Source organism: Numenius arquata, chromosome 1, assembly GCF_964106895.1.
Source record: "Numenius arquata chromosome 1, bNumArq3.hap1.1, whole genome shotgun sequence".
NCBI lineage: Eukaryota > Metazoa > Chordata > Aves > Charadriiformes > Scolopacidae > Numenius > Numenius arquata.
Window position 1 is genome coordinate 122665421 of NC_133576.1, and position 50602 is coordinate 122716022.

At 42.2% G+C, this 50602-nt stretch overlaps 1 protein-coding gene across 1 annotated transcript; it reads right to left on the reverse strand.

Moving 5' to 3' along the window:
* Nucleotides 1-290: 290 nt before the first annotated feature.
* On the reverse strand, nucleotides 291-27122 carry ZC3H12C (zinc finger CCCH-type containing 12C). The gene is made up of 6 exons (XM_074153018.1): nucleotides 27099-27122; nucleotides 20890-21656; nucleotides 8583-8722; nucleotides 5555-5789; nucleotides 4565-4671; nucleotides 291-1687 (listed from the first exon to the last, which is right to left on the reverse strand). The coding sequence occupies exons 1-6, from the start codon at nucleotides 27120-27122 to the stop codon at nucleotides 291-293; spliced, it is 2670 nt and encodes an 889-aa protein (XP_074009119.1).
* Between the last annotated feature and the right edge of the window lie 23480 nt (nucleotides 27123-50602).

Here is a 50602-nt window from a genome sequence, read left to right on the forward strand (position 1 = left end):
GATATTTTTTTTTTTTTTTATATTATATATATATATATTAATTTAAACTGGAACATTCTCCAGCTGTGAAAATAGCCATTTAAAAATTTTCAAACTAGAACACAAAACATATCTGGTACTTCCGATGCATGGGGCTATACATACAGACTCCATGATACAGTATTTCACATAAATGGATTACTATATAACCTCCTTGCTGAGAAGGAGATCCCAAATGCTATTGTAGCAAACCTCCCTCAGCATTAGAGCTGAGCTGAAAACTACTAGACACCGCAAAGATGCATCATCTCTCAATAACCTAGCTGAGATTTTTCCACTAAGATGGCTGCAGCGAGCTGCTGAGCGTCCGTCACGTGAGGGTTCTTCTTCATAACGATCCTCACAAGATCAGGGGGGAAGATGTTGCAGAGATTTATGTAAACCTTCTCCCGGGTGTCTTGGTGCCTTGGAGGGTCTTGAGGGATTCCGCAGTAAGGTACGCGCCAGGTCTGGTCCTGCTGTTCAGGTAAGCTTTGGAAGGCAAACTGCTCGTAGCACGGCTGCGTGGGGTTGCTTGGCAAGGAGTAGGTCTGGCGGTAGCCATAGGCATCCATCCCGTAACTCTGCCTATCCCAGCTTCCAAGCCCATCTTGGCCAGAGTAAGGCTTTCTGTGTCTTAATGGAGAATTATCATATAAACGCGAGTCTGAAATGCTGTCTATTCTCGTGGACACAAGGGCCCTCCCCAGATGCATTGTCTTTGAGTGTGGCGAGCTCTGAGATGTAGAGTAGTCGTTCGGGCAACTAGAACGAGCACCGACTGTTGGATGCTGCAGATGCACAGCCATGTATGGAATTGGAGGTTTGTGGTGATGCTTTGGTTCTTCGTGACTATAGCTTTGCACTCGTGTGAGAGGCTCGTGGTAGCTCTGTAGGAAGGGCTGAGTGTTAAGGCGGCCATGGGGGTGCATATGCTGGCACTTCAAGTTCTCCTCTAGCTGTGAGTCAGGCGAACTCATGTAAGAGCGGTCGCTGTAACCCACGTAGGAATCGCTGCTGCCACAGCTAACGCTCCCTTCACTGCTGCAGTCAGAAGCTACAGAGCTAATCCTGTAATCTGTGTCCAAGGAGAAGCGCCTTTCAGGACTTCGTGGACCAGACATACTTAGATTTGAATAAGCACTCAGCATAGAGTAATACCCTACGTCCACAGGAGACTCACATTTTGGATACTGGTCATAAGGCATTGGCGTTCCGTGATTTTTGGTTGCCATCATCACTGTAGGATACTGTCCCTGTGGTCTTTGATCCTGAGGTGGGAAGTGAACTCCGGATGGAAGGCCGTTAGTTAAAGGTGCAGTACTTTGGGGTTTTGCAGCAGAGGAAGTTGGTATACTAACTAAAGAAGGTACAGACCTGGTTTCCAATTTGTTTTTGGTGGGAAGCTTTTCCTCCAAGTCTTGATAGACTTGAGTCCTTATACTAGGATCCGATTGCCTCTTTGGAGCAGCACGCTTCAGTTCAGAAGTGCCATCGTTTTTAGTGGTGCAGGGAACACTATTGCTTTTTACCAGTCCTCCTTCACTGGTAGTTTTGGCAGCTGTGCTTCTAGACATGGCACGAAGTTCATCAGCTACAGATCGCTGAGGCTGATTTCCTCTTTCTGGATGATAGTATTTACATTTGTGTCCATAGGTACATTTCTTCCCTATTAATACAAACGTAATCAGATTAAAAAAAAAATTCAACCAAAATCTGTCAACCATCAAACAATGGAAATGCCCCTCATTTCAAGTTTTACTCATGATTTCAAAGATCTTGCAAATGGTTTTGTTCAACGCACACTCTTGTATTGTGGGGAAAACCAGGCAGTGGTAGTGTCTTGCATCTAGAGCTGGGGGAATGCAGACCAACACTACCAGCCACGTTTTGAGCTGAAAATAACACTGTCAGTCTGCCTGTACACACCTGCTCTACTGGGCCTCCTTGGCAGGAGGCCTTGCCTGTCTCCTTGACAGACAGGCAGAAAACTTAATAGGAAAGTCCCACGGAGTCATAAGACCAGCAGGTTTCAGCTCAGCCAAGATGGTGGTGTGCCTGTGGGGATGCTCAGCAACTAAACTTCAAACAGCTCAAACAACTTTCTGGAAGAAAATTTAGATGTTTTGTGACCAAATCACATCAGAAAAGGGCTTTCTGGAGCCTGCAAAATTTAGGTGCTGTTTTGGATGTATTCCTACAAATGACAGACTGCTACTCATTGCCGCTCTTCCGTGTGGGTGGTGATGAAGCTGCAACACATAGTCCAAGGGCAATCAAAGGAGACTTCAGGGCCTTGGGATGGCTGATAAGGCAATCCGGAGCACAGGTTGTTTTCTCCTCTCTCCTTCCAGTTGTGGGCAGAAACATTGGAAGAAACAGATGAACCCATTCCATTAATACATGGCTCTGTGGCTGGTGTCACTGACACAATTTTGTTTTTTTTGACAATGGGATGGCATATATGGCAGCAGCCTTGCTGGTGTCAGATGGGATTCACCTCTCTGAAAGGGGGAAGAGGGTTTTGCTCCCAAGCCAGAGCTTTAAACTAGGCGTGAGGGGAAAGGGGGACAGTATCAGGCTTGCCCTTGACAAGCTGTGGGATCACACACCAAGGTTGGAGGGACGGGGTGGTAGTAAGGAAGGTCAAAGAAAGAGTACTCCAGCAAGACTGGAAAACTGGTAACAATGGACAAGGAGAAGGCTGAGGCACTCAACAACTTTTGTGCCTCAGTCTTCACTGGTAACCTCTCTCCCCACACTCCTTGAGTGGATGGGCGGCAAGGCAGGGACTGGGGGAGCAAAGTCCCTCCCACTGTAAGAAAAGATCAGGCTCGTGACCACCCAAGGAACCTGAACATACAGAAGTCTATGGGACGTGATGAGATACATCCCAGAGTCCTGAGGGAATTGGCTGATGTAGTTGCCAAGCCACTCTCCGTGAGATCTGAAAAGTCATGGCAATCAGGAGAAGTCACCGGTGACTGGAAAAAGGGAAACATGACACCCATTTTTAAAAAGGAAACTACTGACCTGTCAGCCTCACCTCTGTGCCTGGGAAGATCATGGAACAGATCCTCCCAGAAGCTATGCTAAGGCACATGGAGGACAGAGAGGTGATTCAAGACAGCCAGCATGGCTTCACCAAGCTTCATGGTCCTGCCTGACCAACCTTGTGGTCTTCTGTGATGGAGTGACTACATCAGGGGACAAGGGAAGAGCAATTGATGTCTTCTATCTGGACTCCTGTAAGGCCTTTGACATGGTCCCCACAACATCCTGCTCTCTAAATTGGGAGAGATATGTATTTGACAGGTGGACTGATGGGTGGACAAGGAATTGGTTGGATGATTGCATCCAAAGAGTAGTGGTCAATGGCTCTATGTCCAGATGGAGACTGGTCCATACTGGGACTGGTACTGTTTAATACCTTCATCAATGACACAGACAGTGGGACTGAGTGTATCCTCAGCAAGTCTGCAGATGACATCAAGCTGAGTGGTGCGGTTGACACACCTGAGGGATGGGATACCATCCAGAGAGACCTGGACAAGCTCGAGAAGTGGGCCCGTCAGATCCTCATGAGGTTCAACAAGGCCAATACAGGCTGGAGGATGAAGGGATTGAGAGCAGCCCTGAGGAGAAGGACTTGGTGGTACTGGGGGATGAAAAGCTGGACATGAGCAGACAATGTGCACTGGCAGCCCAGAAAGCCAACCACAACCTGGGCTGCATCACCACCAGCATCACCAGCCGGTCAAGGGAGGTGATTCTGCCCCTCTACTCTGCTCTGGTGAAACCCCACCTGGAGTACTGTGTCCAGCTCTGAGGCCTTCATCACAGGAAAGATATGGACTTGTTGGACCGGGTCCAGAGGAGGGACACAAAAATGATCAGAGGGATGGAGCACCTCTCCTGTAAGGACAGGCTGAGAGAGTTGGGGTTGTTCAGCCTGGAGAAGAGACAGCTCAAGGGAGACCTTATTGCAGCCTCTCAGTACTTAAAGGGGGCTTGTAAGAAAGATGAGGACAGACTTTTTAGCAGGGCCTGTTGCAATAGGACAAGAGGTAATGGTTTTAAACTAAAAGAGGGTAGATTCAGACTAGATATAAGGAAGAAAATTTTAACAATTGAGGGTGGTCAAACACTGGAAGAGGTTGCCCAGAGAGGTGGTAGATGCCCCATCCCTGGAAACATTCAAGGGGGACAGGGCTCTGAGCAACATGATTTAGTTGAAGATGTCCCTGCTCATTGCAGGAGGGTTGGACCAGATGACCTTTAAAGGTCCCTTCTAACCCAAACTATTCTATGATTAGTAAAGTTGCTCCTTTAGTTCAACTAGTAGATAGAAACGTTCTCTGACTAACACATGAAAAAAATCACTTCAGTTCCCACCATCAGCTCAGCATTTCAACGATTCTCAGGCCAAGACAACAATGTATAAACCTCTGTTTAAAAGCTTTTATTTTTGGCAGTGTTAAAATTAAGCAGGAGCTTGGTCCCCAGTCCCAGCAGTACAGAAAACTGATGAGTTAAATCAAATTACCATATGGACATGGCTGCTTCTTATGTTCTGGCACAATAGGCTTCTTCCTAAGAAAATTGTCCAGACTTGGACCATGGCGGCCAAGAGGATCATCAGGAGGCATAAATCTATAAAGCAAAACAAAAAAGTATTATGGAAGCAAACAAGCCTTTCCATATTCCTCATGCAATGACCAAGAATCTCATGACTGTCCTACACCATAATTGGCCATGCTGATGTTTTTAAGCCTGGGTACTTTGAGAGCTGTTTTGAAAGGCCACAGTTCTGCTGCAGGCAGTGTCCAAGAGATAAGTCATAGACATCTACTGTGTCGACACCTTCAGTGTAGCTCAGCTGACTGCTCTGTGGCGTAGTAGGGCTGCACACAACCCATTCCTAAAGCAAAGTAAGGGCAGCAACAGAGGCAGGGATTTCTTAAAAAGCGTCAACTAGCTTTGCAAAACTGTGTTCATTGTCTAGGACTCTTGCATCAGTACTTAGGCACTCAAATAAAAGTGTCTGTTTGGCAGAGTATTGACTCTACAAGAAGCCACCCAGTAGTAACTGCAGTTGATCTATATGCCAGTGTATAAAGATACCATAGATCTAAGCGAACAGTTGAACTAGAGACTTCCTGAGGTTCATTCCAACATGGGTTTTTCTATGATGCTAGGATTTAGGAGTCTAACCACAGGCACTCAAAAATGCTGTCTCAGTATATGAAGAGAATTGGAATATTATACCATAGTATGCACAAAATATAGCATATACATTGGCATACACCAAAAGGGGAAAAAATAGCTTAAAATAAAGATATTGTTATAAAAAAGCTCTAGCAACAAACAGAGTTCAAGTACATTTAATCAGAAGACCGAATCTATGATCGACTATTCCTCCTGTCTTCCTGCATGTACCTAATGATCTTGGTGTAAGATAAAAACTTCATATAGGTCTTCAAACTGTCCATTCCTCAATTATTTTAGTGGCATGTATAACGACAGAATGACTTACTTGTCATTAACAAATGAATACATCAGCAAGCGTTCATCTATGAACTTCTTCCATTCAGGCTTTTCATTAGCTAGATCCCTATAGTTATCATTAGAAACAATGATGCCATCTGACTCAAAGGCCAACTTCACTATAAATCGGTCATCGTAGCATACCACCCTTCTCCCTTGCACTCGGCGGGACGGTGTGAACACAAGAATCTTCTCCTTTTCTAATTTACGCAAGATTTCTTGATCTACAAGGAATAAGAATCGTAAGTTAAAAAAGAAAAAGAAAGAAAAGAAGAAGATGTTTGTTTAATCTCCAAAGACATTAGATTTGAGGAAGAAAATCCAAGCATTTAGGACTAAACATATCTTAAATGATTATAGTCCAGCAGAAGGTTTCTGATATATGATATTTGAAATTACAGTCAGCAGTCAACTGGCAATACTTTCAAAAAAACCCACAAACAAGGCAAAACCTGCTCCACCCCAGTTTTGGTGAATAGGAAGGCTACACCCAAGTACAGCCAAAGGTCGCCCCGTAACTGAGCTCCTTGGTAAAAACAGATCTCTTCCATCTTTATGCGGTACTCAGTATGAAACATCTTTTGAAATAATACCAGTAGCTCATGTTAATGGGGCTGTCTCATGAAAGTCTCTGCCCACGGAGAGAAGGGGTTACTACTAATACCCACAAGGACTAGAAAATCCATGTTCCATACAAACACTCAGGCTCTTCACAAACGTTAACAGCATCCCCTAAAAAGACATCTGATGTCATCTTGTAACCAAGAGCAAATGTTGGGGTTTTTTTGTTTGTTTTATTTTGCCTCCAGTAGTAACTCAGAACATACCTTTCCTTAAAGGATTTACGTTTTACATTTAAAGTTTTATGTATAAAGTCTTATCAAATCCAAACAGATTTCTTTTTAATCCTGTTAAATAAGTGTGTTTTATCTAATTCCTTCTTGTCCTACACAGTCCGCCAATCACCCATCCAAAACAATTTTCTCTTTCTCTGTGTGGGATCTGGAGATCCTGAGGAGCTGTGAAAGATGGCCTAAGGAGGCTGGTCTGAACTAAGATTCCTGATGTAGCACCAGTGCAGCCAACACTGGAGCACAGACCCCTTGTGTTGATTCTCCTACCTATCAATTTCCTCAGAGCAGACAAGCTATGAAAGAAAAATAAACAAGCTAGGCAACATCTAAAAGGGGAGAAGATGATGCTTGCACAGAGAATATGCTCTTACAATGGTTTAGATCTCAAGTAACTCAACTGTTTTGTAGCACAAGAAACTTGACAGGAAACATGTTCCATCTAGAAAAAAAAGACTCTATCAGGAAGAAATACAGCATTAATATTATATATAAGCAATATATTTGATATAAGCATTTATCTATTTAGTAGAAAAAGCACAGGTTTTTAAATTAAATCCAACCCTTTTGTATTCACCACCCCCTTGCTGCCATGTGGTAAATGATGAGTAAGAGTGTGATTGAAGGTGACTTTTTGCCTGCTAAGAAAGAATAAAAAAATCTGCCATGTGATGATTAGCAAGTAATGATAAAAAAGATGCAGCTGTTGTTTAATCCAAGAAGCCTCTCACAAATACTGACAGTCTAGAACCATCCTCACTTTAGTCATCTAAGACTTTTTCAAAATTCCAGCTGACTGTATATTTCAGGTGCATTATCTCTGAAAAAGGAGTCTCAGTATGAGACTATTTCACAAGACTGGTAGCAAACAGGCTCCTTGCATCCTGATAAAAAACACTGAAGAATGTTTTACAGAAGATACAATAACCTTTGATCTTCTTCCCATTTTCAGGGTCTATGATGACACATGGCAAACTGATTTTTCATTGCTAGACAACTGGTCAATTCTATGTCTTGCTACTTTCTTGAAACTCCTTTTGGGACTTCTACCTCTATCCACAGCTCTAGCAGATGCCTCAATTTATTTCTAAGCAGAATCGTAGAATGGTTTGGGTTGGAAGGGACGTTAAAGTTCCAACCCCCCTGCCATGGGCAGGGACACATCCCACTAGACCAGGTTGCTAGTGGGAGGTAGCCAAATCTTTATTACTTAGCTCTTTTCATACCTCAAACACTCATACAGTGAAAGAGAAAGGCTTCAAGAGAAAGGCTCCATGCTGCCTGTGATGAGGGAAAACAACAGCTTTCCAAACATTTTGTCACATTAACATGGCATGTTCTAGTAACAATCAAGCAAATGAAATGTTGTGAAGATCCTTCCAGATACCTGAAAATGCATGTGGTAATCAAAACATGCTTCCATATTCTTTCCGATGCCATAGCTACTACTCTCAAAAGCTTCCCCCCTTTAAAGATAGCCATATTTAAATAAAAAAACAAGACCAAAAAAACCCCCAATTCCTCTCCCCCCACAATTCTAGAGCTTTTTTAACCCCAAATTCTCCTCTGCTTCAACTTTAGGGCAAAGGGATGATGACTCTCCAGCCTTCACACAGAATCAATTAGTTTGATCAAGAAATAAAGGCCTCTGTACCTATTTATTTTTTCTAGATAAACATGTACAAAATTAAATTTTTCAAAAGCTGTCTCTCTTGTTAATAGTAATGATGAAAAGGGGAACCATTTGCTTCCTGTCAGGATAATTTCTGTAACCTCCAGTGCAGGCAGTGACTCGCCGCAAGTGGCCGGCAGAGAGGCCAGCCTGGCAGAATCTTCTCACCACAAGAAAGATAACCCAGAGGGTCACTAACCTCAAACCTCTTTGCTGCCAATGCCACGTGGGCATAACAGATTTAAAAACTGGAGGTTACATTCTTCAAGAAATAAGTAGCAAAGTTAACGGAAAATTTATCAGGTGAGCAGAAAAGGAGGCCTTGGAGAGGGCACTGCTTTGTTTTTTTTCCTTCCTGAAGATTGCAAAGAAGTTACTACACCAAAGATACTTTCTATTATAGTCTTCCATTTCTAAAGATTTGTCCATTTAAGCGGTAGCACTCATGCTATGCAAAGCATCAAACAAACGAGCAAAGGCAGAACAGAGCTTACCTGTGATAAGAGCATCGGGTCTCGATTGTTCTTTCCTCCATGCTGGCACAAACACTGTAACATCCTTGTGGCCTCTCTCCAAAAACCAGTCTACTGCCAATTTGATTCCTCGACAAGAAAATACTTCTTTGTTCCCGTGACTGAAACACACATTAAAATTCCTTATTATATGACTTTGCTTTTCTATGACTGTAAACAGAGCACAGCAAAATGTGGATCTCAAAGTCATACTCTTCACTTGCTCCGTGGTTTCCAAAGGCAAATGGGAGTCACCTGAGCCTTGCCCAAATATTGGCATCACTTGAAAAGTGGTTTCGGAGAGGGATGCTGAATCTGCCAAACATTTTTAGCACCTGTACAGATTCAACAAGTATGGAAAAATGTAAGTAGGGAGTGTTAAAAATCCTCATAGCTCAACCAAAAGAACAGGGTGTGACAGACACTACGGAGACTAGATGAGAGAATGCAGGAGGCCTGAAATACCAACATGGGAGAGTGCAACATGCTTAGGAAATGCCAGCAGACGAGTGCTGAGCAACGCTGTGCATGGGGCAGGGGAGGAGGCAAAAGACCCCGCTGCAGGAGTTCTGCAAGATCCCATATAAACAGGGAAAGAGAGAGGAGAAGGACTCCAAGGCCACAGGGGTGGCAGGCACTCTGCAGGACAGATGATGCAAACTGGAAAGCCTGTCCAAAATCAACATGAGAAAACTAAGAATTTGCTTAGCATTGCACTTCAGAAGGAGAAATTAATTGTGTATTAAAAAAGCCATGGAGAGACAGTTCAGCAGAAACAGATCAGACACAAGCAAAACAAAAGATGTGCGTCTGTTGTGCAATAATTGTCTGAGGTAAGGCAAGAGACATAATGATGTCATTTTCTAATGGCATATGAGTCCTCAGCCAACTTCTACATCCAGTTTTGGGTATGACATATTACAAAAGACATAGAGGAAATGGAAAGAATCCAAAAGAAAGGGAAACAAGACTTATGGGGACAGGCCGAAGGAAGTCCATTTAATCTGGAGAAAAAAGGCAGCCTGTGGAGGTACAAAACAATCTTCAATATACAGGAGGGAATGAAAATAGAGGACAGCAATCAATGGTTGGGGATCCATGGAAAAGTTTTGGTAGCAGGGGGCTGCAGGGTGGTCTCTGTGAGAAGCAGTCAGGGGCTGCCCCACACCAGCCATGCCTGGCTCCAGCCAGCTCCATGATGGAGGAGACAGGAATGACAGAACACCAAGGCGAGGGGAGGAGGAGGTGCTCCATGGTGAAGAGGTACACCCTCAGAGGGACTGCAGCCTGTGGGGCACAGAAAGGAAAGCATGAGAGGAAGGAGCAGCAGAGAGAAACTGCCGTGTCCGGACCCCAACCCCTAGCGCTGCTCACTGCCTCTCTGAAGGGACTCTGTGTCACCTGCAGCCATGACAAGGGGAGGAGAGGTGTCTGCAGTGAAGTGGGCCTGGGAAAAGGAGAGGATAAAAGTTTTCCCTCTAAGTATTTTAATGTTTGTCTTTTTTTGTTTCCCATTATCTGAATTAGTAATTAAATATTTATGTTAATTGGCTATACAGTAAGTTAAATTCCCCAATCTGAATCTGTTTGGCATGCAATAGTGCTTGGTGAGTCATTTCCCTGTCATTATTTTGACTCACGAGTTTTCTTGCTCCTGTTCCTCCTGTTTTCTCCCCCAATCTGCTGGCAGGGGGAAAGGAGCACCAAACTGGTTGACTGCCTGGGTGCCAGCCATGGCCAACCCAGCACAGTCCCATTGGGTAAGGATAGAAAATTCCTTAACCAGCATAAGGAACAGTTAAGCAATATGTTAGAAAAAGCCTTCTAACTGATCATTGGGACAGTCTGCCCACAGATTTTGGGATCTTCTCATCAGACACTTTGCAGAACAAGCCAGATGGCTCCTCTAGGGCCAGTCTGGGTTCTCCATGCTCAGGAGGAGACCAGCAACTTTTGTGAGGCCTCTCCCAACCCCACAGCTCTATGTAGCAGAAGAAATGCAAGGGCATGGCAACAAGCTGTTGCCTTTCACTTGGCTGGCTTGTCACGTCCACCATGTATGCCATCATCTGCTTTCCAGAAAGGTGGAGTCACCATAGAGTGATTTGTGAAGAGGACAATATGATGATGGATAGCCACAGGGATCCTAAAAGTTCCTCCTATTTGCATGTTTTGAGGTAAATAAAAACACCAGAAAGTTATAAAATTTTTTTTTTTTTTAATTTTTAGTAGGACCTACTAATAGTACGTACTTTTTAAAGTACCTACTATTTCCAGCTTTCTAAGAGAAAATTTTTGAAATAACGTTCAGATTCCAGAAGCCTGCGGAAGAGGTGGCGTACATGTCCACCTGTGTCTAGGTGTTGAAAGAGAGAATGAGTCATGGCTAACACCTCTCACAAAACCTTACCCTCAGCAGAGGCTGTGTTGAACATCACAGGCCCCAAACAAAGAAAAACAAAAAAAGAGCGAGAAAAAATAAGAGGCGAGGAACTATACTGCTTCCTTTTCCAATGATGCTGGAGACAGGACCTGGAAACATAATCATATACTAAGATATTGCAATTGTTGCTGGACATAATAATGGAAGTTTGTAGATTTTAGCTGGCAGAGGGTACTCCGAGGATAGTTTTAGTCCGTCTTCTGTGCCTAAATTAGGACCACTGTCAGAAGGAAGACATCTACATATCTCCATATCCTGTCTAGCTATGGCTATAGACTGCTGCAATACTATCTTCCCTATTTTGTATGATATCACGTAATACACTAATACACTATAATGACACTGTAATAATGAAACACATAGCAGTATTTTTTCCAGGCATTGTTTTATACTATATAATTATTCTTGTGCTTGTTGGGCTAAAAGAGTAGTATCTTTCTGTATTTCGTAACTTCCTAGGAACAGGAAACCAAACCGCACACAGGTATTTCGTATTTAAAATGCACATACATAGAAAAAACAGTTAGTATGATTTCCAGCCATTGTAAGTCTAATTACATCTCCCTGTGACAACACAAAATCAGGACACTTGGTGCCCATTCAGTACCCAGTGGGCAGCCATAAGGCCTCCTTTGCAAAGCCTGATACAAGAAGTTAGTGTTCATGCTATCAGCACATCATGTGCAACCATAAACATATTGCAATCCATTTTAAAACAGTCGGGAAGGGCTTGTTCCAGCTACTAAATCCCAGCGAAATCACTGTACTGTTATTACTCTAAACAATCTCCATGGTTTCAAATGGCTAAAACCACTTTTCACTCCTGACTGTGAACAAGTGTTTTGTTGGACTGCATTTTAGTAACAGTATGTTTCTTCCCGTAAGTCTGAGAAATCATTTCTGTAATGAAATCCCGGCCTCTCTGAAAGAAATGGACGTTCTTGCCTGTTGCCTTCCATCAGGTTGGAATTCAAGCCACGCTTCTAAAGGCAGAGGGAGGACCAAGAAGTTCAGCTCCTTAGTTTTCTCTTGCCTAATACAGACTATGGAAATTCTTTCATCCAGAACATAAATTTTATATACACTTAAATGCCATGAAACAGAAATAGGAAATGCATTACAATGCATACTAGCTTTTCTGCATTGCTGGGCAAGTGGATTTATAGCCCATATAAATCTTCATGTTTTTCCCCACTCCTTTTCAGACACACGCCTAAGCTGGTATGTGAGTGGATACAAATTCCAAGAAATGTAAATGATTAGTGAGAAGTCTGTGAAAAAGATGTGCAATTAAAATTTCTTCTTTTCTTCTGGTTTGTTGTCATGCAGATTTGATACTCTCTTTTTTGTGATCTTTGTGCTTCATCAGCTTTATGATACATCATATGGTGAAAAGACTGAAATCATGCTGCTGCTTCTGACTTTTTTCCTTCCGATTAGTTGTAAAAAAGAGGAGAAATGTTTGTATTTCTTTGTCAAGACACTTTCTTTTAAAAACCTCTTCCCAATTATTAGCAGTATGTAAAAGCTCAGAGCAGTCAGGATGAGAGCTGCAGCCCTGCATGAGACATTGGTTTATTCTGCTTTGGTTCTGCTTGCTGACTATGTTTAATCTATTACCACTCTTAGTTGAAGGAAGGTAAAGTATATTCCTTAAGAAGTATCTATTTCTCTTTCAAACCATACATGAATAATTTTTTTATCACCATTTTTATATTCTTTATATTTGGCCTGTTGATAGCTGTGGTTTTATTTTTAAATTAAAAAAAGTAGTATAAGACTTCCTGAACGTAAATCCTGAATGCATTTTCTAGGCTAGAAGAGTTAGTAGAAAGTAGTAAAACACCTGATGAGAACATTTTCATTTTCTCTGTTGCCTTCCTAGCCCCCAAACTAGATTTTCAAGTAACTGTCTTGAAAAGAGTTGTTGTACACACTCCTAAACCACTAACTCCTTAGAATAGTTGCAAGACTTCTGGCATGCTCTAATGCAATATTCAAACCAACAAGGAGCTCTCAGATTTTGAAAGCTACAGAAAACATACACACTGATGACAAGAGATATTAGAGTTGAGGTCTGCAATAATGTTTGTTGTATACACATACAGGTTTTTACAAAACTGAAATCTGGACACATCAAGGTACTTCCCATGTAAAAGCATATTGATTAAAAGCAAGAAAAACAAAACTGAAATACAAATCTGCCTGGTAAACTTAGAGTTACCAAACTATTTTATTCTGTCATGTCATAGGAGGAAAACAGTACTCAGTCCATAGCATAGAGAGATAAGAATTCCCACCCCGTATCGTATGCGTGACTCATTAGGCTGGCAGCCTGGTTTCGTCACTAGCTGCATCCCTTTTTTATTTTTAAAACTCCACTAATTTCCCAATCACAGAAACACTTTGTCCCAAAGCATTTCCCAGTAACCCAAGCCTTCTATCAGTCCTGCTTTTGTTCCTTAAATATATATTTTGGTGCTGACATGAAGATGAAACAGTTCCCAAATGTTTTTTTTTCCATTACCCCATGACAAATTACTCCAATGCTTTGAGACCTTTGAAGGAAAAAAAGCCTTGGAAGCTGTAACACCTCTGAAAACATCTTTCGTGCATAGGGCTTCCAATGCCAGGGCACTCTAAAGAATACGGGAAGCGTGGTCATCAGCCAGACACACGTGCAGCTGTCTGATCAAGCAAGAGTCACGCATTCAGCAGTTAGAGGTCAAAACAGGCAAAGGGAAATTATACTCAAAGCTGCCAATGACAAGCTCTTATCCACATGATTATTACTTGTTGGAAAAATATCTTTTTATCTATTCCTTAAAGTGACTTCTCCAAATAATCTAAGAAACTAAACAGTTGGTTCCACCGAAGATGAACATCTGAATCAGGTACCAAGACACAATTGTGTCTACCAAGTTCAGAAACACACAATGCAAGCAGAGGCTAATGCAGCTAAATTGTTAATCTGTTAAAATACATATGCATTTAAATTGTCATATGACAACTACATACGGCATAGCTAAGATAATCAAACCTCCCTTTGGTTGACACAATTTGCAGTTGTGGAAAAACTATGCAGACGGGGTGTCAGTGAAGCTTTTGCTACAGCCAAATGACCTGCCTCATGGTTGATGCACGGGGACGAGACTTAGTTGCCTAAACAGAGATGTCTAATGCTTGTTATGCACCTTTGGGTATCTCACACTTCCTCCAGCTGAACGCCACTCCTGAATGGCAGTGGGGTCACTGTCCCGTCTGTCAGGCCTGGGTGTGTTTCTGATGCCATCAAACACCTAGAACATCCACAGCTGGAGCATTTAACTAAAAAACAACCCCCCCCCAAATCAGCATCTTCCTCTCACAAATGAAAATTAAGTATACAATGGTTATCTTGTATTGTGTTTTCCCTTATGCAATGAAGTACCATCAAGCACCGTTTAAATATACAGGCCAAGGTTTTCCAAAAGCGGAAACTGAAGTCCATCACCTCCATGGCCTGGAAATCCGAAGGGTGAAGTTTTCAGAAGAATCTAATTGCTTAAAACAAGATTCATTGATTTCAAACTGCAAACCCAGACGGCATGTGATCAAAATACTTCAGTTCTTTTGCCTGTGTAATCCTGAAAGTGGTTATCTAAAAATGTTAATGCAGCCAGTAAAACATCCAATTATTTGCTTATCAGTGTTACCTTTGTGTTGTGCTCTTTGTAAACACAGCAGACTTCTTTTTTCCCTGTATGTTGTCAACATAAAGCTTTATATACACTTAGGTAAAACTTGAAACTCATTCTTTTTGCTGTTAGCAAAGTCTGAAGGCACCCAGTGTAGCCAGGGAAAACTAATGAATATGGAACAGAAGCAAATGAATAAAATAGTTAAAGTTTTTCTACTTTTTAACTAACAACTCTGTTCCTTATTCCTTACTTCTTGGTGGCAAAAGCCTGACTTTGATTCCAGCAAAGAGAAACATCACAGCAAAAACCAATTTCAGGCAATTTTCAGGATCCCAACCTTATCCTTAGAAATGACAAGCAAAGCAAAAGGACTGTGCAAATATGCTGCAGTATATTGCACTCTTCAGAGGGAACTCCCTCTCTCTCAACCTCAGCAGTAAAGGGAAGTCTTAAAATGAAGAGGTGAAAGAGAACCTCAAAAGCTTGCCTCTGCTGCCTCGTGGAGAAACAAGGCTTCTCCCCTCCATTCCAGACTGCAGAGGCTCAGCTGAGGAAGCTGGGGATGCATGAATGGGTCTAAGAACACACAGATGGAGGACAGATGTAGGGGTGAAGAGCTGGTGATCTGCTGTTGCTAGATGGGCCGAGATCACCTTCTTCTGCCTACCTCAGGTATGTAAAGGGAAAATTTAGGGTAGCTTAAATCTCATCACACAGGGACACAGAACTGCTATTGACTGAAACGTATTACCTCTCCAGCATGTATGTTGTGCGGTTTACACTAAATAAGGTCCTGAGTGCATTTTTTACATCAATGGACAAACGCCTTTCCTACTCACATGGACTAAAGTTCTAAATGAAGATTTTGCAGTACGCCACCATCATCTACATGCGAAAACTCCACACCTTATGAAGTAGGGCTAAAGTTACACAGTTCTTGGAAAGCCAACATAGGTCACTGCTCATGTACAACACGACTGAATCCTGGGTCCTATCCTTTAGTCCAGCCTGACTCTCAGCTGTGGGAAGTGTCTACCAAGAGCTCCACAGCTGCTCTAGGGGATTATCTAATTTGCTGCTCAGCTCTGATTTTAAGTTTACACACACAGAGAAAAGTCAGATCCATCTGTAACAGCATTCTAACAAAAGACTTTGTGTTAGGCTTAAATGTGTAGTCATCTTTCCCCTTCTGGAAAAGGATTAAGTCAACACTATGAAAGCTAAAAGAACGAAAGAACAAGACCAGATTTGAAGCATCCCATAGAAACTGAATGGCAATTCTTCAAGTCACAGCCTGCAGTTTTCTGCTCTTCAGTTGAAAGAGGGGGTTTGCTTTGTTTTTAGAACTTTAACCAATCCACATTTGTCAGCTAATATTGGAACTTTATACTTGAAATACACAAGTTGCTTCTGATCAACTGTTTTCAGTTTAAGGCACGAATGACAAGCAATGCCATCTTAAAGTCCAAGAGAAACTTTCCAAGCATTACCAAAAGGCAGAAAAATGGAGAGACTGGGTTTTTTCTAACTACAGCTTGCTAAAGCAGCTTGTCTGGAACAGGAGTAGTCACCAGACTAGACCAGGATACATGTTGGCTCTGGCTGGACAGAGAAGCTACTGTGTGTGGCCTAAGCCTTGATCTGTGCTGCCCTGTGCTGCTGTGAAATTAGCAGTTCTTATCTAGAATAATTGTAATAGTAAATAGCATCATCAAGTATGTGTATTACAACAACATGGGGATAACAATATAGATCACAGTCTACCCATTTCTGTGAACATAGGAGAGCTCCCAAGAATCTATCTCAAAAGACTATCTACAGTCTTGCTCAGGGCACAGGCCCATTTCCCATTCGCAACTCCAAAGAGAGCTCGTCCGCCACAGCTTGAAGGGTGGATGGAAAGAGGGATGAAAAGAACAGACTGGTAATTTATAGGTTAGTTACTCCTAACAGGATCCTGGACATTTAGACGCAGAAATTTGAACTAGATTGTCTGAACTGCAGACAAATTCCTGTATCTCCCCCACTGCTTCGAACACCGCTCTTTTACATGTAAAAGCTGAAATCTTTCCTTTTAAAGGGCTTATTTCACAGAATCACAGAATGGTATGGGGTTGGAAAGGACCTCTGGAGATCATCTAGTCCAACCCCCCTGCCAAAGCAGGTCCACCTAGAGCAGGTTGCACAGGAATGTGTCCAGGCGGGTTTTGAATGTCTCCAGAGAAGGAGACTCCACCACCTCTCTGGGCAGCCTGTTCCAGTGCTCTGCCACCCTCAAAGTAAAGAAGTTCCTCTTCATGTTTAGATGGAACTTCTTATGTTCAAGTTTGTGCCCATTTCCTCTTGTCCTGTCACTGGGCACCACCGAAAAAAGACTGGCCCCATCCTCTCGACAGCTACCCTTTAAGTATTTATATGTGTTGATCAGGTCACCCCTCAGTCTTCTCTTCTCCAGGCTAAAAAGACCCAAGTCCCTCAGCCTCTCCTCTTAAGAGAGATGCTCTAGGCCCCTAATCATCTTTTGTAGTCCTTTATTTACTGTTACCTATTTTCTTGAAGGGGAAAGGACAGATCCTGCCAGTAACTGGCTGCACAGCTGGTGTCAGTAACAGGGACTCATCTTTTACATACATGGGACCATACATGGTCTTTCATAAACAAGGACTGATTTCTAGGAAAAGATGGGATCCACTTGACCAAGCAGAACAAAAGAATCCTCACCACTGGCTGATCAAAAGCAGAGCAAAAGTTTTTTGCCAACATTTAGGCCAATGCAGCAAGGCATGAGCAATCCAGGAATTTTCTGGAGTGCACTTATGATAACTTCTTAACATGGGTGATTGAGGACCCAATGAGGGAACACGTTGGACCTCATACTTACAAACAAGGAAGAACTGGTCAGAGATGTGAAGGTCAGGGGCAGCCTTGGCTGCAGTGACCGCAAGTGATGGAATTCAGGATCCTGTGAAGACAGAGCAAGGCAAAAAGTAGGATCACAACCCCAAACTTCAGGAGAGCAGACTTGGGCCTTTTCAGGAGAATCCCATGTAATATGACCCTGGAGAGAACAGGGGCCCAGGAGAGGTGGTTGATTTTCAAGGACCACCTTTGCCAAGATTGGTCCACCCTGATGTGCAGGAAGTTGGCCAAAGCTGACAGGACAAGACTTTCCCTCACCAGAGGTTATGAACATTTAAATGGGCAATTCCCAAACTTCTGATGGGATGGGCCCTGACGGGATGCACTCAAAGGTATTGAGGGAGCAGGCTGATGACATTGTGAAGCCACTCTCAGTAATCTTTGAAAGGTTGTGGTGATTTGGGATGTTCCTAAGGGCTAGAAGAGAGTAAATACCCCTTCTGTCGTCAAGGAAGGAAAGGATAATTCAGGGAACTACAGGCTGGCCAGTCTCACATTGATCTCTTCAAAGGTGATGGAGCAAATTCTCCTGGAAGCCCTACCCTAACAAATTATGTAGATTGGGTGAAGGTGACCGGGACCAGTTAGCATGGATTTATGAAAGGGAAATACTCTTGACCAATCTCATAGCCTTCTATGGTGAGATGACTGGCTCATTGGACTAGGAGAGCCATGGATGCTGTTGCGGCTTTAACAAAGCTTTTGACACTGTCTCTTATACCATCCTCCCTGACAAACAAGTGAAGTACGGGCAAGATAAGTAGACATTGAGGTGGAGTGAAATCTGGTTGAACTGCTGCACTCAAAGGTTTATGATTAGTGGCATAAAGTCCAGCTGGAGGCCAATCAGTATCGGTGTACCCCAGGGTTTGATACCAGGGCAAGTATTGCTTAACATCTTCATTAATGATCAAGATAATGGGACAGAATGCACCCTCAACTAGTTTGCAGAGGATGCATAACCGGGGAGAGTACACCAGATGGGTGTACTGCCATTCAGAGAGACCCTGGCAGGGTACAGAAATGGGCCAACACATACCTCAGCAAGTTCAAGAGAGGGAAATACCAGTCCTGCACCTGGGGAGGACTAACACCAGGCATCAGTACAGGCTGGGGGCCAACCAACTGGAAAGCAAGTCTGAAGAGAAGGATCTTGGGGTTCTGATGAACACCAAACTGGCCATGAGCCAGCAATGTGCATTTGCAGCACAGAAGGAAAAGTGTCACCAGCAGGTTGAGGGAGGTGACCCTTCCTCTCTACTCAGCCTTGGTGACACACATCTGGAGCGCTGGGTCCAGCTCTGCATTCCCCAGTATAATACAGACACAGACAATACTGGAGAGTTTCCAGCGAAGGACAACAAACTTAACCAAGGGACTGGAGCATCTGCCATACTAGGAGAAGCTGGGAGAGCTGGGAGTGGAGAAGAGAAGGCTCAGGGGAGATCTTATCCATGTGTATAAATACCCAACAGGAGGGAAAAAAAGAGGACAGAAACTGACTTCTCACTGTTGTACAGTGACAGGACAAGAGGCAATGGTCATGAAGTGGAACACTAGAAATGTTTTTTAAACATAAAATAGAAAACTTTCTTACAGTGAGGGCATTCAAACACTGGCCCAGAGAATATGTGGAGTCTCCACCCCAACTTGACATCACCTTGAACTGATACTGCTCAGTGCAGGGGATTGGACTAGAAGATCTGCAGAGGTCCCTTTCAGACTGAATGATTCTGTGATTAAATTTGGTAGAAAGCAAGTAAAGACCTGTTAATTAGATTCTTGGATACAGAAAGACTGTTATATTAATAGATTTAACCTGCTTTAAGGCTCTGTAGTGTGCATAGCATGCATTCATATTTGGCTCATTTCATGTTGGTGGTCAAGAAAGTAAATTAAGCATAGGAAGGCAGGTCCTAAATATTTATGCTAATAGCTGAATAAACATTAAGGAAAAGGGTCTGATCTGGAGCTACTTCTGGAACGTATTCATTGCAGCTTGTAGAAGTTGAACCTAAGTCCACCCACTAAGTCTGAGCTGTGCTAACTAGCTAACACTTACACAACTGTTTCGGATTGTGACATACAATCCAAACCCATTTTAGAAGTCTCTGAGTAACTTCTTGGGTTGGGTACCAGAATATGTCCAGTATGTTCAACTGGACATACTTCATTTACAGCTCAAGTTGAACAAAAAGATTAAGAATGACATATCAAGCAGAAAGAACTCACGGGAATAACTCATTTATGAATAAATAATATCCTTGCCTTATGGGCTAACGTATCGATTTAAACAAACAACAGTTATCATATAGGTGTAAATAAGAGCTGTATTTACATTTCATTTTAAAAGCCTCATTTAAAGGTAATCGACTTGATTAGGAGCTAAAAAAACCCTGGGCCTTTAGCCCAGAAATGTCTTGCAGGAACTTTTATTAATAAGCTAATGAAAACCACATCAAGTCGATCAGAAGATTAAAACTGACCTTCTAAACCACGGTGCAAGGGATCAGTTAATCCTTATGAGTTACCCAATTAGTTACTAACCAATTTGTCATTTAATCATTTATATAGCCATAAAAAAACTCTCATCTCTCAGCATCTCTCTGCCATTTCCTCCTCTCTCTAATCACTGATGAAGCATGAACCTCCTGCCTCCCCACAGACAGGTTTCTTGCTCTGCACCCACATGACTGGGGTCAGGATGGTGAATGCAGTAGGTAAATGTGTGTGTTATCTGTGGGCATGTAAGTGAAAGTTTAAAGCATAGTAACCTCAGTAATTAATGGCAATAAAACCAAACTCCAAATCCGATAATCAAGACCAATTTTATAGACAGACCAGTTACCATAGAACAGCCTACTAAGGAGAAGTATCCCTTAAGCCACTTAATTCTAAATCACTATTTCATAAACTTAAGCAATCTTACATTTGCTTTAACCTCCTGTAAGTAACTGGATACAGCAACTGCCCATAGCAATGGTGCCTACTGAAGGTACACTCAGTATACAAAAAATTAATTAAGCATTAGACCAGCAGGGGGAAGGAGATATTTGACGGCTGCCACTGAACTCTTAAAACTCTTACAGACCTCTAGCCTGATTGGCATACTGTGTGATCGACGATGATGCCTGTGAGACAACCTGCACACAGTTTTAGGCAATTATACTGAACATGAGCGCTTGAACGGGACAAGGTCTTTCTATTTCCATTTAAATATAAAAGCAAAAGCTTTATGATCACCTACCTCATTGCAACATTGCTGCCATCAATAACTATTGGCCTCAGGTTGTCACCGTCCTCTGTCACATCCTCCTGCAGTGGAGACTCTGACCTCTGAGACTCTATGGAAGATGCTTCACGCATTACAGTAGTGTTAGCATTAGTTACAGTCTGATCAGTCTCACTTTTATTCCCAAGTTTGACAAGTTCTCCCAAAATATCATTTATTAAAGCATCAGTACCAAGTTTATTTAGTACAAGTTGAACCTGCTCTTCAGAGTAACCCAACTTAAGTGCAAACTCCAGTTTGGTTTGATATTCTTTCACTACATCAGGGGGCTTTTTGACTTCCTTAGGTACTATCTGAGCCTCTTCTATCCTAAAGTCTTGCAAGATTTCATTTCTTTTTAGTATATGAGGCTCTAAGCAAGGAGATCGGCACAGCTGCCGGTGAGTCTTAGGCAATAAATGTGATTCTGATGCAGAATTATTCAGTCTCTCTGAATCATTATCAGAATTTGTGCTTTCTTCAGAGTCACAGCTGGAGCTTCCAGAAGTCTCTTCAGATGCCTCCTTGTCTACATCTTCTTTCCTAGAATTCACCTTATCCATCGTTGGCTTCTCCGCCATTGACCAAGGTACAGTTGCATTTATTTGTGTGCCAGTGCTCCCCACATAAAGGTGGCCTAAGTCATGCCCCAGATGATCCTTCAAGCCCATGAAGCTGCTGCATGTACTTGACTCCACTTTGCTGTTTTTCTTGTATTCCTGAATATAAAGTGTTCCGTATTCCTAAAGAGAGAACAAAAATGTTGCAACTGGTTACATATCTTACTTGCTTTGTATGTTCTTGCTGCTTCCTCAGAACTACATTTGTTCTCTCCCAGCAGCGAAATACGACATGTTTTTTTTGTTTTTTTTTTTTTTTTTAAACACGGAAAACTTTATTGGGAAAAACTTTTCCTAAGGCACATCCATAGCTACACCGACAAAAAACTCATCATCTCTTTTCTGAGTGTATCAAATGCTTTCACTTAAAAATTTCTAGAAAAGGGTTTATGAAAGAATAGGAAAGCAAACACTGAGAGTTTACCTACTGTAACACAGAGACAGAAGAAGTCGCCATGATTTGAAGGAACCGAGACATTTCTTCTAGCTTAAGACAGTATTGTAACAACGAAAACAAAATGCTGCTATAAAATATAAACACTAGAAAAGCTTTTTAAACTAAGTACCTTCAACTCTCTGCTGAATAGAAATAAATTAGCATAGTACTAGATTATTTGGTTAGGCAAATGTAAGACATCGTAACACATAAAATGAATTAGTAACAGAAAACATGACTAAATATAAACTTATTGGCCCTAAAAGACATTATCACTTCAACTGAATACACTCAAACTATTTCTGAATTCTTTTATAAAGTGGTAATTAAGTCAAGAAAGACTAGTTGCTCTCAAAAGAGTGCTGCATTACGAACACATACAGCATTTAGAGACATGGGTTGATCTTATGGCAAATAAAGCCAATGGAAGTCTTTGCACCGATTGCAACAGACCACTCATCAAGCCAACAAAGCAACAAAATGAAAAGCTGATTCCAACTCTAGAACTAGACTTGTGCAAACCTTTTGCTGAATCAAAACTAAATATATAGATAGGAGTAATGTAGGAAGAACAGAAGAAGAAAAGTTGCAACTTTCTGGAAGTACGTACTCGCCACATCAGCTTTTTTGGGAGGAATTTTGCATAACCGTAGTTATACAGAAGTTAGCTACCCATTTCATCACAAGGATTACTTCCACAATCCACATTTAAAGGCAGATTGCTATCTCTTTCCCTTATTTTGTTCTTTTAAACAGGAATCTTTGCTAACTGCTTCAATAAAGAAAGGAAAAGATAAATTATTTCTCAGAGATAAAAATGGACCATATGGACCAATTGTACTGCAAGGTTACCATGAAAAAGAAGAATTTACATTAAGGGAAGACTATGAAACAAAGAGTTCTTTCACACTTCCATTTTGCAAAGCAGAACATAAAAGCCAGATATAGAGGCAAAGGACTTCAACTGAACTTGACAAATACATTACAGACACAAGGTTCATCAAGGAGCATATATCAAGAAAAAATATTATGTCAAACAGAATCTCTTGATCTATACTAATACAAATTACAGGTGTCTCACGAATAGCCAAAATCTCTGCCAGCAAATACATTAACCCTCCCATCCCCTTACAGGTTAGCATTTTAAAATTGCCCAGTATTTTTAAAATACAATGTAATTGTCTCTTCTTGGGATAAAGATCTGAGAGTGCACACACAAGAAATTCAACCAGGCTTAAGACTAGAGAGAATCAAGCAAAAAATATCCAATCCATGGCTCAGTAAAAGCAGACTCTATAGGTGCCGAGTGCCAAGACATCACCACTGTGGTGGTGCTTTTTGGTTATAGGGCACAAAAACTCAGTCTACCTAAACATTTCTAGTTTAAATAACTAACTAACTAACTAAATAATCAGTATTTTCATTACCCACACCTTAATCCAAGCAAGATGGATAGGAAAGAAAATACACTAAAGTTTCATTTAGATCTGGTCTTGTTAGAAGGCAGTAGGGCTGTAATGCTCTCAAGCAGCATATCAAGGACTATTACTTTCTCTTTACTCAAAGCCTTAGGATTTCAAGCAACACCACAGATTAAACACAATGAGAATTTAGGAAATGAACCTTTCCACAGTGATTTATTAACTAACGTAATGCACTTGATAGCACAGTGCTAGTAACAAATCACAACAATATCCCAATAAAAGGATACAGTTAAAAAACCAACACTGTGGCCTTCACAGAACTGACACACACACACAAAAAAAATTAAAAAAAAAAAATCTCAAACAAGAAACCCCTATTGGAAGCAAGGCTGCTTAGCAACCAGCCTTTAGTTGCTAGGATGCACTCCTTTAACATACCATCATGAATACTAGCACAGCGAAAGAATAATTTGGTATGAACAAAAGCCCATGAAAGAGAGCGGGACTTAAGTGCGTCTGGTTTCCCCTCGGAGAACAATGCAGCTGCCAAACCAATCTGGAAGCCCCGACATCATTGTTCCACCAACCCCACAATCTGCTCTGACTCGAGGAAGTCTAGTTAATGGGCAACACTTTTAAGCTGGACTGAAAAGTTGAGCTGGCTCATGTACCGCCACCACAGAGTACGGGGAGATAATGGGTCACTGCCTAAATCCATGTACTGTGAAATGTCATTTTAGTATTGAACTAAAAGCAGAGGGAGGAGGATTTTTGGAAGGGGGGGGGAAGAGGAGGCTGCATTGCATATTAACAGCATAGAATAAACAAAGCTTGAAGTGCACACATCAGAGGATTTATTTTTTTTTTTTAGTGTTAGTTAAAATAATACTTAAGTCATTCTCCAATCACTTATTCCTTGAAGTTTAAGTGCTTTACAGCAAGCACAATCATAACACCCTCCAGTGGGATTCAAAGAAGTCACTAGCATATGAATGTGTCTGAAGATCAGGCATTATATGAAACATACTTAAGATGATTTGCACATCAACTGCATATGAAAAATGACTGTAAACTGAGCTTTGTCCATTGTTGGGAATGTATACATAATCAGCCTCACATCTATCTGCTTTAAGTCTCCTGTCAATCTCCATTTCCCTCCAATATTTAATTGCTTCTTTTGCATAGAACTCTTACTGTTTTCCAGAAACTATTTAAAGAAGGAAGTAATAAGAGCAACAGCTTTAAAATCTGCCACAGACAGCATATAGTCACCATACTATTGCTTTTAAAGGGTGGATAAAATGATGTTTACACTGTAAATCCAAAGCTAAAGATTTCTGAAATAGTTTTGCATAAGCAGTACACTATTCCTGGCATTTGGCCTAAACTCTGCATGCATACGATTTATTTTCAGACAAATTTTTACAAGGCCTGTTAACTTTGTACACCATATTCATGGTCAGGAGCATCTCTTCGAAACGCTAGACTTTGGAGCTCCCAACATGATGTCTTTTATAAGATTCATTGATTAGAACCATGAAAATCAGATGTCGCTGCTGAACCTTGCTGGAATTGATTATTTTATCTTGATTTGATTAGTGAAAAGCAACATGCCAGCCAGTCTATTTGAATGAATTTGTATTCCAAACACTAGTGTACCTATATATAGGACAATGAAGCTCCCATTTATCCAAGGAGTAACAACAGATAAGAAGAATTCCTTGCACTCTATTTACAAGGAACTCTCATTACGCACATATGGTTTACAAGTATGCTTATTGATATAATGCAATATAGCTAAGAGAAATATCTGCTCCGAATTCTGACTTAACTGAAAGCCAAACAAACACAAATCAGTCAAAAAATTCTTGTCAAGAATGTCTTCAACTTTTGGATACGCTCACCACAGCTGAGTGATTTGAATTTATGAATTTGTATTTATGAAAAAGTTAATAAAATGGGTAACTCCCAATTTAGACATACTTATGAAAATGTAAGTTTTAAACTACAGTCTTTTTAAAACTACAGTATCTCACACTAGGTTCACCGTTAAAGGCCTAAAATACTGTATTACTGAGTCAATGACATTTATCAAGTATAACCGTAATACTCTGGATGAGCACTGTGCTACTACATTGTAGAAGAGCAATCCTTTCCCATTTCTTAGAAGTCACCACTATTTTCCACTAACCATTAACAATAATCAGCCCATTAATTCATCTTCACACAAACCAGAAATATTTCTCAAAGGGATGTGGGCAAGTAAATCGTCTAATCTTTTACTGTGTATTCAGAATATCTTCCACTTACAATTGAGCATAAGAAAAGCAATTTAATGCAAATTTAGTTCAGAGCAGGATAACAAGGAGTAGTGTGTCATGTGACACAGTGTAACAGAAATTGTGTATTCTCAAAAGACCATCAAAAGTTTCTCAAGATACATACTACAGTGAAATAGTTCAGCATGTTTCCACATAGGCAGAATTCTTCCTTAGTTTTCTAAACACAAAATGGAAAATATTGAAATCACAGTTTGTTGAAGCACTGTCATTACTTGTCACAAACAGAAGTGCAGAGATGATCAAAAAAGAAAAAAAAGGAACATATCAGTTATCCAAATGATAAAGATACTGCAACAATGCAAATAAAATAATGAATATGTAATAAATACCTACTGCTGTAGTTTCTATGTATTTAATTACCATTGTACTTCAGTGAGTGCTGTTGTCTGCATCATTCTATCCAACAAAGGAAGGATGTCCCATTGAACAGATTGGTTAATGCTCTGGGGCAACAGATGTCTACTGGAACTGCAGGAGACCAGCAACTGGTGGCCTGCCCATCTTCTGAAAACTTTCAATAGACTCATGCATATGTTCACACAATAGGGCATGTGGTAGAAATGCAAACCTCTTTTTAACCCTTTTATATGCTCTCTTTCCCTCCCAACTGATATATGAAGGTCTTTGTTTTGTTTTTTTCTTTACAGGATCCTTGGAACACAGGCTCATGGACTATAGAGTGTTTGTTCTTCAGCCTAACATCTGAACTCAAAACATAAAACAAAACAGATTAGAAACTTTATAAAAATAGCAAGGCTAGATCTGACACACAAATAGCTTTCAAAGCACAAAACCTTTGACTGGAACATGTTTTCACCTGAGAGCATCCTAATGCTCTGTCTTGCACTACAACATCTTCACATAGCCCACAGTGGAGCTCTTCCTATTTTCACAAACACAGAAAATTTCATCCATTGTATGGTATAATGGAAAAGTTCTTTGATATTTCGTTTTTAAAGCTTTTTCTACCAGTCACAAATTAAAGTAAATAATAGCTTATTTGCAAAAAAGGGTAAATACCTATAACTTAAAGTTGAAACCTCCCCTCTCCCCCAGGGGGCTAGAGGAGAATTTGTTCTGTTGATGGCTACCGCCTACCATTTTCAAATTCTTGGGAATACACCATTACCGATGCCTTTGAAAGTTCCTTAATCGAATGCACTGGGTGAGCTCATTGCTCTTCATATACTTAGTCTTCAGACATAACTGTTTTTCTTTCCCTCTTTTTCCAAGAGACACTCAAAGTGCGCAAATCTCAGCTGACACACACATGCTAGCTACCATGTCCAAATGCAAACTGATACGCTGAAACACCAGGAAGGTGAAACATCCCGTTTCTGCAAAGAGAAGCCCATATACTTACGTTCGCTGGAAAACACACAGACATTGGTTTCTTGTGGCTGTTCCAGAAGCAACTCCTTAACACGATTTCAGCTGCAGACTTCAGGCAAGCAAGCAGAACAATGAATGGACGAACAGATGGACCCGCGATGTCTTTGCTTAACCTATTACTGAGCGGACGCGGAGCCAATCACGACCGGCAGAGCTCACAATTAGTTGGCCGGGCAGATGCAAGGCAACCTCCCCACCCTGCATCAGGTTCGGAGGTTTCTAAGATAAGCAAGTTGATGTCATTCTCAGGGTCTGCCCCGGGCAGCATGTGTATTAACGAGGGGTGTGCAGCAACAATAGGCCATACAAAAGAGACTAGCAGGCAGCTGCTGTATGAGAGCCAGAGTCATTAGGGAGCAGGCTGCCAACAAGAAACACCTGGCTTGGGCAGACTTCAGCTTCTCCTCATTGTTTCTAATTCATGAAACAAAGAAAGGAATTATTTTTAAGTAGTAAAAATTGTGAGTTCCTATTAAAATATATCAGTCTTATGGGATATAACCCCTTCTGCTATGGAAACAGTAAGCTCTTTGTAAGAAAAAATTATTAAAGAGAAATAAATCTATTAGTAGCTATTTGTATTCCCCTTTTCTCATTAGCAAAATTAATCATATTGGTACAAAGTACAAGGCAGTATGAAAGGAGCCCACACTAAACATTTAAATGTATTCAGAAAATGCTTTCTGAATTTCCTGACACTTCTGAACATCAGTCAATAAATGTAATAAACTTGCATTTACACACAACTCTAACAGAGTACTTGTGGGTAATTCCAACAGAAAGTGAAACTGATTAACTAAACCCACATAATAGTAATACGTGAAATAATGGATATTTTTAAGCAGTGGCGTTGAAACATTAGGGCACTTGACAGAAAGGAACTATGAACCATTCTTTTGTTCTGGAGTCACTCGTATTTGTTTGCAACACAACTTCTTTCCCTTTTATTTCACAGCTCTGAGATGCCAAGATCTTCCTGTCTCTTTGCAATGATGAAATATTTGAAAAGTCAGGAGCTAGGCCATAGTCAGCTTTTTATTGTTTTTAATTTTTTTCTTGAAGTAAGCCACATGGAAACACAAGCTCCAGTCCACAGCTCCCCTCCCCTCACTGCCCAACAGTTCCAATACCACCAAGCCCTGCAACACACATATTTAGCGATATAACAGTAGTAAGGTTTGATTCTTGATAAAACAAGTGAAGCAATGTGGACTTTCAAGCCATTGCTTGTAACTTCAGTGAAGACAGTTCAGCACAGAGAAGGAGGGGACTCTACATTTGCAAATGTTCATCTGAATGACTACTAGAAAAGTGTATTTACTGAACTTCACCCTCATTACATGACTAAAAGCAATACTGAGAACCACGAGGCAGCTGTCCTCCTCTGCTTGGGAGGACAGGCAATCTGCTGGGAAACATCTACTGTGATTTAAAAGCAAAAAAGAATGTGAATGTATTTGTTTTGAGTAATTTCCCAAGCTTCATGTGGATATTAAATCAATTCAACATAGTAAATGAAATCACATACCATCATGCTATTGCACTGATGCATTTATCATGTGCCCAGATACTAAGATACAAACCAGATACCCCAACTATAGTTTCTCTGCACTGTCCATTAAAGACTCCTAGGAACAGCTACTAACACCACTCTTTTGGAGCTTTTAAGTCGGAGGCAGGAGGAGACTCCTCACTAATTTCTGCCACTGTGAGCACAAAGAGTGAGAAAAAGCTACCCACGAGCACAGTGGGATGCCTGATCTCCAGCACTGGATTAAGCCTCTTTGCAAACAGCGAATAAAAGCAGTGATCTGAAAAAGCTAATCAGTCCCTGCTGTGGTATTTAGACTACCTCAGTTGCCGGTATTGGATAATGTTAAGCATATTAAAACTTCTGTAGGCAAAATAAGAAGCCAGTCCAGTTCACCTATGTCCAAGAACCGCCCTTAAATGCAAGCAGGATCACTTGGCTAGTCATATCCTTCTGATTAGAGCCAGGCACCTCTCTTGCAATACCAGGAATGCTTGTTTTGGCAGAGGACATGTATAATACCCTTTATGTACATCTGTAACAAATTGAGAACTCCACAGCAGAGAAGTGGTGTACTTAGGGCTCTACAAGCACAACTACGGCAAGTGTATGATCTGCTTTCAAAATCTGCCTTAAAAATAAGGTTGTATGAAGTTTACTTGCAAAGATATTTCCCCTCAATGTCTTCTAGAGGAATTTAACTGAATTTCACTGAATTTTTAGAGTTGGAAGGGACCATCAAGATCATCTAGTCCAACTCCCCTGCTGAAGCAGGATTGCCCAGAGCATGTTAGAGCATGTTACTCAGGACTGCATCCAGGCGGGTCTTGGAAATCTCCAAAGAAGGCGACTCCACAACCTCCCTGGGCAGCCTGTTCCAGGGCTCTGTCACCCTCACCGTGAAGAAGAACAACAACAATAAGAATACCCTACTTACCCCCCCAAACAACTCTCAATACTCCAAGGGCATGTCTTCAGGAAACCAGGTATAAACTTCAGTTGCAGATTAATGTTCACGCTAACTCCACGTCACAGTACTTACTATGACCAAAGGCAGAACAGATTCAATCTGAAGACTTACATTATGTTGTTTAATTTACACCACATATTCTATCAAGCTGTAGTTGCATGAATTAAGTAGACATTTTCTTGTGCACAATGTCAGCCACTTAAACCAGCTGCCTGTTCCGGAAGCATCTTCTCAGCTCTTCCCTAAAAGACATTTGGCTGTCCAAGGCTTACAAGATGTCAGATCATTCTGTTACATCATTGTGATGCTTGTGATGACAACCTGATCTAGTGGAAGATTTCCCTGCTCTTTGCAGGAGGGTTGGACTAGATGACCTTGAAAGGTCCCTTCCAACCCAAAGCATTCTAGAATTCTATGACAGAAAAGCATTTGTATTAAGGTTTAACCAGTACATGAGGCTTCCTACTGAGAATTTCACTGAATTTCACTGAATTTTTTAGAGTTGGAAGGGACCATAAAGATCATCTAGTCCAACTCCCCTGCCGAAGCAGGATTGCCTAGAACATGTCAGAGCGTGTTACTCAGGACTGCATCCAGGCGGGTCTTGGAAATCTCCAAAGAAGGCGACTCCACAACCTCCCTGGGCAGCCTGTTCCCGGGCTCTGTCACCCTCACCGTGAAGAAGTTTCTTCTCATATTTGAGTGGAACCTCCTATGTTCCAACTTGTGCCCGTTGCCCCTCGTCCTCTCACTGGCAACCACTGAAAAGAGTCTGGCTCCCTCCTCCTTCAACTCACCCTTTAGATACTTATAAGCATTGATAAGGTCTCCCCTCAGCCTTCTCTTCTCCAGGCTAAAGAGTCCCAGCTCTCTCAGCCTTTCCTCATAAGGGAGATGCTCCAATCCTTGAATCATCTTCGTTGCCCTTCGCTGGACTCTTTCCAGTAGTTCCCTATCCCTCTTGAATTGGGGAGCCCAGAGCTGGATGCAGTATTCCAGTTGTGGCCTCACCAGTGCAGAGTAGAGGGGGAGAATGACTTCCCTCGACCTACTAGCCACACTCTTCCCTATGCAGCCCAGGATTCCATTGGCCTTCCTGGCCACAAGAGCACACTGCTTGCTCATTGTCATTTTGCTGTCTACCATGACCCCCAGATCTTTCTCTTCAGAACTTGTCTCCAGCAGGTCCACACCTAACCTGTATTGGTGCCTAGAATGATGAAGACAACATAGGAACCTTCGTAAGAAACACTGTGGCATTCATGTCACATCTGTGATGGGCTCTAACAGCATCACTAGAAGGTACACATTGTGAATGAACAAAGCGGTCTCTACTTCTTGTGCTAAAACCTCCAAATCCAGTAACCTGACTAGTTCACTCATCTCCTTTTACCACATCTAAAATACAAAGAGTCAGTAAGTTAAATTCAGTTGCCAAAATACAGCAAAAAGTAACAGCTCTTCAAATTCCTGGTCTTGCAAGATCAGTAAGCTATAAACACCTATTTTTGTGGCTCGTAGAGACTGGACATAGTGTGCAGTGCTCATCAGGCTCCTAATGTCACCGGATTAAACGGCACAGAATCATGAATTGGCTGGGGGTGATGGGCTAACTGAGAGACCCCATGGTGGAAGGACATTTCCAAACAGCACACAGAAAGGTGATGGGATGCTCCAGACAGACGAGGACCAGGGTGAACCTCTCAGCTGGGCGAGGGGTGGGAAGGAGAGCGTCCCCTCCTCCCTGCTGCCCAGTTTGGTATGAAAAGCATGCATGGGATGCATGGGAGGATCAGAAAGACCAAGGGAGGGAGAGCTGGAGCAGCTGGGAAATTCAGACAGCGTAGGCTGAAGATATTAGGGAAACACTACTATAAAGGGGAAAAAAAAAACCAAAACCAAACCAACTAAAAAAAAGCTGCTAGTTCCAGCCAACTCTTCTCATTTCAAACACATTGAAAACAAAGCCTTATTTAAAAAGAAATTATTTTATGCAAGCATACAAAATGATCATTCTGTACCTCAAGTGGTATTATTGCAGCCATTAGAAAGACAACTTTTCCTATTATAGCATTTAATTATCCTTTATTGCAGAACTTTATGCTAAACCTCCAGTAATAAAAGATGCATTTGCAAGAACACACTGCACAAGTCGAATCAATCACATGCCACTGCATTTCTGAAACAGAGATGAAGGTTGTATGCTACAGACTAAACTCACTGCTGTGCCATTGCAAATACCTACATATGCTGTTGGACTTGGGAGCTGCAAGGGAGATGTTTATCTTCAAAATTATGAGGTGGCAATACAACAGAAATTCTTCTTTTCCAGTTAGTATGTTAAGAGATGCAAACTATCTTATGAATAACACTTTGGAAGATGTTTACTTAATTGTGAGGAATGTAAGTGCTGCTCTACAGACTGTATCTATACACAGACATAAAAACAAAAAAAACCCACCACCACTTCTACAGCCATGCAGAGGAGTGAATTAAATGACCAGTAAAAAGTGTGTAGAATTCAGAAAAATAACTGATAAACTGATCTTACGATAAAGATGAGTAATGCTTTGCCTACAGAACAAATAGCCTTAAAAAAAAAATTTTAAAAGGATCAAGTACATTTTCAAATGTAGTGTAATTTCTCTGGATAAAAATACGCACTTTCAAATGCATTAAAATAAAGCAGCTAAGAGTTCTTTGAAAGAAGATTCTGCAGTCTGTAGTTATCCTTAAAATTTAAAAAAGCAGAGAAGCATTTTCACAGAATCACAGAATCTTCATGGTTGGAAGGGACCTTTGAGATCAAGTCCAACTATACACACACACACACAGAAACAAAACAAAACACCAAAAAAACCCACAAAACACCCAACCCAACAATCTCAGGCACTAGAGCATGCCCTGAAGTGCCACATCTACACGTTTCTTAAACACCTCCAGGGTTGGTGACTCCACCACCTCCCTGGGCAGGCTGTTCAAGTGCCTGACCACTCTCTCAGTAAAGTAATTCTTCCTAATATCTAATCTAAACCTCCCCTGCCACAACTTCAGACCATTTCCTCTGGTCCTGTCATTATTCCCTTGGGAGAAGAGGCCAACACCCACCTCTCTATAACCTCCTTTCAGGTAGTTGTAGAGGGCAATGAGGTCCCCCCTCAGCCTCCTCTTCTCCAAACTAAACATGCCCAGTTCCCTCAGCCTCTCCTCATATGACTTGTTCTCTAGACCCCTCATCAGCTTGGTGGCCGGTGATTCTGTGATTCTGAGTATAAGCAGACCCAGTCTTTCCTTGCCTGTGGGTAGACAAAGGTCCTGACCATGAGCTGTTCATCAAGAGATGACACAGTGCCCATCTGCAGCCGCACCTAACTGCACAGTTTGCCTACGTAAGGAGCCCAACAGGCTTGAGCCCTACCAGCCAACGGCGCAGAGAGCATAAGGCAGCATCCTGCAACAGCAAAAACACTGGCATCACCCATCAGTATCACACTGAGAAGTTACTCTTGAAATGAAACACATTTTCTGAAGCACAGACTTTCAAAATGAAAGTGAACAGTATCAGGGAAATGTTTTCCTTTACCAGAGAACATAAGTAATTTGATAATTTCCCCAGTTTGGCCAGTTAAGTTTCAATTTTGCTAGGCTTGTATCTGTAGGGGTAGAACCTTTCACTCCCTTCTGAGACAGCCATGTCTAAGACCCACCACATGCTGTGAGTCTTCCTTTAGGACTGTGGCCTCAGTTCTCATTTCCTGTCCGAAAAAACGTTATCTTTTTATTTTATGTAAAAATGCAAACGTAAGGGAAAAATTAGGCACCAATACAGGTTAGGTGTGGACCTGCTGGAGACAAGTTCTGAAGAGAAAGATCTGGGGGTCATGGTAGACAGCAAAATGACAATGAGCAAGCAGTGTGCTCTTGTGGCCAGGAAGGCCAATGGAATCCTGGGCTGCATAGGGAAGAGTGTGGCTAGTAGGTCGAGGGAAGTCATTCTCCCCCTCTACTCTGCACTGGTGAGGCCACAACTGGAATACTGCATCCAGCTCTGGGCTCCCCAATTCAAGAGGGATAGGGAACTACTGGAAAGAGTCCAGCGAAGGGCAACGAAGATGATTCAAGGATTGGAGCATCTCCCTTATGAGGAAAGGCTGAGAGAGCTGGGACTCTTTAGCCTGGAGAAGAGAAGGCTGAGGGGAGACCTTATCAATGCTTATAAGTATCTAAAGGGTGAGTTGAAGGAGGAGGGAGCCAGACTCTTTTCAGTGGTTGCCAGTGAGAGGACGAGGGGCAACGGGCACAAGTTGGAACATAGGAGGTTCCACTCAAATATGAGAAGAAACTTCTTCACGGTGAGGGTGACAGAGCCCGGGAACAGGCTGCCCAGGGAGGTTGTGGAGTCGCCTTCTTTGGAGATTTCCAAGACCCGCCTGGATGCAGTCCTGAGTAACACGCTCTGACATGCTCTAGGCAATCCTGCTTCGGCAGGGGAGTTGGACTAGATGATCTTTATGGTCCCTTCCAACTCTAAAAAATTCAGTGAAATTCAGTGAAATACACCAGTTGCCACTAGCACCAAGAGATTGGTCTTTCTTTAAAACAGCACTTGAATCCAATATCTTTTATTTCTTTCTGCCCTTCTTGGGGATGCAAGAGCCCAAAACATGTTAAGTTATTAAGAAAATTTCCCAGATTAAAAAACCTTAAAAAAGAAAATAATTAAAAAAATGACCTGCCACTGGTTTTCAGGTTCCAGTCTACAGACACCAAAGGGTCTATCCTATTTTTACACACTTTGCCAAAGAAACCCAATAAAACCCAACCCGCAGTTCAGCTACTTCGATGCTGGGCCCTCCTGCTCTACCGGCAAGTTTTGAGGGGTCTGCAAGCCAGAAAACATCAAAAAAACCTGCCATGCGCTAAGATGGCTCTCAAGCAATCGCTGCTATTGACACCAGGGCGGCGCAGAACATGCTGCCAATTTCTGCGACAAATGGCAGAACAGTGTTTATTTTAAGATTACCACCGGAAGGCACTCCGTTCAATTTCTTTATTAATTTTATCATTTGTGAATTGAAGTTGAGACACTGAGATACAAAGCACTCTAATAAAAAAAAAAAAAAAAGTTTCCAGTGATACATGTTAGATTTGATCTCTTCCCACTTTCAGAATGAGTCACACTGTCTGGATGCTTTCTGAGCATGAAAATTTGAACTGCCTAATTAACTTTCCCTGTGACAATATTGGGCGGCCAGACAATGCCTACAACTGTACAAAGTGTACGCCATCATGCTTAGCAAAGTACTTTTATTCAAATTTGTTCTGTCAGAAGAAAATCCTCTAACAAAACTAACATGGTTATGTGAAAAAAAAAAGTATTCTCTTAATTGAAATACAAATTTAAGAGACTTAGCTAGTCAACCTAACATCTTTTATCTGTGCCACAGACTATTATTAAGAGTTTGAAAGGCTTGTCAGTAGAAAATAGGCCTCTCAAACTGTCTAGCGACATGGCCAGGTTGTGTTTCAGGTCATGCTGCTGGCAACAGAGCTCCATAATCTCTGGGGTTCCTGGACGGAGTTCAAGGTGTTCGTTGGACTCAGCATCGCCCTAAATGGCTTCACAGGGTTATGCTTATTTGAGAGACAATTCCTGTGCCTGTACCACACGGCTGCAGTTGTCATTTTGGACTGGAGCCTTCTGTGAGAGAGCTGCCAGCAGTGGATTTTCTGCAAGACTTTCAGCCTTGCCATTTACTCTCTACTGAGATGAAAGAGCCAAAGAATACGTTAAGGTCCAATTTTTTTACCCAGATTTACTAAGTTAAGAATCAGTGAAGACAGAGATGGTCACGCGGTTTGTCGAGACACACTTAGTATATAATTATTTCTTACTTTCTGGGGAAGCTTTTAATAGACATGACAAGTAGCAACAATAGCCAGAGCTTACTGAAAGTGGGTTACTGTAGCTGCAAATCCAAGTTAAAAAATAAATAGAAAGAAAATAGCTACACAGAAGTCCATCTGACTACCTGTCATTTACGTATGGCTTTTCTTCAGATTTACTGTATCCGTGAACTCAGGAGAGACCACCAGGAAGTCCCCTTACTGAACTATGTACACCGGGACTTTGATATCCTCATATTTTATACATTAATAAAACAGCTTGCCCACTTTTGTTTAATAACCCAATATATCAGAGACAAAGCATCTGTTAGTGATTTCATATCATTTTTGTAGGTATTCAGAGTCTCGAAGTAATTTCATTCTAAGCTCAGATGTTTGCTACTTTTAAAGTAGAAATTAATTTTGCAGACCAAATTTCCTTATGTTTAGTCTCCACTTTATCGATATTTTTTTCTTCCTTTTATTGTTTGGGGTTTTTTTTAGGTTGGAAAGCCAACTAGATCTTAGTCCTGCAAATACCTGCACAGATTCCTTCATTAAGGTTAACATTTTGAGCCCTTTTTGGCCCCCAGAGCTCACATTTTGCTTTTCAGAGTCCCACTTCCGTCATGAAGTTAGATCTGACAATGTCAGATGCAAATGGAAGACTTCATTCCAAACTGGTAATGCTATTAATGTTTGGAATTAAATAATCTAGTTCGGAAGGGATCTCTAGTCCAATAAAACCTCTCTCAGTGCAGGGTCGACTACAGCAGGTTGCTCAGTGCCTCTTCTAAGTCAACTTCTGAGCGTCTCCAAGGCTGGAGATTCTACAACCTCCCCAGGCACCTGTCCCAGTGTTTAAGTATCCTCGCGGCAACATTTTTCTTCATCTCCAGCCAGAATTTCTTCACTGTAACTTGCAACTGCTGTCTCTTGTCCTTTTGCTGCATGCCTCCAAATAAGGTACTCTGTCTTCCCTATACCCTCACATTATGCAGCTGAAGACAACAATAAGAACCTGCTTAGTCTTCTCTTAGTAAGGCTGAACAAACTCAGCTCTCCCAGTCTCTCCTTGTACATGATGTACTTCAGTCCCCTAATCACTCTGGTAGCCGTCCACTGGACTTGCTCCAGTAAGTCAGTGTCTTCTCCTGTCCTTTGGAAACCAAAACTGGACACAGGGCTCCAAATGCAATCTCATCAGTGCCAAAGAGCAGCAAACGATCACTCCGCTTGATCTGCTGGCTATGCTCTTGCTAATACAGCCTATTTGGCCTTATTACCTATTTTTGCAACGTCATCTTGCACTTATCAAGGGACGAGGCTTTACTTTCCACAAAAGCATTCCATGTCAGCAGATGAACTAAATTCTACTTACAATGCCCGCTGGAGGCATCTGTTCTCAGTCTGCCTGCTACAAACGTTTTCTCTCCAGAGCTCCCACAGGCATAGCGATGAGTGTATCCAAGCTGCAGACAAACAATTCAAACTGCTCACGGAAATACGTAGAGCACAGTGAGAAAGATCAGCCTTAAGATGCTGCTGCTGCTTGTTTTCACACTAATGAGTTTGCTTATAGGTGGTCCCTCCTGTGACAGCTGTATACATCAAAAGGTAACTGACTTGTAACATAGTCATGTCTGAAATTTAGCAAATTTAGCAAGTTGTCCTGTGTGAAGTATAGACTGCTACCACAGCCTCATGAAACTTTGGAGCTGACAGTTTTATGGAACAAATCAGATGGAAGACCATCAGCAAATACTGAACAAAACCTTATGTTGGTACCATGCATGCTACCAACAAAGTTAAACTTATCAAAGCCAAAGAGCAATTATTTTGAGTCCTGAAAAAGACTGGCTGCGTAATTCCACAGTGCAAACACACGCTAAATCTCTGTGAAGATCTGTAGTTTAAATTCTCCTAATTTATCAGGCAAGGGTGGTTACCAAGTTTCACTTATAGCATAAGAAAGTCGAAACTTTGAATGAGTCTTGGTAGTAAGGTCAACCGCCAGCTAGTGAACACCTAAACACATTTATGAGCCACACAGTCTTTTGCTGGAACCAGATGAAAGTTGCATCAATATATGCATGATACTAAATGTTATTTTCTTCCTCACAATGGCTACAATAAAAGGCTATTAACAGACAAGTGAACAAGTGGCTGGGGAAACAACAGCTGAAGCAGAAGACTCTGATTTTAATCTTTAAGTAAGCATGGGCTGTAGCTCAGCAACAACTTCAAGAAACCCAGATTGTAATCCCAAAAGCGATAGTTCCAGAAGCACAGAGTCCAACTCACAGCTTGGCAACAGCAGCAAAAGCCCAGTTGGCAGCCCAGCAAGAATAGCAGCAGCAATCCCAGAAGCAGCTGCTAGAGAGACTCGGGAACCCAGGTGCACAGCCCTGGGCACTTGCACATCATAGCCCTTCTCTAGCCAGAACAAACCATTTCCAGAGGTGTATCTGGCATTACAAAGAGTATGTATTGGAATTATTGCTGAAGGAGAAATCATCTGAGGTTTTCAAATCAGTTGAATGTTTTAAGGTGGAAAGGCCTTAAGGGATGTAGCTGCAAACTATGAGGCTCTCAGACCCTCTACTTAGATAAAGTGGTGATTTTCATGGAAGCGTTGATGGTACTTTTTACAAGAGAAATGCCTCTCATCAAGGATGAGGCCATGCATTGATACTGGAAAGATCAGACAACTCAGTGATCCAAACATTAGCTTTACAGATGATGAAGAATTGAAGAAACCTGTTGAGAGTCAGGGCACTAAATTTAATGGTGACTAGAAAAGCAGAGATGAGGATTTATAGATACCAGCTACTTACATTAACAGTTTGCAGAATAAAAGGAGACTAGGAAAGTAGCTTCGGTCAAATGAAATGCAATCTGTCCCTTTTCCAGTCAATCTTGCCAAACCACCAAATTTCATTAGTTCTAAGATAAAAGATCTAAGTCACAGCACAACAGAAATTTTCATCTCATCGCAAAACTTCAAAGTTTGATGGGACCATTTCATTGATTTTTCAACTTAACACATTACTTATTACAGCCCATAGGGGAGGACAGCTCACACAAATAGTCATTCAGGAATTATCATGACAGTTTTTGTAAATTAGTAAATGACGCAAGGATTTAAGACTCTTCCCAGCCTCTGAGCTTCACCTACTCGCAGCAAGCAGACTGCTTTTCAGGTATTTGCAATAACCTGTGTCACATTTATGGTTGAACACCTCCAGCTTCACTTCCCCAATCTCTGGCACTCCTCTGCAACTCTCAACCACCTCCCAAGACATTCCTTTCATACCAAAAGAAATTACTGTATTTCTTCCATTGGGAGGATTATTATCATCCATTAAAGTCTCCTGCACTCCCAACCACAGAATGTCTTGCTTTGTCTCTCCCTCCTCTCTCCCCACTCTTTTCTCAAAATATCAACTTCCTATTAAGTAAAATCCCTCCTCCCGAACATAGCTTTAGTTTCCTCACTATCCACCCTCATGAAAACTATAATTATGACACATTTTAAATACTTTGCATAATCTTGCAGAAGTTTTATGCGAAGGGCATATTTATCCTGAAAGAACTCAGAATCAAATCACTTTGGTCTAAGAGGTATTGGAAGCTATATTTGTGAGCACCTAGGAGCTTTCTACATTTAAAGGATGGCAGACCCTAGGATGGTCTAGCATTCTATTCTGTGTCTATCTACCCATACACACACGTATACATATGTATACATAAACAGACCTCTCTGGTCCCAGGGAGGAGAATGACAGACATAAAATTTTAGCATGTTAGACTGGTATCATAAATCAAGCAAATACAACCTTAAAACAGCTAGGCAGTCAGGAGAGGTAGTCTGGCGTGTGCTGTGAGGTGAGCCTAGAAGAATGACGAATCTCACAGTTGCAGAGGGTGAACTTCGTTACTCCCCAGGGCAAACTTTGAAAAGGTCTTGTCCAGATCTTTCCAGTTGGGACAGCAGAATTACAAGTCTGAATATTAAAGTACTCTTTCAAAACATTCTCATTCTGCAGCTGTGATTCAAGAATGAATAGAGCTTGAGTTTACCAAAAAGCTAAAATAATCCCTTAATTTGGGGATACAGTATCCTGGCAGAGTGGGAAAGTCAGTGTCAAGCCCAGCACTTCATACTAAGCAAAATACAATTTGAATTTTTGGTAGTGCAAGCTCAGCCTTTTACACAAGAAATGCGATCTACCCTGAAGTAATCAATCCTGATAGGTAGAAGAGAAATGCCTAGTTCATCTAAGCAGAAAGCCCCAAGGTTATGAAAACCTTCCTCAATTTATGCTCATCACTAAATAACATGTTAAGGAACATACTTTTTGACAGAGCCTCAAGCTGCTACCCAAAAACATTTAAAGATGCACAACTTTACAGTGAAAAATATCTATACAGTATCTTTCTCCTCTAACTCTGCAGAGCTGCCTATTCCTCAAGACATGAAGAAAAAAAAATAGGGAGAAAGAGAGAGAGAAAAGAAAAAACTAAACGGAAAGAAAAAAAAGAGAAGGAAAAAAGAAAGCTGTGGGGTGGGGGGAAGTAGAAAAGATAGGGGAGAGAAATGCCTCATAACTCTACCAGGAAGGCAATTATGAGCAGATTACAATTGATTTTCTATCTATGTGCTAACTGGAAATGACTACAGTTGGAGGCCAGGAGGTACAAAAAATGACTCTGCTTCTTGTCACACTATCTCAACTCTGCTTTTGTTATATTCTACTCTTAACATACAACTTAGTAACTAAAATGAAGTAAGTGTCAATTCTTTCAAGCATAAAAATACAGGCTTATTCAATTAATGGATTTCTTGCTTCAAACATATGTTAGATATAGTACATTTCTTGCAAATATTTAGCAAGCTTGAAGACAGGAGGCACTTTAAACATAACCACACATAATAAGAGATATAAAGCATCACTATACAATAACTTCAGTCTGAGGACAGAAACATTTCAGTATCTTCATAGAAAAAACTTACTGCAGCCTTTGTACAGCATCTGTTTCTTACAGTACCTCAGATATAGTTTCCAGTACCACACAACACAAAAATGAAGTGTAACCACCTTAATCACTAATAAGGCCGCTGGCTAGCTGCCATGGCAACAAACACTACGGAAATGAGTGAACGATGAAATCTCTCTTGAATAGCTTAAAAAAAATCCTATCTACGACTTCCTAGCTACATTTGAGACAGTGCTTCACATAACAGCAAGAGCAGCAGAATAATATTTACAGAATAGGAAAAAGAAGAGTTTTATGCCATAACCTTATACATTACATGGTTTCTAACCTCCCTCGTAGTTACTACAACCTCCTCCCCCTGTTATTACTACTGCCACTCTCTTTCAAGCACTTCGGTGTTTAAGAATAATTTAAAATACAGACTATAAAGAGATCCACGACTGGAAGCTGAGGCTAGCAAATTCAGATTATGAACTGTTTTAATTAAAAAATAAAGTGCATCCAGTGGAAAAAATGCACAGACTTCAAGTGTTCAAGAGCAGATTTTTTTAAGTACTTGTTCAAGCCAGAAGTTATGGATCTGATGCAGAAAATACCAAATGAGATGTTATGACTTCTGTAACGAAAGAAGTCAAACTAAATCACACATCTCCTTTCTACTGGACACGGAGTTGCTTAGCCACAGCTATTTCTGAGTACAACAAAAACTGACCTGCACCAAGAAAGTTCCTTGTTTCACTTCAAGCTGACTTTGAATTGTCTTTTTCCAGCTCACTTCAAGAGTATTTTCAACTGCATGTATGATTTATAAGATCTCACAGAAGAAAACCTTAGGAGGTTTTTGACTTACCTATGTAAAATTGAACAGTACATAGTTTCATCAAATATCAAACTGAATCTCCAATCTTTTCAAGTCTCATCAACTGCAAGTCTAGTTTTCTTCAAAGAAATGAACAGCTCTGGAATACCAGTCATGTTTTTAAAGGCTGGTACAGCCCAGAGAAGCAGGCAGTGAAATCACTCCGGCAGACTGCTGCTCAGCTCAGCAATCAGCCTGAAATGCACAATCTACACAGATGAGTCAAGTCTGGATAATCCCTTCATGCTTTGTCAGGCTGAGGTACGGGGTTTGTTTTCAAATTGCATACCTTCAATAAACTCCACTTCTGTTTGCATTTACATGGTAAGATGACGTTTTTTAAAGTGCACTTTGATTTGCAGATGACTAAAAATATTGTTAGTGGAGCTCTGTCTAACAGGACCTCATAAATAATAACTGCTTTTTTAAAAGGATCACAAACGGTAATGGTAATTCTAAGACCACCAAGTGACTGCTGCCCTATGGAAGTCCAGTGTAGTAATAAAGGTCTAATAACCATACTGGACTAAAAACATAAATACAGCAAGGTTTGTGGAGAGATGAAATACCTTGAATTGGCTCAACCACCTCCATCAGGAAAAAGATAAAAAAGTTTTTGAATTCTCAAGACATATGAGTCTAATTAATGAAAAAGAAGGGGGAGGGAGAGAAAAAAACTTTTCCCTATTTCCCTAAAAAAGTTGCAAATGCTTTTTATACTGACATAACAAATTCTCTTTAAAATGACAACAAGCTCAAATTTTGATCCATTCACTACAGTACACACTGTTGAAGTATAATACCACTCCGGAGCATAACCAGACAGAAAATTTAGTTGATTAAGATTCATCTAATACAGTACTAGAAGAAGTGTTATTGGCTGGCTCACTGGCTTGCTATCTGGGCAAAGGCTAAGTGGTAAGGAGACAGTGGAAGAGGAAGTACCCTGCCACTTTGAAAACCCAGACACACTTGGATGGTTTATTTTCTTCTCAGATCAAAAGACTACGCTACTGCTACCTTCAGTCTGTTGTTAATTGCACAACCCTAAGAGCCGCAATTATGAATTATGTCTCCACTTTGCAAACACAGACCAAGAGGACAAGACACAGTAAACAAGACATTTCAATACATCTGCTATTGAAGAAGCGTGGTCTACTGCTCAGCAGGATAGCTTTGCTTAATCCAACTTTCAGCAAGACCATCCCATACGGGCTGTCTGGCCCTATCAAAGCCACCAAACCGGCGTCAGGGACAGGAGTGCCAGACAGGGCCAGGACCGGCTGCAGAAGGTGCTGTACAAACACGGCACAGCTGAGTTTCCTCCCCCGGGGACATGGTAAAATAACGTCACCGCTCCACAAATACAACCGTACATGCCCGGCGTTAACTCAGACATGCCTGCAGAATCAGGTCCAAAAACACATAGGTGAATGAAAATTAATTTTGAAGAGAAATTGCAACTTAAAAGCCACAGCTGGAACTCCGAGTGGGGCAGCCAGTGCTTTTAGAGGTTCCTGCCCATTACGGTTTGGTTAAACAGAGCAAGCCAACTTAGGCAGCCGGTTCTCTCACCCAAAGCGCACAGAATCAACCTCTGCTGTTCTCACAGAATTATTAAACACACACCCCCCCAAAAAAAAAAAAAAAAAAGAAGAAGAGGAACGACGGGATAAGCAGAGTACCTGAAATAACTTTTAAATTCCTCTCAGACTCCCGGTACCGGCGGGTGTCCCCCGGGGCCGCTGCAGCTCCCACACCGCCGCGGGACCAGCCGCCCCCGGCCCGGCGCTGCGGGGAGGCGCGGCCGCTCCCGCCGGCCCGGCCCGCGGATCCCACCGGGGTCGGCAGCCACCAGATCCAGGAAAACTTTCCTCGCAGACGGGGCCTTCCGAGGCGCGAGGCGGCTCGCCGGCCCCCTCTTCCCGGGGGTGGCGGGGCGGAGGGACGGGGTCTGCCTCTTACCTCCCCGGGAAACACCAAGCGGCGGCGGCGGCGGTCCTCTTCCCCCGCCGCGCCGCGGCCTCCGCCGCCCGGCCGACCTCCGCCGGGCGACCTCGGGGAGGCGCCGGGGGCAGGGCCGGCGCTGCGGCCCCGTGTTGACACACGCGGTGGCTCGGCCCCGGCGATGGGCGGCGCCGGGGCGGGAGCCTGGAGCGGGGCGGCCGCCGCCAGCCGCGGCCACGGCACCGCCATCGCCGCGGGCGGCCACGCACTCCGCCCCGCCCGCGGCCGGGCCCCCTCAGCCACCCACCTGCAGCCTGCCGTGAGGAGGGCGGCCCGGCCCGCCGCTGCGGGCGGGAGGAGGGGCGGCAAGGTCGCCTTCACCTCGCCCGCCGCCGCCCGCCTCATGCCCGCGGCGCTGCGAAAGGCGCTCCGCCGGGCCCTGCAGCCGGCCCGCCGGGCCGCTGAGGAGGCCGGGCCGGGGCGAGCGAGCGGGCGGCACCTGCTGCCAGGGAGCGACGAGGCCTGGCAGGGGGAACCGCCGCCCCAGCGCTCGGCGCTGCTTGGTGAGGGGCCGGCCCGGCCTCCGCAGCGGCCTGCGGTGGTGGGCGGCCGAGGGGCGCGGGTCAGCGGTCGCGTCCTGGATCCCCGCCCCGGGGGCGAAGGCCGCCGCACTATCACCCTCCCGGGACACCGGCACGTTAGTTACCGTCTGCGGCTGGGGCTAGAGGGGAGGCACCGCGCCGAAGCGCGGCCTGGGCGACGGGTCCTGCCGGCCTGTCAAAGGTCCTGCTGCCACCTGAGGCAGTCTCCGGGTGCTTATGGACGTTACTGCTCAGGTCTCCCCGTGCCTCCTGCCCCTGGCCTTGCAGGCGGCGAGAGGGAGGCCGGAGAGCTTTTTGCCGAGGATCACACGCTCGGTCTGTGGCAGAGTTGGTAGAAACGTTAATTTCCGTCCCGTGTTCTAATTATGAGACGTTTCCTCCCACCCCGCAGTTACTTTTATGCAGATGAAGTAATAATCTTCCTCTCACCATCCCACCTTGCCTTCTGTGCTGCTGCCGGGGCGGCTGAGCGCCGGGAGGCTGCTGGAAGAGATGAATGAAACTCTGCTGTTGTGATTACTGAGCCTATGGTATACAAAATACGACATACAGCTATTGCTACTCACGGGCTGGAAGTGTGTATATATAGTTGTTATTTGCTACTGACGTTGATAAAGAACTCTTCCTGTACCTGGCTAAATTTTTTAAATTTTGTGTCTAATTGACGCAAATCCTACACAGAAGTATAAGCCTGAAAGGCCTCTCTGCAGGTTTTATTTTTCCAGTAAAATGTGATAGACGGGCATAAACTGGAACATAGGAAGTTACATTCAAATATGAGGAAAAACTTCTTTACGGTGAGGGTGACAGAGCCCTGGAACAGGCTGCCCAGGGAGGTTGTGGAGTCCCCTTCTCTGGAGATTTTCAAGACCCGCCTGGATGCAGTCCTGAGTAATGTGCTCTAGGCAATCCTGCTTTAGCAGGGGAGTTGGACTAGATGATCTCTAGAGGTCCCTTCCAACTCTGACAATTCCGTGATTTGCCTGGACAAAAGTTTGGGAACAGACCTATGGTGCTTTCCTATCTATGTTTCAACACCCCCAATCCCTTAGAGTTGACATAATTTGTCAGCGCAATGGCATGATTTTGTCCATTCAGCTTATTCAGTACAAGGTCTGTTGAATTTCTCAGTGTATCTATCTCATCCCCATCTTGGGCATGAGTTTGGAGGGCTCAGCTCATGATGCAAGAGACTGGCTCTCTCCTCTGGTTGGTTGCTTAGCTGTGGAGAAGGAGGTTGAGACCTCTACTAAAAAAAAAGTAAAATGCTTGTTCCCTCAGTCCCAGACATGCTGATGTTGTTTCAGAAATTACACCAGAGTGGTGTCCAAGTGCGACTATGAATATTAATATAACAAAGGAAATTGGTGAAAGCAAGACTAAAGAATTAGACACTTGCAGTGCTACTTTGCTGCTTATTATGGAAGCCTTTGCTGGTGATTGAGGAGCGTATGAGTCAGTTAAAAGCACTGCAGTGCTGGAGAAAATTATTCTCAATTATCAGAACAAGAGAGAACAGAGTAATACAGAATGGAATTGATTTTGAAACTGCTTGAAGTCACAAGAGAGTTTCACGTTAACTTTTTTTCCTTAGTATACTGTAGTTCGTGGTGAGTTTGTCTAATGGATCTTATTGACCTCATCTGTTTAGAAGAGATTGCGATTTTGTAAACCTACGTTACCTTTGTAATTGATTAAAAAGAGCTCATTATAAGCATGAGTTAAATCTGCTCAAATGTGAAGTTTACTCAAAATGCTGCTGCTGCGCTGCTTGATGTCACTACATTGCTCATTGGTAAAAACTAATTTCCTCTCTATTGCTTTAGGAAGCAAGTTGCTTCCCAGATAAAACAGACGTTTGGGGGTTAGAATCCAGGATATTTCTGTCCCATGACCACAAACCCCAAATACAGCAGTAGTACTTTGCAAGGGGGGGTTGTAAGCGTTAGAAGACTTTCACTGGGTAGGACAATCAGGGGCTGGGTATTCATACACCTCCAGAACTTCCCACGTCCATCTCTTTCTCTTGGTTTGGTTCCCCATTATATGTCCACAGTCTCTCCCACATCGTTGTTCTTCAGGTTTTGCTGAAACTCAGGATTTCCTTTGCTTCTCTGGGACTTTCACACATTGCACAACACACTTTCCTGGTCAGCAAATGGAGGAAAAAGTTGTTAATAAATGAGAACACATTTGTGGGATTAATCAGTACCTAAAAGAAAGAAGAGGGAAAACAGGACCAGCTGCCCCATTCTGAAACCAGAACTATCTTCTTTTCCAGAATCTGTATTTGCGTAACTACAATGTAACAGCAAAGTTCATAAGCAATATTTTGTCTGTAAAATTGGCCTCCTATACATGCTAACTCTGATTTCCCTTCTGTTTTCTTAATGAATCTCTCTCAAGTCAGACTTGCCTTGGCAGCTTTGCATCACCTCTTTTTTTAATTAAAAAAAAGCACATTCATATATTCAAAATTTCTTTACTGGCTCAATTATGTTGTGCATTTAATCTGCCATTTCTGCTCTCCCCGTATGAGCTACAGCTGTTTCCCGTGACCTGCATATCTTCTGCCTGTGACACACAGAATGCCTCTTTTATTCCTGCAGTTGCCCACAACCTGGCCAGCCTGTGTAACTGAACCTGCTCCTCACCCCCTTGGCCTGGAAACCTGTGTTTGGTGCCTTCCTCCACAGCAGCCTGCTTCTCTCAGGTAGCCCCTGCCCAAAACTCTCCTGAGCTTGTTCTTGAGATTAACAGATGTGCCAGAGCAGATAACTGATTTGAGCAGTATGTCATCGGTATTAGTTTCTGTTGCTTCTGTCTTCTTCAGTAAAGGCTGCTTTACTTGAAGATCTGAAACATCAAGTCTAATTCTTGCTGGCTTTCTGCTTCAGTCCTTTTGAGTGCCTTTTGCAGCTAGACCCTCATTTTCTTTTTTCACTTAACCATAGTTATGATCCCTGACTGCAAACTGTCATCCTTGAAATGTCTAGATGATTTGTCAGCTCTTTCTTTAGCTTCCACCTGGCATTATTTTCCCTGTTCAGGCACCACAATTTGTTGAGTAACTTTTTCATCTCAGAGTCTTGTAGTGCTTCTGCCATTATTTGCGTAGAAAAGCCTACATACTTTATATGACAAAGCTGCTACGACAACGTACATTTCGTTGATTTATGTTACCACAGCAACTGAGTCATGCGAAAATGTAATGCTGCATTGTTTGGTACTGTACCTTGGTATCCTGATAAAAAGCTAAAGAAACATCATCTGTGTAGAGCTGCTATGGAGCTAGGGCTTACCTGGGTAGGTACCTGCGCCTACAGAATAGGCTAGTGTCAAAGTGGGTCTACCAAATAGGATTCTCTAGAACCTAATTCCACTCCTGTTCAGTTCTGGGAGGAATTGCAGGCATGTTGGAGCAGGGGATTAGGATGCTGACAAATACAAAACGGATCTAGAAAACATAAGGCACAGCCTGGTGGGAACAAAAGCAAGCTGTTAAACCTAGGCAGGTATAAAAAAATCGCACAAATTCAGGAAAAGGAACAACTGGTGAAAAAGTAATCTTCCAGAAAAGAATCTGGAGTCTACCGTAAGTCACAAGCTGAATATGAGTCAGCAATGTGTTTTCATGGGAAAAAGAATAAACATACCAGAAAGATGTAATGGGTAGGAAGGAGTCCCTGGGCTCTGTGCAGTATTGGTAGGACACCAGTGGAAGGGCTAGTTTTGTGCACCGTAGCTCAAGAAGTATGTGAACCAACAGGAGAAAGGGCAGGTGGCAACAAGAATGAGCAGAAGACAGGAAGACTAAAGGAGCTGGAGTTGTTCAGGCTGAAGAAAAGAAGACAGAAGAAAGACATGCTAAGAGTCTTCATATACTTAAAAGGCTGCTGCAAAGAGAAAGGGAATAACCTGTTCTTGGTAGGTAGGGTAAAATGTAATGGACTTAAATTGCATCAAGGAGGAAAAGCTTTTTTAATGGTAACATTACTGAGGCACAGCTTTATATTACAGAGGGTGTAATAGTGTCTCCATTACTGGATGTCTTTAAGTACATACTGGACAAATAGTAAGTACTATTGATCTGGCATTGGAATTGGGGGATGGAGTAGGTGACTAATCAAGGTCCATTCCAGACCTATTTTTCTGTTATTACATATAATCTGAGGCTTTTCATTAATCATCACTCCTTTATCCAGTCCCATTATACATTCTGTTTTCTTTTCAAGTAGGATCCCCTGTCATTCCTGTGTTCTTTGGAAGACAAAAAGTATTTTGTCCCATTTTTCTCTGAGTGTAGTCGAAGACCAATGCCTTTCTCGTTTTCCTGGCAGCCTGCAATGGACACACACTGGTGAGTTGTACTACTGTGAGCTGCTGAGCTAACTATGATAATTTCATGTGAGTCAAACATGCAATAAAAATTATTTAGATGACTGTTGTTGGTCTATTCAAATGCGTTCCACATAAACCCTACACAATGTTAACATAAATCTGGGATTCTTTAGACATATACTAGATAAAATTACTCAATTAGTAAAATGTTATTGTATCCCAGACCTGCCTCATGCACACAATCCTAAATTCTCCAGACTTCACTGCTAGGAACCCATAGAAGTTTTTAATATGAACTGTACTATGTTACTTATTTTCCAGGCATGATTTGCTTCTGCAAAATATTGTATATTTAAAAAAAATGTAGTTTAACATTCACTTATATAGAACTAGTTTACACCAAGAACAACTGGCATTTGTTTACTTGGCAGATCTAATCTACAGACAGCATGCCTGATAGGTTTTTCTATTTTTCCAACCATGTTATCTAGTCTAATTAGATATTACTTCTTTCAACAAACTCTTGCTATTATAGCCTTAAATTAGCATGTCTGTGAGAGCAGACCCATGCACATTTTGGGCACCCTAGAATAAAAAAGCGATTGCAGTAATTGCCAATGCTGAGTATATTACTTGCAGAGCTTTTAAAGACAATGTCCATCAGGACTTTAACCCTACCTTTTTTTTTTACTTTAAGGACAACTTTTCCAAATTGCATAGTCATCCTTTCAGAGAATGAGGATTTCTTGTTGAAGATGAGTAGTGTGCTTTTCTACACAAAATATGTGTTGCTCATGCACCTGTAGTGACCAACATATTCATAGGTTTTGTGGAAGAAGAGGCAGGGAATAAAGTGTCAACATTTTGTTGTAATACTGGGTTTCTCAGGGTCATAAAAAGTAAAATCCAACAATTAAGAACGATGGACCTCATGTGAGGCAAAGGACATTGGCATTGTAATGATATTGCCCGTGTTCAGCTGTGGCTGAAAGAAATAGATATTAAGGAAAGAATAGAAAAGAGAAAGCATCATTATGCCACTGTGCAAGTTTATGGTGAGCTCCAGTTTTATGAGTGCTGCAGGAGATTCTTGTCTTCATATGTCAAAAGAGATGCAGTAGAAGTAGAAATGAGTGATATGGATGACCAGGGATATGGGACAGATTCTCCATGAGGTGTGGCTGAATAGACAGAATCTTCATCCTGGAAAGGACACAGCCAAGAGATGGTATGAGAGGGGTCTATAAACCATGGATGGCACAAACCCCATGAATAGATTGTTTCTCTTACTATAGGAGGTAGGGAGCATCAGATAAAATTGTCAGATGTCAAGTTTTGGAGAGACAAAAGGAGAAATTCCCTGAAACTACCAATGTTTTCAGAAAGCAAATGGATACGTTCATGGAATAAAAATCCATTTAGAGCTGTTAAAAACTAAGGTGCAGAGATCTCTTTTTTGGCAAGTCCCTAAGACAGCCCCAAGTTCCAGCCCTACTGGAGCCTCTATACATTTGTTTAGCTCTTGTGTTTGGCAGACGATGTCGTCAACTGGCTGCTGTCACAGAGAGGTCCTGGGCTGGACCGAGATGCGTGTCCCAGCGTGAGCTTGCTTACTTTGTTGTTTATTAGCCTGCTCACTGAGACAGCTCTGAAGCCCATTGACTTGTCCAGGGCTGGGCTTCTGCAACCTTGCAGCACTGCGGGAGACACTTAGCCTGGGAAATGATCAAAAGAATAACCAGGGGGCAGAAATCTGCCTTTGATAAGTCAGAGCTTTTTTGTCTTTTAGTGAAAAAAGATTGCTTCCTACATCTGTGGACACAGACAAGCCTGGACAGATGCCTGACTCCGTTATCACCTTCTCCTTCATGAAAAAGCCAAGCAAAATCCTAAGGCCACAAAATGGGTCAATAATGCTGGGGGTGGGGAAAGCAGTGAAGAAATTCCCTTGCTGTTCTTGCCAGAGAGTGAATCAAGCAGATGCAAACCTACTTTCTGCAGCTGGGAGACCTCACTTGGGAGATCCCTGAAGTGGGTCAGGGCAGGGGTCATGCTCACTGTTATTAAAATTTCCAGAGCATCAGCAAGAAGAATTATCCACTGTCAACACATCCAGAGGTATGATTGAAAACTAGCACAGGAATCTTCTTCCCAGCAGAGCACAGGAAAGCAAGAGTTTGATGTTTGAATAAGCCTGACTGACAGGAATATTAAACAGGCTTTCACTTAGCAGGGTGTGTACATGTTGGCTGCTGGAGACCAGGAAGGACAAAAGTCACCTTGAGCAGCAGCTTATTGGAGAACTGTGAGACACTATATTGCCAGAGGAAGAAGATTA

Excerpts from the sequence above, each read along its gene's own strand:
- ZC3H12C (XM_074153018.1), bottom strand. The coding sequence starts at position 27,122 with ATGTCTGTGTGTTTTCCAGCGAAC. Across the intron at positions 5,790-8,582 it reads ACCCGATGCTCTTATCACAG|ATCAAGAAATCTTGCGTAAA; the intron begins GTAAGCTCTGTT and ends TATTCCTTGTAG. Across the intron at positions 4,672-5,554 it reads TATTCATTTGTTAATGACAA|ATTTATGCCTCCTGATGATC; the intron begins GTAAGTCATTCT and ends TTTGCTTTATAG.